General features: G+C 46.0%; 1 protein-coding gene across 2 annotated transcripts; it reads right to left on the bottom strand.

The window, feature by feature from the left end:
- Positions 1 to 24,179: 24,179 nt before the first annotated feature.
- TRMO (tRNA methyltransferase O) lies at positions 24,180 to 55,192 on the bottom strand. Of its 2 annotated transcripts, none has more exons than XM_073549720.1 (5): positions 54,911 to 55,192; positions 47,517 to 47,691; positions 40,691 to 40,848; positions 37,958 to 38,518; positions 24,180 to 24,779 (listed from the first exon to the last, which is right to left on the bottom strand). In XM_073549720.1, the coding sequence occupies exons 1-5, from the start codon at positions 54,981 to 54,983 to the stop codon at positions 24,562 to 24,564; spliced, it is 1,185 nt and encodes a 394-aa protein (XP_073405821.1). In that variant the 5' UTR covers positions 54,984 to 55,192; the 3' UTR covers positions 24,180 to 24,561. The 2 variants fall into 2 exon arrangements, with proteins under 2 accessions (XP_073405821.1, XP_073405820.1); XM_073549719.1 differs by lacking the exon at positions 54,911 to 55,192 and adding an exon at positions 54,764 to 54,785.
- Between the last annotated feature and the right edge of the window lie 16,897 nt (positions 55,193 to 72,089).

Raw genomic sequence — 72,089 nt, 5'->3', positions numbered from 1 at the left:
GGAGATTGAGATGCAGATTGGAGCTCTGCACCGTGAGATTTCCTTTCATGTCCTGTCGCCTATGTCCCACGGACTGCTTCTTGGTCTCCCTCATGAGCCAACCCTGGACTGGCGGTCGGGTGACATACTCCGCTGGGGCCATCTTGTCAGGAGAAGTGCTTGTCGTCCGTCCATCCCATGAACTTTACCTGTCCATCCTCGGCACCTTCAGGTCTGCCGTCGGCTTATTGATCTTTCACGGATGTCTTCGACAAAAAGGAGGCTGAGACTCTGCCTCCTCATCCTCCATATGACTGCTCGATTGACCTCGTTCCTGGCGCTACCCCACCCAGGGGCAGAATTTACCCGCTTTCGCCTGCGGAAACCCAAGCTATGTCAGATTATATCCAAGAGAATCTAGCCAGGGGTTTCATCCGCAAGTCCTCGTCACCTGCAGGAGCGGGATTCTTCTTTATCAAAAAGAAGGACGACTCCCTCCGTCCCTGCATAGACTATCGAGGGCTGAATGATATCACAGTCAAGGATAAGTACCCACTACCACTAATCCCGGAGCTCTTCGACTGACTAAGAGGAGCACGTATTTTTAGCAAGTTGGATCTTCGTAGGGCCTACAACTTAGTCCGCATTTGCTCCGGTGACGAGTGGAAGACTGCCTTTAACACCCGAGACGGTCTCTGTGACGTACTTGGTCATGCCCTTCGGCCTTTGCAACGCCCCAGCGGTATTCCAGGAGTTCGTGAATGACGTCTTCCGGGATATGCTGTACTCTTGCGTGGTAGTCTACTTAGACGATATTCTCATGGTTTCCGCTGATCTGTCAGCTCACAGAAAAAACGTGCGCCAAGTCCTCTTGCACTTAAGGGAGAACCGCTTTTATGCCAAGACAAAAGTGTCTGCCGTTCTCGATTGGCCACGGCCCCATGGAGTGAAGGCAATCCAACGTTTCCTCGGCTTTACGAACTACTATCAGCAGTTTTCTTCGTTGGTTCGTCCTATCTCTTCCCTAGTCCGCAAAGGGGCTAACCCAAATGCTTGGTCCTCAGAGACAGAAGAAGCTTTCCAGACCTTGAAACGAGCCTTCGCCTCGGCTCCAGCGCTTCATCGTCCTGAGGTTAATAGACCTTTCACCCTCGAGGTGAACGCATCTTCTGCCGGGGTCGGCGAAGTCCTTCTGCAGAGGTCATCTTCCGGACACCTAGTCACCTGTGGCTTCTTTTCTAAGATTTTCTCCCCGTCAGAGCGAAACTACTCCATCGGCGACAAAGAGCTGTTGGCCATCAAATTGGCTTTGGAAGAATGGAGATACTTACTGGAAGGCGCCATACATCCGTTCAAGATCTATACGGACCATAAGAACCTGGCGTACATCCAGTCTGCTCAGAGACCCAACTTTGAACTTCATTTTCGGCCCGGCGATAAAAACGTTAAAGCGGATGCGTTGTCTAGGTCTCTCCAGTCGACTGAGGCTGAGGAAGAGCCGTCCCATATCATCGACTCGTCTAAGGTGATTACCGTGGCTCCTATCAGGTTGACCACGTTACCTCCGGGAAGATCCTTTGTGGCTGAGAACAACTGGAGAAGAGTGTTGAACTGGGGACATTCGTCCAAGATTGCCGGCCACGTTGGTGTCAAAAAGACTCTTTCCTTGATTTCCCATTACTATTGGTGGCCATCCCTTTCCCAGGATGTCAAAGACTTTGTGGCCTCTTGTCCTTCCTGTGCTCAGAACAAAGTACCCAGATAGCCACCCTCTTCTTCTACTTCTGCTTCCTGTACCTTCGGTTCCATGGCAGCACATAGCCATTGATTTTATTACCAATTTGCCTCGCTCCTCTGGTTGCACGGTGGTTCTGGTGGTTGTAGACCGATTCTCGAAGATGGTTCATTTCGTTCCTCTTCCCGGCCTACCCTCAGCTCCTGAATTGGCGAAGATCTTCATTTCCCACATCTTCAGAATCCACGGTTTCCCGCTGCACATCGTATCTGACAGAGGGGTTCAAATCACGTCCTGATTTTGGAGAGCTCTTTGTGGACTCATGAAGGTGACATTGGACTTCTCTTCCGCCTATCACCCCCAAACCAATGAGCAAGTGGAATGCACAAACCAGATCCTTACATCCTATCTCCGGCACTTTACTAATGCTCATCAAAACGACTGGGTCGGTCTACTTCCTTGGGCCGAATTTACCTACAATAACCACTCCAGCGAATTGTCCACCAAGTCTCCTTTCTTCATCGTTTTCGGACAGCAGCCCAGTGTGCCTCTTTCGGTACTTCCTGTCATGTCGGACGCTGTTCACACCACAGCATCCGGCAGGCAGAGGTAGTTCCACCTCCAGCCACTATAGCCTCAGTGGCGCCGGTTTGATCTTCAGGCTCTCGGGGGTTAATCCTGCTGGAGACCAGGTTGGAAGGTTAGTCACGCCCACGGTCTTTAAATAGTCATACTGGCATATGGGCGTCGCCGATTATAGCTTGTGTTTCATACCAAGTGGTTCCGGTCTGGAGTGGAGGTGTTCAAGAGAGAGAGATTCATATCTGGTGTCGTATGATCCGTCGTTATCCTTTCTCCTTCCCATATTTGTGTTTATTTGTGCCCTGTTCACATTACTGTTTATTCCTGTGTGTGTGCGGCGCAGTGCAGTTTAAGTTCTCCCTGTCTGTCATTATTTGTGTGGGAGCTTTGGTGGTGTGACTCCTCACTGGGTGGAGGGTGGAGGGTTAAGTGCAGGGCTGAGCAGGAGATAAGGAAAGGTCGGAGGCTCAGGCATTTGCACCTTCAGCAAAAACCCTGGGTTGAGGGTCAGACAGGGTTTCCCCTAGTAAAAGGGACACCACAGGGGCCCCGGGTATTTCAGCCTTAGTTGAACTAAGCCCCCGTGACATTATAATCGGCCCACATTTTTTCAGGAGTCCATGGATCCATTAGATTCCATAACCCGCCAGTTGGCGGCGCTGTCCATACAGGTCTCTGAGTTGAAAGGGGCAGTTCAGCAGCAGGGCCTGGTAGTAGCAAAGGTGCAAACGGCATCTGCAGGTATCGGTGCAGAGCCGAAGTTTCCGCTGCCAGAACGATTTTCAGGCGATCGCAGCAAATTTGTCGTATTTCGGGAGGCCTGCAAATTATACTTCCGCATGCGGCCAATATCCTCAGGTAATGAGGCCCAGCGAGTAGGGCTGGTGTTGTCATTACTGAGTGGTGACCCCCAAGCATGGGCATTTTCCTTACCAGCTGACTCTGCTACATTTCATTCGGTCGATAATGTTTTTTCTGCCCTCGGGCTCATTTACGATGACCCTGACCGACTGGCTCTAGCGGAATCTAAAATCCGCGCCCTCCGCCAGGGGGAGCGCTTGGCAGAAGACTATTGTTCGGAATTTCGCCGCTGGGCTGTAGACACACAGTGGAATGACCCAGCACTGCGGAGCCAGTTTATTCATGGGGTATCAGGGAGGGTGAAACAAGCCCTCCTGATGTATGAGACTCCGGCATCATTGGAGTCTGCCATGAGTTTGGTGATACGTATTGATCGCCGTTTTCGTCAGGGGGCACAGGAGACGCTACCTCTGGGGGAAAACAGGTGCAGGTGTGGTTGAAGTAGATGAGTCCCCTGAACCTATGCAGATTGCTGGCGTGGCACAGGTTCAGCCTCGCGCTCCGGGATTCCGGAAGCCCGGAGCATGTTTCTACTGTGGTAAAGGAGGTCATTATGTTAACGTTTGCCCGGTACTACCTAAGAGGGTCACACCGGCGGAAAACTGTTAAGCTCAGAGGGTATGGAGGAGACCCAACTGAGCGTATGCATATCCTCCATGATGGTATCTCAATGTATGCTCCCTGCCAAGGTTATTATCGCCGGCAGAGAGCTACCTATATCAGTGTTTGTGGATAGCGGTTCCGCCACCAATCTCATAGATGAGGAGTTTGCACACACCGCCGGGTTTAAGATCGAAAAACTTCCTCACCCCATACAGGTGGTGACCATTAATGCTGTTCCCCTCCCTCAAGGGGAGATTACTGAGTTTGTGGCAGAGGTGAAACTCCACATTGGGGTCCTACATTCTGAGTCGGTTACATGTAGGGTCCTCCGTAATCTCCCAGCTCAAATGGTCCTGGGTTTTCCATGGCTGTCCAGGCACAACCCGGTAATTGATTGGAAAACTCAGGACATAGTACAATGGAGTGGTTTCTGCCAAGACAATTGCTTGGCCATATGTGTGTCCGCCGTGACGCCCAGCCTGCCGGAGGCTTTGCAGGATTTCGCGGATGTTTTCTCTGAGAAGGGTTGCTCAGAACTGCCTCCACATAGAGCCTATGACTGTGCTATTAGGTTAAAACCCGGGGCCAAATTACCTAAGGCCAGGATGTTTAATATTTCTGGTCCTGAGAGACAAGCTCTTAAAGACTACATCGCGGAGAGTCTGAGCAAAGGTCACATCCGGCCTTCGTCCTCGCCTGTAGCCGCGGGGTTTTTCTTCATTAAGAAGAAAGATGGGGGGGTTACGCCCGTGTCTGGATTTCCGAGAGTTAAACCAGATTACGATCCGTGATCCCTACCCAATGCCGTTGATCCCGGATTTGTTCAACCAGGTAGCGGGGGCGAAATGGTTTTCCAAGCTGGACCTCAGGGGGGCGTATAACCTCATAAGGGTCCGTCAGGGGGATGAGTGGAAGACGGCGTTTAACACTCCTGAGGGTCATTTTGAGAGTCTGGTTATGCCGTTTGGGTTGACCACCGCGCCTGCCGTTTTCCAACATTTTATTAATGATGTATTTGCTCATGTCCTGGGGAGATTTGTGATTGTATACCTGGATGATATCATTTATTCTAGCGATCGGGACACTCATTTGGAGCATGTTAGGCAGGTGTTACAGTTGCTCCGGGAGAACCAGCTCTATGCTAAGCTGGAAAAATGTTTATTTTTTGTCCAGGAGTTGCCCTTTTTGGGATATATTGTGTCCGCAGCCGGTTTTAAAATGGACACCGCTAAGGTGCAAGCGGTGTTGCAATGGGAGAGGCCGGAGAGTCTGAAAGCACTCCAGCGGTTCCTTGGGTTTGCGAATTATTATAGGAAATTTATAAAACACTTTTCGACTGTCGCCAAACCGCTCACGGACATGATAAAAAAGGGTGCCGATCTGGCGAACTGGCCTGAGGTGGCTATACGTGCATTTGAGCGTCTGAAGAATAGTTTTGCTTCAGCCCCCATTCTGGTGCAACCAGACGTGTCTAAACCTTTTGTGGTAGAGGTTGATGCGTCGGAGGTGGGAGTGGGGGCAGTACTGTCTCAAGGCTCGTCCTTGAGCGAGATGCATCCATGCGCCTACTTCTCCAAGAAGCTGTCGCCGGCCGAACGGAATTATGATATCGGCAACAGGGAGTTGGCCATCAAACTGGCTTTTGAGGAATGGCGACACTTCTTGGAGGGGGCGGCTCACCAGGTCACAGTTATCACCGACCATAAGAATCTGCTCTATCTGGAGTCGGCCAAGCGTCTGTCTCCTAGGCAGGCTCGCTGGGCATTGTTTTTTACTCGTTTCAATTTTCTTGTGACGTACCGTCCCGGGGCTAAAAACACCAAGGCGGATGCTTTGTCTAGGTGTTTTCCGGGGGGAGAACCGCGGGAAGAGCCGGTACCCATCCTCCAGAAAGGGGTAGTGGTCTCGGCTCTCACGACTGAGGTAGAGGCGGAGATTGCCGAGGCCCAAGAGGAGGTACCACCAGGACTTCCCGCCAACAAATCATTTGTACCCCTGCATCTTCGGCCTAAGGTGTTGAAGGAACACCACGATTCGGTACTGGCTGGTCACCCAGGGGTGAAGGGCACCTTAGAGCTGGTATCGCGTCGTTTCTGGTGGCCCAAAATCCGGCAGGATGTGGTCTCATACGTGGCAGCTTGCATCACGTGCGCTAGGGCTAAGTCACCCCGAACCCGTCCTGCTGGCACGCTACAGCCTCTGGGGGTACCCAATAGGCCATGGACAGAAATCTCCATGGATTTTATCACTGACTTGCCAGCCTCGGCAGGGAACACGGTCATCCTGGTGGTGGTTGACCGTTTTTCAAAGATGGCGCATTTTGTGGCGTTGTCCTCTTTGCCCAATGCTAAGACGTTGGCTCAGGTATTTGTGGAGGAGGTGGTCAGACTCCACGGAGTACCGTCTGACATAGTATCTGATAGGGGTACGCAATTTGTGGCGAGGTTTTGGAAAGCTTTTTGCTCAAGGTTGGGGATCAAGTTGTCACATTCATCGGCGTTTCATCCACAGTCTAATGGACAAACTGAGCGCATGAACCAAAATCTAGAACAGTATTTACGATGCTTTGTGTCCGACAACCAGGAGGAGTGGTCTACTTTCCTTCCTCTGGCCGAATTCGCATTAAATAATCACCGCCAAGAGTCATCAGGAGAGTCTCCATTCTTTTGTGTGTACGGTCAACATCCTCAGTTTTGTACCTTACGTCAGGGTGACTCCGGGGGTGTCCCGGAGGAGGATCAGCTAGGAGCCCAATTGTCATCAGTCTGGAGGCGGGTGAAACAGCGTTTGTTGAGCATGAGTGCCAGGTACAAACGGGTGGCTGACAGTAGACGCGTGCCAGGTCCGGACCTGTGTGTGGGTGAATGGGTGTGGTTAGCTACGAAGAACATAAAACTCAAAATCCCATCTTTAAAACTGGGTCCAAGGTTTATTGGGCCTTTTAGGATTTCTGCCATCATTAACCCAGTGGCTTATCGGTTGGAACTTCCTGCGGTGTACAGAATACATAACGTTTTTCACAGGGCTTTATTGAAAAAGGTGGTAGGCTTGGTGGACACGACGCCGATGCCACCTCCAGTCATGGTGGATGGCGAGTTAGAGTTCGAGGTCGCCAAGGTAGTGGACTCTCGAGTAGTACGCCGTACTCTTCAGTATTTGGTGCACTGGCGGGGGTATGGTCCAGAGGAGAGGTCTTGGGTTCCAGCCTCAGACATACATGCGGATCGGCTGGTCAGTTCTTTTCACCGTCGTCATCCGGACAAGCCGGGTCCTATGAGTCTTGAGGGCCCTGGGGTCCCTCGTAGAAGACTGGGTACTGTCATGTCGGACGCTGTTCACACCACAGCATCCGGCAGGCAGAGGTAGTTCCACCTCCAGCCACTATAGCCTCAGTGGCGCCGGTTTGATCTTCAGGCTCTCGGGGGTTAATCCTGCTGGAGACCAGGTTGGAAGGTTAGTCACGCCCACGGTCTTTAAATAGTCATACTGGCATATGGGCGTCGCCGATTATAGCTTGTGTTTCATACCAAGTGGTTCCGGTCTGGAGTGGAGGTGTTCAAGAGAGAGAGATTCATATCTGGTGTCGTATGATCCGTCGTTATCCTTTCTCCTTCCCATATTTGTGTTTAGTTGTGCCCTGTTCACATTACTGTTTATTCCTGTGTGTGTGCGGCGCAGTGCAGTTTAAGTTCTCCCTGTCTGTCATTATTTGTGTGGGAGCTTTGGTGGTGTGACTCCTCACTGGGTGGAGGGTGGAGGGTTAAGTGCAGGGCTGAGCAGGAGATAAGGAAAGGTCGGAGGCTCAGGCATTTGCACCTTCAGCAAAAACCCTGGGTTGAGGGTCAGACAGGGTTTCCCCTAGTAAAAGGGACACCACAGGGGCCCCGGGTATTTCAGCCTTAGTTGAACTAAGCCCCCGTGACATTTCCTGTCTTGGGGGTACCTGCAGCCGACTCTCTATCCGTGGAGTTCTCCAGGGTATGGCAGGAGACCAAAACCACTCTCGAGAAAGCCCGTGACAGGATGAAACAACACGCTGACAAGAGGTGCCTGGATGTTCCCCTATATCTTACTGGTGACAAGGTGTGGCTTTCCTCCAGATACATTCGCCTTAAGGTACCATCTTACAAACTGGGTCCCCGTTACATTGGTCCTTTTGAGGTCATCAGGCGCATTAATTATGTTGTGCACAAACTGAAATTACCCCCTTCACTTCGTATTCCCAATTCCTTCCATGTGTCACTCCTCAAACCTGTGGTACTGAACCAGTTCCATCCTTCTACTGGCCACACTCCCCAGCCTGTTGGCATGGGGGACGAGTTTGAGGTAAACGACATTCTGGCCATGAAAAGGGTAAGAAGGAGAACTCTTTTCTTAAATGATTTGGAAGGGTTTTGGTCCTGAAGAAAGGTCATGGGAACCCAGAGAGAATATCCATGCTCCTCTGATTTTGCTTCTTTCCAGCCTTAGAAAGAGGGGGCGTAAAGGGGGGGTACTGTCACGCCGCCTGTCACGCCGCTCCCATCTGGGGGCGGGACCTCGGGTTTGTCGTCACCACCTCCGGTGCCGCGGCCGCTCCGAGGGTCCCGTCGGGTGCAAACGCGCACCTCTCACTCCTAGCTCCGTGGTTGCGCTATGTTCCAGTGTGCTCGCGCGCTCTGCCCAGCTCTGTCTTTGGTCTTGTCCTCTCTATGATACTGGAGGACTTGACCTGGAAGTTTTTGGACTCAGGTGCTATATCAGGCTACCTCTTCCTATGGGAGGTGCCTGATTATTGTTGTACTTCCTGGCTTGGTCTGCCGTGTCCCTGCCTGGCTGTGTGCTGTATTCAGGTCCTCTGCCTTGTACTCTATTGTGCCTCTTAGCACACGCTCTGAACCTGCACTCTGCCTTGTACTCTATTGTGCCTCTTGGCACACGCTCTGAACCTGTACTCTGCCTTGTACTCTATTGTGCCTCTTGGCACATGCTCTGAACCTGCACTCTGCCTTGTACTCTGTTGTGCCTTCTGGCACACGCTCTGATCCTGCACTCCTCCTTGTACTCTGTTGTGCCTCCTGGCACACGCTCTGATCCTGCACTCTGCCTGGTACTCTGTTGTGCCTCCTGGCACTCGCTCTATCCTGTACTCTGTTCCAGTACTCTGTTGTGCCTCCTGGCACACCTGCTGTCTAGCTCTGTATTCTGGCATGCTCCTTTGCACGCATCCCGCTTTGCACGTTCCTGCAGACACACTCACTCGTGTCTCCTGTGAACCGGCCGCCTGGTGCCAGCAGTTGCGGTACCTAACCCCCTGGGGCTTGGCCCTGACACTCCCTGTATAGGGTGTGGTCCTCAATAGGTCAGCTTGCCCTGGGCGGGTTGGTGCCACGACCCAGAGGGTCCACTCCAGGAATCGTCACAATCTGCTGTTGTTTAGATGTGATCCGCATCTTCAAAATCTATATTGAACAGTTGCTCACACATCATAAAGACCTTGCAAATAGTATATAGGTGATACGACATCATGAAATTGGTTACCCAATAGTAAATAGTGACTATAAAATAGAAAAATGAAAAATATATATTAAAAACCGAAAAACAGACACACAAAATTTAAAACCAAATCTAGAGTGACAAATAAGAGTCTAGGTAAACGAAGCAAAGCTGAGTTGTTCACTCAATCCATGAGGTACCAATGTCCCCAGAATGGTGATCCATCTGGACTCACATTGAAACAGTAGGCGTTTCAAATTACACCCCTTATTCCAGTATGGACTCTGTCAATACCAAAAGTTCTTTAGGATTACAATGGTGTCTTTCTTTAAAATACAGGTATAACGTATGGATGGTTAGCACTCGACTAAAAGGGGTTGTAATACGGTGCTATTGAAAGGAACCAATAGTCCCGTAAACACGAGTTCAAAAAAATCACTGCACACGTACAATAGAAGAATTATGCTTCACGTGAATATTTATTGATGCTGATAGGTGAATCGACAATTAGAGACATTTCGGCCAATTGACGGCCTTTATTATATAGTCGCTGAAAAAAATAGAAATATACAAATGTAAGAAAATTTACAATCAGAAAAAATTATATACATAATATTTGCATAACATAAATACAATAAACATATCCAAAATTTAGGTTGAATTAAAAAGTGGCACTGATGCGACAGGGTAATATTCCTAAGTAAAGGCATCTTGAACAAGGAGAAAGGTTTAAGGCGGCAGATATGATAAAGGTACAGAGGTGTTTCTTTAAAATACCTCGGTATTGTTTTTAAAGCCTTGATGTCATTCTCCTCTTGGGCGGCTAGGATATCCCTCACGTGTTCGCGTGTCCTAATGTGTAGTTAACGTGAGGTAAGTCCTATATAAATAAGATTGCAAGTACATTTCGTGTAATATATCACATAGGAGATATTACATGTGATGTATTCTCTGATTAAAATTAAATTCCTGTAAGCCATCCGATGAGGAGAATGACAAGGCTCTGGCATGAGTTTTACATGCGAGGCAGTCAGAGCAGGGAAAGAAACCAATATTAGGTTTACCCCCTCCAATTATAGGAGGTTTTGCCTACATAATGGCTCTTAACAAGAATATCTTGTAATTTGTGTCAACGCCTAGCTGTCATCAAAGTTTGTTCTGATAGGTGTTAAGAACTGGATCAGTTCTGAGAATTGGTCAAAGTTTAGTAAGGATGGATCGTATTTCATCCCATTTCTGGTTGAATGTAGAAATGAACCTGGTTACGGTCTGTTGTGAATTGGCCTTATCGTTTTTATTTTTGGATAATTGATGAAGCTGATCCCGAGATAGCAGAGAATTCCTAGTTACATGTTTAGCTCGCTTATATCCTTTCTTTTAAACACCTCCCACTGTAGCCACACTCCTGAAATCTCTCCCCAAGGTCCAAAGACTGCCTCTCGAATGTCTCATCAGTAGTACAAATCCTCATCATCCGAAGAAATTGGCCCACAGTCACAGCCCTGACGGTCGATCCCAAATTCGTGGAAGAGACATGTAGTAATGCATTAACTGAAGTATCTTTTCTGTATACATCAGTGTGGATCGATCCATTAGACTGCACCTGTAGTTTAATATCCAAAAAAGATATCTCATACGGATACCAGGAGTAAGCAAGTCTCATGTTGGGAGTCATTGCAGTTTAAATTGGGCATGAATAAATCCAAATCTTCAACCGATCCCTGCCATATAAAAAGAATATCATCAATGAAGCTGTACCAGCTTAGGATCTGTGGAGCAGCATTGTCCAGGAAGATGGTTCTCTCCCAATAGCCCTAAAAGAGATTTGCATAGGACGGCACACACGCTGCTCCCATTGTGGTCCCATGCTTCTGCAGGAAAAAGGGGTCTTTAAAAGTAAAAATATTATGTACCAAGATGAACTGCAACAAGTCCAACACCAGATCCCTGACGTCTGGATCTAAATAGCTAGATTCAATAAAGAAACGTGTTGCCCTAATGCCATCCTCATGATCGATGCAGGTATATAGTGTTTCCACATCTGCCATCACAAGGAGCATATCAGGCTCAAGATGCAATCCGTCCAGATGTCTAAGGACATCCGTAGTGTCCCTGACATAGGAGGGCAACGTTTCGACCTGAAGTATTAATCTATATATTTACATATTGGTTGGCATAGCCCTCCTATGTCACCTATGCTAGAGACAATCTGACGTCCTGGTGGATTGAGAGCATCCTTATGGACCATGGGGAGAAGATAGAAGGTGGACACACGTGGGTAATCTACAATGAGGCCATCATGGATCTTTTTAGTAATAACACCTCTTTCAAATGCCATCTCCAAGATATGATTGATCTTGGTTTGGAAGGTAAAAGTAGGATTCTCAGAAAGCACACTATAGGTCTCTTTTTTTAACTGTCTAATTGCCTCTTTCATATTTCTCCACCGGCCAGACCACCACGTTCCCCCCCTTGTCAGCTGGTTTAATGACAATGTCAGCCACTAGTTGAAGCTGTCTAAGAGCCTGTCGTTGATTGTAGGTAGGATTGTCATTTTTTAGTAACTTAAAGTTTTTAGATCTTCTGTTACAAATCGTGTAAATATATCGACTTGAAGAACCAGTGACAAGGGAGGAAACATGGTCGATCTGGGGGCGACAGGCACTTGCGGGTCACGGTTGCTAGGGAGATGGATCCCTGATCCCTTGCGTTACTTGGGAAGCCTGGCAGTGATGCAATATCCGGTGCTCGCTTCACGTGCGCATGCGCCACTTTACTTGTCCTGTAAGTGGCAACAGCCGATACAGGAATATAAGAATCTGTAGCGACACACTCTTTATACAGCCCTCCAAAGAAGCCTATGCGAAACGCGCACAAGGGCTGGCAGTCCGCTGACACACTGCGACCTAAATGGATGAGGATCAATCTCTGGTTAGCCACATTACTAAAAAGCTCTTTTAGGCATATACCCATTATATTTTATGGTTTATTCTCCCAAAGAACTTCATCCCTCTGGTCATTTTATTTATTTTCTCAGTGTTATATTCTGGACTTCTTTACCTGTGTCCTTCACCTTTTAGATACCCAGCCATACTGTTGTGAGTTCATTTTTCCCTTCATCATTGAGGTCTGATGAACTCCCTCCTCTAGTGAAGGAAGGTAGTGAGATGATTACCAAACACCTGCTGGATTCTTGGAGACCAGTCTGATTCCTGCATCTCAAAGCTAAGTTTTTCTGCTCTGCTTTGTACTCTTCAGTTTTGTTTTTGTTTTGCCTTGTTTTTTGGGAGTTCTGCCATCCCCGGCCGGGGGTGAGCTGAATTCCATTTTTGTCTCTGATCTGTTGATATTTTACTCTGTCTTCAGAATATACCTGAGTGCTGATATAGTCTTTTGAAGCCTAACGACTTCAGGGCCTGTTTTTCCTATCAGTTGGTTGGCTCATTTTGATAGGGTTTTTGCGGATGGCAGACAGCAGCTTTCCTATCCTGTCCTATGTAGTTAGCTTGGGCCCCATCATTTGCTCAACCTATCTTTCTATCTGTGTTAGTGTTTTCATCTTGCTTCACCGTCATTATATGTTGGGGGTTGCCTATTGCTTTCGGGTCTGCTCTGGGGCAGTTTAGTTTTTCCCCTTTCTGTCTTTAGGCTATATAGTTCTCCGGCTGTGATCGAGGGGGCTAGGGCACCGTAGGAACCCCCCACGGCTACTGCTAGTTGTTGTGGATAGGTTCAGGGGTCTGCAATCTGATAGCTGCCAACCTCTCTGGTTTTTCTGGACTTAGCTGGTATTTTGTTTTTTCCTCCTTCGGTGACTCATCATAACAGAATCACCAGCCATACCACAGATCCTAGGGTACTCAATAGCAGGAGAGAATTGTAAAAAAAAAAAAAAAAAGTGTCAGAATTTTTTTTTTTTTTTTTAGTGTGCATATTTTTTCCTCTATATCTCTGAGGCCGTAGGGGGAATTTTTCTCTCAATGGAGATAAAGCAATTGTCTGATCGTGTGGAGCAGCTCGCTGCTGAAGTGCGGGGAATTTCCGCCTATCTTGCTCATTCACATGCTGCTGAACCAAAGATTCCTTCTCCTGATATATATTTGGGGGATCGGTCTAAATTCTTGAATTTCAAGAATAATTGTAAATTATTTTTTGCCTTGAAGCCTAACTCGTCGGGGAACTCCGCGCAGCAGGTTAAAATTGTCATCTCTTTGCTGCGCGGCAATCCCCAGGATTGGGCGTTTTCTTTGAAACCTGATGATCCTATTCTGAATAATGTGAACGCATTTTTTCAAGCCTTGGGGTTGTTGTATGATGAACCTAATGCTATTGATCAGGCTGAAAAGACCCTGTTGGCATTAAGCCAGGGTCGGGATTCGGCAGAGTTGTACTGTCAAAAATTCCGAAAGTGGGCGGTCCATACTACCTGGAATGATGGTGCCTTGGCAGCCCTCTTTCGGAAGGGTTTGTCAGAAACTGTAAAAGATACTATGGTGGGATTTCCTGTTCCCTCTGGTCTTGATGATTCTATGTCATTAGCCATTCAGGTGGATCGGCGTTTACGTGAACGCAAAACTACACGAGAGATGTTACCACCTGTTGAACAAATGTCTGAACCTTTGCAATGTGATAGAGTTTTGTCTAGGGCGCAACGTCAGGAGTTCATAAGGCGTAATAAGCTGTGTTTTTTTTGTGGAGATGCCTCGCATATTATTTCTGTCTGCCCTAAACGAGAGAAACGTTGTGCACACACGTTTTCTGTGGGTGGTGTTCAACCTAAGTTTCTTCTGGCAATTACTCTGATCTGCTCCCTGTCCACATTTTCCGCCAAGGCTTTTGTGGATTCAGGAGCAGCTCTGAACCTGATGGACTTGGATTTTGCTAAATGTTGTGGATTTCCTATGACACCTCTGCGGACGCCTATCCCTTTGAGGGGTATTGATGCTACTCCTTTGGCGAAGAATAAACCTCAGTTTTGGACCCAGGTGGTAATGCGGGTCGCCCCAGACCATCAAGAAAATTGCAGATTTTTGGTGTTGCATAATTTGCATGATACCATTGTTCTGGGGTTTCCCTGGTTGCAAATCCATAATCCAGTTCTGGATTGGAAATCTTGGTCTGTGGTGAGTTGGGGTTGTCGGTGTGCCCTTAGTGATGCTCCTGTTTTCTCCACCTCTCCCCAGTCACATGATGTTCCTGACTATTTGGCTGACTTTTATGATGTATTTAGTGAGAATGAGTCTGCGTCTTTGCCTCCTCATAGGAGTTATGACTGTGCTATTGAGCTGAACCCGGGGTATAAATTCCCCAAGGGTCGGCTTTTCAATTTATCTGTACCCGAGCACGAGGCTATGCGATCCTATATTAAGGAGGCATTGGAGAAGGGTCATATTAGACCATCCTCTTCACCCTTAGGTGCTGGGTTTTTTTTCGTGGCTAAAAAGGATGGTTCATTAAGGCCTTGTATTGACTATCGTGCCCTCAACAAAATTACTGTTAAATATCAGTATCCGTTACCCCTGATTTCTGATCTATTCTCCAGAATTAAAGGTGCTTGCTGGTTTACCAAGCTTGACCTCAGGGGGGCGTATAATCTTATTCGCATTAAGCATGGGGATGAATGGAAGACGGCGTTTAATACTCCGGAGGGACATTTTGAGTACCTGGTGATGCCTTTTGGGCTCACTAATGCCCCTTCTGTCTTCCAGTGCTTCATGAACGATATATTCCGAGACTTTGTGGATAAATTTTTGATTATCTATCTGGATGATATTTTGATCTTCTCCAAGAATTGGGACTCTCATGTGGAACATGTTCAGACTGTGTTCCGGATTTTGAGGGAGAATTCCCTGTATGTCAAGGGATCGAAATGCCTTTTTGGGGTACAGAAGATTTCATTTTTGGGATTTATTTTGTCTCCGTCAACTATTGAAATGGACCCGGCCAAGGTACAGGCCATTTATGATTGGGTTCAGCCCACTTCTTTGAAGGCCCTCCAGAAGTTTTTGGGTTTTGCTAATTTTTATCGGAAATTTATAGCTATTTTTTCTGGTATTGCCAAGCCATTGACGGATTTGACTAGGAAGGGTGCTGATGTGCAGAATTGGTCTCCGGAGGCTGTTTCTTCCTTTCAGGAGCTGAAGCGAAGATTCACTTCTGCTCCGGTTTTGCGGCAACCTGATGTCTCACTCCCGTTTCAGGTGGAGGTGGACGCTTCTGAGATTGGTGCAGGAGCGGTGTTGTCCCAAAAAGATCCTGTGACATCTAAAATGAATCCTTGTGCTTTCTTTTCCCGAAAGTTCTCCCCATCTGAACGTAACTATGATGTGGGGAATCGGGAACTGTTGGCCATGAAATTGGCATTTGAGGAGTGGAGACATTGGTTGGAGGGAGCCAAACACCAAGTCGTGGTCCTTACTGAACACAAGAATTTGATTTACCTGGAGTCGGCCAAGCGCTTGAATCCTAGACAGGCTAGGTGGGCCTTGTTTTTCACACGTTTTGATCTTGTGGTCTCTTTTCTTCCGGGCACTAAGAATGTCAAGGCAGACGCCCTCTCTAGGAGTTTCCTTGCTGATTCTCCTGTTGTGACTAAGCCTGCTACCATCTTAGGTGAGGGGGTAGTTCTTTCTGCCATCTCGCCCGATTTGAGACGTGCTCTGGAAGAGTTTCAGGAGGACAAACCTGAGCGTTGTCCCAGTGGAAAGTTGTATGTTCCTGACCAGTGGAGGAAGAGAGTGATGTCTGAAGTTCATTGCTCTGCAATGGCTGGTCATCCAGGTATTTTTGGTACTAGAGATCTGGTGAGTCGATCTTTTTGGTAGCCCGCCTTGTCTCGTGATGTCAGGAATTTTGTGCAGTCCTGTGGGACTTGCTCCTGGTCTAAACCCTGTTATCGCTCTAGTGGCTTGTTGATGCCTTTGCCGGTGCCCAGGAGGCCATGGACCCATATTTCAATGGATTTTATCTCTGATATGCCTGTCTCTCAGAGAATGACTGTTATTTGGGTGATTTGTGATAGATTCTCTAAGATGGTCCATCTTGTACCACTCCCTAAGTTGCCATCTTCCTCTGAGTTGGTGCCCTTGTTTTTGCAACAGGTGGTTCGCTTGCATGGGATTCCTGAGAACATTGTATCTGACAGAGGAGTTCAGTTTGTGTCTAGATTTTGGAGGACTTTCTGTTCCAAGCTGGGAATTCAGTTGTCCTTCTCCTCTGCGTTTCACCCTCAGACCAATGGGCAGACGGAGAGAACAAACCAGACTTTGGAGTCGTATTTGAGATGTTTTATTTCTGCCGATCAGGATGATTGGGTTTCATTTTTGCCCTTGGCCGAATTTGCTTTAAATAATAGAGCTAGTTCTGCCACTTTGATGTCACCTTTTTTTTGTAACTTTGGTTTTCACCCTCGATTTTCTTCAGGGCAGGTGGAGCCTTCTGCCTGCCCAGGTGTTGACACTGTGGTGGAGAGAATGCACCAGATCTGGGACCAAGTAGTGGATAAGTTGTCTCTCTCCCAGGAAAAGGCCCAGCGGTTTTCCAACCGGCGTAGGACCATTGGTCCCCAGTTTAAGGTGGGTGATATGGTTTGGTTGTCATCAAAGAATATCGCTATGAAGGTGGCTTCTCCTAAGTTTAAGCCTAGATTTATTGGACCTTACAAGATTTTGGAGATTATTAATCCGGTCTCTTTTCGGTTGGCTCTTCCTGTCACATTTAAAATTCATAATGTGTTTCCTAAGTCCTTGTTGAAGAGGTTTGTTGAACCAGTAGTTCCTGTGGTGGCACCTCCTGACCCTATATTGGTTGAAGGTAACATGGAATATGAGGTAGAGAAGATACAGGATTCCCGTCTGGCTAGACGGAGACTCCAGTGTTTGGTTAAGTGGAAGGGTTATGGTCAGGATAATTCCTGGGTCTCTGCCTCTGATATTCATGCCGAAAGATTGGTGCGTGCCTTTCATCGGGCTCACCCGGATCGCCCTGGTGGCATGGATGAGGGTTCGGTGTCCCCTCCTAAAGTGGGAGGTACTGTTGTGAGTTCATTTTTCCCTTCATCATTGAGGTCTGATGAAATCCCTCCTCTAGTGAAGGAAGGTAGTGAGACTGATTACCAAACACCTGGGCAGCTAGATGATGACTGGGTGGCTGGAATTGAGGACTGGATATAAGGCTGCCGACGCCCTTCTTCCTGGCTGGTGATTTTCCTGCTGGATTCTTGGAGACCAGTCTGATTCCTGCATCTCAAAGCTAAGTTTTTCTGCTCTGCTTTGTACTCTTCAGTTTTGTTTTTGTTTTGCCTTGTTTTTTGGGAGTTCTGCCATCCCCGGCCGGGGGTGAGCTGAATTCCATTTTTGTCTCTGATCTGTTGATATTTTGCTCTGTCTTCAGAATATACCTGAGTGCTGATATAGTCTTTTGAAGCCTAGCGACTTCAGGGCCTGTTTTTCCAATCAGTCGGTTGGCTCATTTTGATAGGGTTTTGGCGGATGGCAGACAGCAGCTTTCCTATCCTGTCCTATGTAGTTAGCTTGGGCCCCATCATTTGCTCAACCTATCTTTCTATCTGTGTTAGTGTTTTCATCTTGCTTCACCGTCATTATATGTTGGGGGCTGCCTATTGCTTTGGGGTCTGCTCTGGGGCAGTTTAGTTTTTCCCCTTTCTGTCTTTAGGCTATATAGTTCTCCGGCTGTGATCGAGGGGTCTAGGGCACCGTAGGAACCCCCCACGGCTACTGCTAGTTATTGTGGATAGGTTCAGGGGTCTGCAATCCGATAGCTGCCAACCTCTCTGGTCTTTCTGGACTTAGCTGGTATTTTGTTTTTTCCTCCTTTGGTGACTCATCATAGCACATACTTTTTGTTATCTAATTAAACTGTTGTAATATCAAATTGTTTTTATTATGATATTCAATATATTAGATTTTGCATTTACTTGGTAAACAGTCTCTATGGCTCTTATGTTTCTAATTTTGCTTTATTCTTTGGGTCGATGCGATTACAGCAATATCAGATTTATATCTTTTTGTCACGGTCACGTGTGTCTGGACGCAGCGAGTACCGCAAGGCGAACCCATATGACACACGTGACCCTGGATACACCGCCTCCAGTAGGGCGAATTTAAATAATAAGGGAAACCTGGGAAACATTAACAATGGTGGGCCCTGCGATAGGGAATAGGGAAGAGGAGACCTCCTGAGCTCCCCTGAGCCAGTGTCCCCGCACTCCTAACGTTCTCCATGCCGGTTCCGCACCGGGCGCGCAACAGGAACCTAAAAACCCTACCTCGTCCTGACCTAAACCCTCACTAGGGAATTGGTCGGTGCGGAAACTAATCCCACCACTGCACTAAAACACACATGAGGAAAGATGACAAAACGGGGGAAACACCACTTAGCTTTGCTCTGTTGCGTATGCTCCCAGCAACCTGTGTGCATCTTCTCCTCCACCCGGATCCATCACCATAACTGGATCCTTCACCATAGTGCAGCCTTGTAGCAGAGTCCACCACCAATTGCAGAACTCCAGTAACAGAGTCCCAAAGATGAGTTCAGCTCCTGCCCAAAAAGTCAAGCATGCTTGAGTCCAGCTCTCAGCAACCAAGTCCCGCATGCTGAGTGCAACTCTCTCCATAGTCGTCACTCCACCAAGCCATGCAAGCACTTCCTGCCGACACCATAAACTGTGACTCCACCACGCCATGCCAGCCCTTCTTGCAGACCACATAGCTGCCACTCGTCCCCTCTGGCTGGGCTGCGCAGGACTCTTGTTCAGCTCCTTCCTTCACCCAGGCTTCCTTCCCAAATGACGAACTCACAATATCACCAATAGAGTTGAGCGATACCGTCCGATACTTCAAAGTATCGTATCGGATGGTATCGGCCGATCTTTAAAAAAAGTATCGGTATCGCCGATTCCGATACCGGAAGTCCCATTCAAGTCTATGGGACTTCCGGTATCGGAATAAGAAAAACCCTTTCCTGCCCTTGTACAGCCTCTCTGGGGTCTTCTGTACGGGCCTTTCGGGGGGCTGTGCCGGCCTGCCAGGGGGTCTGTGCAGGCTCCGGTGGTCTGTGCCGGCCTGCCGGTGGTCTGTGCAGGCTCCGGGGGGCTGTGCCGGCCTGCCGGGGGGCTGTGCCGGCCTGCCGGGGGGCTGTGCCGGCCTGCCGGGGGGCTGTGCCGGCCTGCCGGGGGGCTGTGCAGGCTCCGGGGGTCTGTGCAGGCATCGTCCGATGGGACTACAAGTCCCATCGGGCGATGCCTGCTACCATGACAGTGATTGACACATTAGCCAATGATGGGACAGTAGTAGTCCCATCATCCGGCTAATGTGTTAAATGTAAAAAAAAAAAAAAAAAAAAAAAAATTACATGCTACATACATACAACATGCATACTACATACATGCTACATTCATACTACATACTACATACATGCTACATACATACTACATATATACTACATGCATGCTACATACATACTGCATGCTACATACATACCACATACATACTACATATATACTACATGCATGCTACATACATACTACATGCTACATACATACCACATACATACTACATATATACTACATGCATGCTACATACATACTACATGCTACATACATACCACATATATACTACATACATACTACATATATACTGCATGCTACATACATACTACATATATACTACATGCATGCTACATACATACTACATGCTACATACATACCACATACATACTACATACATACTACATACATACTACATGCTACATACATACTACATGCTACATACATACTACATGCTACATACATACTACATATATACTACATGCATGCTACATACATACTACATATATACTACATGCATGCTACATACATACTACATGCTACATGCATGCTACATACATACTACATACATACTACATGCTACATACATACCACATATATACTACATACATACAATACATTCATACAATACATACATAGACATACAGTACATATAACATAGAGTAACATACTTACCAATACTTGTCACATTGTTCCCCGAAGCCATTGTCGTCTACGGAATAAATATTAACATAACAAACCACAAAAATACTCACCCACGATCCGAAGCAGTCCACGAGTGTGTCCCACGACGATCTTGGGTAGAGAACTGCAGCATCAGATGATGCTGCCGTTCTCTACGGGCTGCAGGAATCCAATGACGGAAGGTAGGTATCCTTCCGCACTGTATTCCTCCGCCACTTAAAAAAAAAAAGTCCCTAGTCTCACTTTATGCCATTGCTGCGTGGGAATTTCCCACACAGCAATGGCATAAAGTGAGACTAGGGACTTTTTTTTTTTAAGTGGCGGAGGAATACAGTGCGGAAGGATACCTACCTTCCGTCATTGGATTCCTGCAGCCCGTAGAGAACGGCAGCATCATCTGATGCTGCAGTTCTCTACCCAAGATCGTCGTGGGACACACTCGTGGACTGCTTCGGATCGTGGGTGAGTATTTTTGTGGTTTGTTATGTTAATATTTATTCCGTAGACGACAATGGCTTCGGGGAACAATGTGACAAGTATTGGTAAGTATGTTACTCTATGTTATATGTACTGTATGTCTATGTATGTATTGTATGAATGTATTGTATGTATGTAGTATATATGTGGTATGTATGTAGCATGTAGTATGTATGTAGTATGTATGTAGCATGCATGTAGCATGTAGTATGTATGTAGCATGCATGTAGTATATATGTAGTATGTATGTAGCATGCATGTAGTATGTATGTAGCATGCATGTAGTATATATGTAGTATGTATGTAGCATGTAGTATGCATGTAGCATGTAGTATGTATGTAGTATGTATGTAGTATATATGTGTTATGTATGTAGCATGTAGTATGTATGTAGCATGCATGTAGTATATATGTAGTATGTATGTAGCATGCAGTATATATGTAGTATGTATGTAGTATGTATGTGGTATGTATGTAGCATGTAGTATGTATGTAGCATGCATGTAGTATATATGTAGTATGTATGTGGTATGTATGTAGCATGTAGTATGTATGTAGCATGCATGTAGTATATATGTAGTATGTATGTAGTATGTATGTAGTATGTATGTAGCATGCAGTATGTATGTAGTATGTATGTAGTATATATGTAGTATGTATGTAGCATGCATGTATGTATGTAGCATGCATGTATGTATGTAGCATGCATGTATGTATGTAGCATGCATGTATGTATGTAGCATGCATGTAGTATGTATGTAGCATGTATGTAGTATGTATGTAGTATATATGTAGTATGTATGTAGCATGTAGTATGTATGTAGCATGCATGTAGTATGTATGTAGTATTTTTTTTTTTTTTTTTTTTAACATTTAACACATTAGCCGGATGATGGGACTACTACTGTCCCATCATTGGCTAATGTGTCAATCACTGTCATGGTAGCAGGCATCGCCCGATGGGACTTGTAGTCCCATCGGACGATGCTTGCACAGACCCCCGGACATCAGCACAGCCCCCCGGCAGGCCGGCACAGCCCCCCGGCAGGCCGGTACAGACCCCCACAGGGTGCACAGACCACCGGCAGGCCGGCACAGCCCCCCGGCAGGCCGGTACAGACCCCGGGCAGTCCACACAGCCCCCCGGCAGGCCGGCACAGCCCCCCGGCAGGCCGGCAGAGACCCCCGGAAGGCCCGAAATGACGGCGCATCATGATGCGCACACACCGCGCATCATGATGACGTCAGGCCGTCAATCAACTGAACTTCCGATTCCGATGCCGAATTCCGATATTGAAAAAATATCGGAAGTCGGTATCGGAATTCCGATACAGCAAGTATCGGCCGATACCCGATACTTGCGGTATCGGAATGCTCAACACTAATCACCAACCATGATTGAACACACCTGGCTCTCTTTTATAGAGCCTCACACCTGATTTGTAATTAAGTGCACATTAAACTAAAGTGCACTACCGCTCACCACCACCAGGGCAAATTAGAATGAACGACACCATGTGTAATAATTCTAATGGCCACCGGGGGCAATCAACCCACTTTGGCACCTAGCCAAAGGAAAAAAAGTTCACTTATCCATAAACTGTCAGATCCACGCTGGATCATGACACTTTTGTTATGTTTGGCTGCTGTCACACACTAAAAGATGCCTTTTTTTTCCCAAAAACTAGTTTCAGCATCCCCATATTTTGAGAACTATCATTTTTCCATATTTCGGTCGACAGAGTCATGTGAGGGCTTGCTTTTTGAGGGGCAATTTACTGTTTTCATTGGTACCACTTTCAGACACATTACATTTTTTGATCGCTTTCTATTATGATTTTTGGGATGTAGAATAAACAAAGACAGAAATTAGGTAACTGTTTTTTGTTTTTTTTGGGGGGGGGTTATGCCGTTCCGCATGTGGTAAAATTGATAAAGCAGCTTTATTTTTTGGGTCAGTACGATTACAGCGATACCACATTTATATTTTTTTTTAGGTTTCAGCTCTTTTACACAATAAAAACTAGTTTATAGAAAAAATAATTATTTTTGTATCACTTTATTCTGAGAGCTATAACTTTATTTTTCTGCTGATGGAGCTCTACGGTGGCTTGTTTTTTGAGGGAGATTATGTTTTCTGCAGGAAATCATTCTTGCAAGTGACCTAAGTTTAGCAAGTCTAGGAAATCTTTGTCCTGTTTAGGAAACAGCTGTATAAAAGTTAGGCTCTAAAGAAATACCCTACATACTGTAGGCTTCATTCCATAATACAGTCTGATGTGTGCACGGTCTTTGGTTTTCTTCTTCCAGTCATCTTAATAGAACTCCTATTAGCAGATTCAATGCTCCTTCTGCCCTATAAGTAAAACTTGTCATGTGCTGTACCCACTTCCTCAGCTAGTAGTCAAAGTATCCACGTCTTTCCTAGCCTATAACAGTCAGATCGAGGAGGAGCATACACTGTGTCTTTATAGGGTGGTAGGTGCTCACTCTATCTCGCAGAAGCAATTGATAATCTGGCATCGAGACAATGTCTGATGATCTAACAGCAAATCAGTTGCCAGGGTAGATTTTCTACCTGGCATGATGAACTGCATTTGTACAGCTATTGTCACGGGTTTACCGCGGCAGAGGAGCCAGAAGACTGCAGCATCTGATTTCTCCTACTCCTGCACTAATTAGAAGCAATTCACCTTCATATTAAACGATGCAGGTTTCTTTTGGCAGTGCAGAGGTTAACCTGCTCAGTTGAGAGCTCCTGAAAGCTTTCCTGCATTAAGGCTCAGCTGTTCACTGTTACCCTCTCCCATCTCCTATATAATCTGGGCCCTAGCACACATTCATTGTCAGAGATGGCTTTTGCTGCATGGCTGGAGGGTGTTGGTTTGTGGTTGTTAGTTGAGAAGATGTTTGGTGGATTTATCTGTGACTGTTGCTAGGTTTTGGGTGTGAGTTAATTCCCCTTCTTCTCCTACTTTTGTTTTACGCCATCCTTCACTCCCTGGTGTTTACCTCTGTTTTATGTGTGTGTATACTTGTATGATTGATATTTTTCGTTACCCGTTTGTATTACCTTGTTAGTCTCGATGTATTATGGTACACTACTACTCACCTCTTCCCTGGGTTGGGGAAGGGTACTGACTGAGGGCGGATTCAGGAGCTAAGGCAAGGTATGTGGCCCTGTCTTCACCATCAGAAGTAATCTGGGGAACAGGACGAGCTAGGGCACCCCTAGTGTTAGTGACAGGGGACCAGTCACTGTTCCCAGGACACCCGACACCAGAATCATGACATCTCTGATGTATAGGACATTCCAAAATTTTTCAAACTTCCCATTGTACATCTGTATACATTCTTTTTTTTGTATTATTTTAATAATATCCAAAAAATGTCAACAATATTTTTGTAACTATTTGAACATAGGAACAAGTAAACAAATTACAATCATAAAAAATGTTTTATTTCAAACATAACAAACATAGTATAAATATGCATAAAAACTTCTTACTTAAAATATAGTTAGAGTCACTTGGGCCAAAGACTGTACATACTCACACTAGACTTGTGTATTTTGCTGCCAAGCTGCCATAGCAAGCACAAAATAGCCATTTGCCTATTAGAAAAAATAAACAGTACTTTTCAAACTCCTGGGTTTCAACAAGTCCAGGAGACAGGACACATTTCTATATACAGTGTACATAACACTACTGAGTTGGTACCCTTGCACCACCTAAGAAAATAGAGCTTTCAGAAGAACCTGTCTGAAAGTCAAGAACACCAATGGAACAAAATAGAAAAATTAAGTTCTATGGCCACTAGATCAAGGCTTTGGCTGCTCTGCAACAGGTTGTATCTGAAGCACCTCTGCAAATCCATCTCCAAACCAGACAGTGATGTGAATGGTATCAAGATTGAAGTAAAAGAGACGATCCAGACAATGGTTTCTTCTGTAGACTGATCTAGGGTCAGCAGACAGGACTTTAGCTATTGCATATTTTGCCTCCTCAAAAGACTGAAAAAAGCGAAATGATGGTTCTCCTAAGAAAAAAGAAAAACAGAGCCAGTCAATGTGATGACACAGATGTGTCTGTATTCGCTCATGTCAGAATGATGGAAGCGCTTTAATCATTATGAGAAATTCAACATTTTCTATTCCTGTAATTAATATTACTGTTTTAGAGTGGGTTGTGTACTTTGGATGGCAGTTTACAGGTGTACATGTCAGTGGGGACACGAGTTTAAAGCGGTTGTCAGGAATGAAATATTGATGACCTATCCCGAAGAAAGATCATCAAGATCAGATCAATCAGGTCCAACAACTGACACCCTCACGGTTCAGCTGAAAACTGCACCCATCGATTTCATATCGATGACCTATCACATGGATATGTCCTGGTTAATCTCTAAGATATCGATTACCTATACTTAGTATGTGTCATCAACATCAGAGATATGGATTACATATATTGTGTAATGGACCGTCAACATCCTATCGATGGGGGCCTGACCCCTTTCAAGCCTAGCAGGACAGCACAGCTCTGCACAAAGTGTAGCAGAAACTCTCAGGTACTAGCATTCAGGTTCCATTGATCTGAGCTGCAGTACCCAAAAGGGACCAAAGTCCTGTCGCATACACCGTCACTGTCAGACCCCCCAACAATCTGATATTTATGACCTATACTAAGCATAAGTCAACAAAATCTGTGTCCTAGACAATCCCTTTAAATAAAGGAGTATTACTGTAGGTTTAAAGTAGCACTCCAAGTTTATTTGCTGTTTAATTCATCCTGCTACTTGTCCCCCACTATATCGGTTTCAGATAGTATCACATAATATGGTTGTTCCTTTCTATCTTTAAATTCATGATAAACTGCAGTTAAGTAATGTGATCTCCTGGTGAACCCTGGAAATTACAGGACTTTCAGTTTTGCATGGGGTGAGCTGTCATTATTTTTGTTTACCTTTCTTTTGCTTGTTTTTAAAGGAAAAATGTGCAGCAATTTTGTCACCTATAGCTTTTGTGTTTTACTGCATAATATAACATTTCAATACTTTTAGGCTATGTGCACACGTTGCAGAATTGCCGTGGAAATTTCCACGGGAATTCCGGAATTCCATTCGGCAGGAAATATGCGAGGAAACCGCATTTTATTTCCCACCTATTTCCCGAGGAAAAACTAGCGATTTGCAAGTGTAATTAGCTTGCAGAATGCTAGCGTTTTCCAAGCGATCTGTAGCATCGCTTGGAAAACTGATTGACAGGTTGGTCACACTCGCCAAACAGTGTTTGACTAGTGTGACCAACTTTTTACTATTGAGGCTGCCTATGCAGCATCAGTAGTAAAAAAATATAAAGTTAAAAATAATTAAAAAAAAAAAAATGGTGTTTTTCTCACCTTCTGGTGTCCCGCGCAGCGTTCCCGATCATCGCGATGCTCCCGGCAGGTCCCGTTCCCAGTGATGCATTGTGACAATGACCTTTGATGACTACGGTATCGCGAGACCGCGATGTCATCAAAGGTCATTGTCGCAATGCATCACTGGGAACGGGACCTGCCGGGAGCATCGCTGAGGCCTGGTGACGCTGCGAGGGACATCGAAAGTTGAGAATATGACGATTTTTTTATTTTAATTCTATTTTTTACAGGGATATGGTACCCAAAGCCTGGAAGGACAGTCTCCTCTCCTCCAGACCGTGGGTACCATCCACAAATGTTCTGCTTACTTTTCGCATGGTGGGCACAGCCCACAGTTCCATACCCACCATTGTAAATGGTTTAGTAGAAAAAAAATAAGAAATTTTTGCTCTCCCCAAATATAATGCGAGCCACCCCAGTGCCTTCTACAAGCACAAAAGTCGGTGATTCTATAAGTATAATCCCAATTGAAAAAAAAGACAGGTTGCTGTGTAAACAGGTTAGAAGCAGATCATTGGACATTTTGCCATGTCATTTGAAAAAGTGAACTTGTGAAGAAATTGATCGCAGCAACACATCTCAAACAAGTTGAAACAGAGTTAACAAAAGGCTAGAAAAGTAAGGGGTATTGATGAAAAATAGCTGGAAGGTCAATTTTTTACTGTCACATGACTGTATAAAAAGAACGTTAGAGAAGCAGAGTCTCAGAAGTAAAGTTGAACAGAGGTTCACCAACCTGTGAACAACTATGTTTTGATATTGTGGAACAATATCAGAAAAATGTTCCTCAATGTAAAATAGTAAAGACTTGGAATATCTCACAATCTACATTGCATAATATCATCTAAAGCTTCAGAGATTCTGGAAAAATCCATGTGTCACGACTCTGGTGTCAGGTGTCCTGGGACCAGGGGCTTATTCCCTGTCCCTAACGCTAGGGGTGCCCTTGCTCGCCCTGTTCCCCGGATTACTTCTGATGGTGAAGATGCCGGGGCCACGTACCTTGCCTTAGCTCCTGAATCCGTTCTCAGTCTGTACCCTTCCTCCACCCAGGGAAGAGGGGAGTAGTAGTGTACCATAATACACCAACCAGAATTACAAGGTAATACGAACAGGGGTAACGGAAAATACCAAACATACAAATATACACACATAAACAACAGAGGTATGTACTCGGGAGTGGAGGATGGGGTGAAACTAAAGTAGGAGAAGAAAGAGAATTATCACACATTGAAAACCTAGCAACAGTCACAGATAAATCCACCAAACGCCTTTTTCCAATCACCAGCAGCATCCTCCAGCCATGCAGCAAAAGTGTTACACCAGGTCACGGTTCTGGCCCTGCACCCGTTTCTGGCGCTGCCCCCCAGTTCTGGTCCCTCACCTGCTCCTGCTCCCGACGCTGCCCCTGTACCTCGGCGAGGTCCCTGTCAGGATCCTCGCTCTCTGTCTGTCCCTCGGTGCTGTGCTGCTGTTTCTCTCTCCCCCACTTCCTGGCACGCAGCCAGCAGGCCTCCAGGGAGAATGCTTAGGCGCGCACGTGATTCCCTCTGGTCTCTTAAAGGGACAGTGTGCATTTTTTGAAAATACCAATTAACCAATGGAAGTGCACTGATTACTATTTCTGGCTACTCCGCCATAGAGGGAGTGATGGAGCAACGTGTATCTACTCTTGCTAAATCCGGTTCTGTCTCTGCTCTGTCTGCGCTGTTATAGCATTCCATGTGGCACTCTGCTTATACTCTTGTTTCCACAGAATATCAGTGACCTGTTGTTCGGCTATCCTAGACGACACCTGTACCTATTCACTCAAGTGCCATCCCATTCCGTCACTCGCGATCCGAACCCAAGGACAACGCTAAAGTTGCTGGAGCCAGCTTCCTTCCGTCTACCCGGAACCTGACTATCCTCGCCAGAGCCAGCTTCATCCCATATACCCGGTGTCTGCCGGTCAGCTCCACCATACCTGTAACATTTGTTTACCCGTTTGTCCCACTCGGACAGCTGCCACGTGTCCGGGGTCTAACTGGAGGTACCACCTGTGTCCCCAAGGTATTCCACTCTGGTCCTGTTCGAGGGATCTTACTACGAATACCTGAGGCTCACTAGTTACACCCCCTTCAGAGCCCCCCGGGCCGTGGCCTCGAGGTTCCATTCAAAAAATAAAAAACAAATGTGAACTTCATCACCTGTGCCTCCGCTTTCATTTGTTACAAAAAGCTACTCTGACAATGTGTGCTTAGAAGGACTCCATTTAAATAGGAGTTGGGAGTGGCTAAAACTGCACAGCTGAGAGCCTTAGCGCCAGGAGCTCTCAACAGATCAGATTAACCCCTGCACTGCCCAAAGAAATTTACACCGTTTAATAAGAAGGTGAAATGCTTCTAATCTGTGCAGGAGTAGGAGAAATCAGATGCTGCGGTCTTCTAGTATTTCTACAGTTCTTTGCAGCCGCACACTCTTTCTATGCGCTTTCTATGCAGTCGCACACTCCGCTCTCGAGTGCCGGTGGCAGTGCCGGGTATTAAGATGCGAGACTTGTCGGAGTTTCTCGCATGTGTTATCCCAGCCTAAACATTTTAATCAATAGATCTTGGAATAATAATAATTTCAACAGTTGGATGTGTTAAAAAATTGTTCCTGTGCTGAGATAATCTTATAAGTGTGCTCCTGTTACAGTGGGTACGTAAAGTATTCCGACCCCTTTACATTTTTCACTCTGTTTCATTGCAGCCATTTGGAAAATTCAAAAAACTTCATTTTTTTCTCATTAATGTACACTCTGCACCCCATCCTGACTGAAAAAAAAAACAGAAATGTAGAAATATTTGCATATGCATTAAAAAAGAAAAACTGAAATATCACATGGTCATAAGTATTCAGACACTTTGCTCAATATTGAGTAGAAGCACCCTTTTGAGCTAGTACAGCCATGAGTCTTGGTAGGAATGATGCAACAAGTTTTTCACACCTGGATTTGGGGATTCTCTGTCCATCCAGTTCCATCAGGTTGGATGGTGAACATTGGTGGACAGCCATTGTCAGGTCTCTCCAGAGATGCTCAATTTGGTTTAGGTTGGGCAATAGAGTGGCCCGGCAATATGGCGGCCACCGCCGGGGGCGGCGCATGTGCTGATGGTGATCTCAGGACAGATCTCACTGAAATCTCATCTCTCGAGATCTCAGTCCCAAGATCACCATCAGCGCATGCGCCGCCCCCGGCGGCAGCCGCCATATTGCCGGAGCCCAAAACAGAGGGAACCGAGAGGGAGCCCCGGGGCTCTGGCCTGTCGCAAAATGTCGCCAGAGCCCCGAGATTGGAACCGGAGACACCGCTGGGCACGTGGAGACACGGCTGGGCTCCCGGAGACACCCACAGCGCCGACGGACACCCGGTAAATGTGGGCAGAGCCCCGGGCTGCAGCACAGACCCCCCTGGCAGCAGTACAGCCCCCCTGGCAGCAGCGCAAGCCCCCCTGGTAGCAGCATGAGCCCCCCTGGCAGCAGCGCAAGCCCCCCCTGGTAGCAGCATGAGCCCCCCTGGCAGCAGTACTGCCCCCCTGGCAGCAGCATGAGCCCCCCTGGTAGCAGCATGAGCCCCCCCTGGCAGCAGCACAGACCCCCCCTGGCAGCAGTACAGCCCCTCAGGCAGCAGCGCAAGCCCCCCTGGCAGCAGTACAGCCCCCCCTGGCAGCAGTGCGAGCCTCCCTGGTAGCAGCACGAGCCCCCCTGGCAGCGCGCTGCACATCGGAGCACCCTCTCATCCCTTCCTGCGGCCTGCAGTATCACCCCACTCCTGCCTCCTCCAGCAGCGACCCTGGGACCCCACTTCACCGCAGCCACCACCCCTGGTAAGCAATAAGACACCTGGATTATAAGAGGCACCACCATTTTATTAAAAAAACGTTTTTTTCCTATTTTTCTCCTCAAAATTTGTGGTGCGTCTTATAATCCGGTGCGTCTTATAAAGCGAAAAATACGGATAGAAGCTTTATAGCAACATATGTTCCCATTCAGACAATGTCTATTTCAGAGAATTTTGTTAATGATTGATCAATACTGGCAGAGAAAGAAGCAGATTTCTCTGATTCATATATACTGTTTATTTAAGAAATACAAATTAAAACAACGGTTACTTGTTAACCCCTTTACCCCCCATGGTGGTTTGCACGTTAATGATCAGGCCAGTTTTTACAATTCTGACCAGTGTCACTTTATGAGGTAATAACTCTGGAATGCGTCAACATATCCCACTGATTCTGACAATGTTTTCTCGTGACACATTGTGCTTCATGATAGTGATAAAATTTCTTCGATATAACTTGCGTTTATTTGTGAAAAAAAACAGAAATTTAACGAAAATTTAGCAATTTTCAAATTTGAATTCTTATGCCCTTAAATCAGAGAGATGTGTCACACAAAATAGTTAATAAATAACATTTCCCACATGTGTACTTTACATCAGCACAATTTTTGCAACATAATTTTGTTTGGAAGTTATAAGGGTTAAAAGTTGACCAGCGATTTCTCCTTTTTACAATAAAATTTACAAAACCTTTTTTTTAGGGACCACCTCACATTTGAAGTGACTTTGGTCTGTATGATAGAAAATATACAAAAGTGACACCATTCTAAAAACTATACCCTTAAATTCCTCAAAACCACATTCAGGCTGTGTGCCCACGTTGCGTTTTTTAAGCATTTTCGCAGCGCTTTTAGACAAGCGTTTCTGCTGCGGAAACGCTTAAGAAAAGCATCTAATGTAATAGAATGGAAAACGCACATGTTGTGCTAATGGTGCGTTTTTTTCCGTTGCGGAAACACTTAGCGGAAAAAAACGCAGCATGTTCATTAATTGTGCAGAATCGCATTCCGCATACATACACTGTAATTGCAAAAACGCATAGGAAAACGCATGTCAAAACGCTTGACAATCGCGTCAAAAACGCGTGTCAAAAAGCGCAAGCGTTTTCCCTGGCAAGGGCATGCGTTTCTGCTCAGGAAAAAAACGCTTGAAAAAATGCTACGTGGGCACATAGCCTCAAGAAGTTTATTAACCCTTCAGGTGCTTCACAGGAATTAATTTTTTGGAATGTGGAAAAAAATGAACATTAACTTTTTTTCACAAAAATTTTACTTAAGACCCAATTTTTTTTTTATTTTCACAAGAGAAACAGGAAAAAATGGACTCCAAAATTTGTTGCGCAATTTCTCCTGAGCATGCCGATACCCCATATGATGAAGAAAACTACTGTTTGGGCGCATGGCAGGGCTCGGAAGGGAGCTATGGACTATGTTCACACTTAGCGTTCTTGAAGCGTTTTTCCACTTTACCATTGCTTTCAACCAAGACAAATGCATTCACTGGAAAATGTCATTTGAAGATTTTACAACCTTATCTGGCCATGTGGTGTGTGACACGTCATAAGACACATCCTATTTCATTTATGAAGGAGGGACTCTGAAAGTCACAAAGTCTATTTTTATAGGGCCAGCAGTCAGCCTTTACTATTCTTAGTGAGCCATCAGCCCACTATGCTTTGATGCTCCCATACATTGGATCCCTTATACTTTTATTGCATATGCAGCTAGTGGAAGCTCTGCCAAAAATTTGGACGCACCCCAACAACCAATTAAACAGACGTCATGGATGGCGACATGCAACCAAAGTTCCAAGTATTCATTTGGTACTCCCATACTGTTTGCTTATGCATTGAATGCAAGGCCTGCCCTGCACCAAAGTTACACACACCCCAATAAGCTATAGCGGCTGTTGCATCACAGTCCACGATTACCCTGGTGATCTAGTGGTGGTCTCAGAAGAGACACGGAGGTTGGCCTACTAAAAATGATTTCCCAGTTTAAAGGAGTGGGTCTTCTATACTTGTAATGCCCATACACCGAGTGTATAGGCTGAAAAAATTTTTTCCCCTGGGATGGGGGGGGGGCACCTCAACATAGAGTGTAAACATTTTTGGAACGGGCATTATAAACACCCTTGCAAAAATTTCTAGTGGCTGTTACATCACGGACCACGGTCACCATGGTGATCTAGTGGTGGTGGATGATGAGGAGAAAAAGGAGGATAACAGCAAACTGCCAAAATCAGGAAGTGTATACCCATGTGTGGGTGTGAAAAGGTACATGGGACTATACCTCCCAAAAAAGACACTGGATTTGAGGTTAGATTTCACTGTTATCATGCGGTGGTGTAGAGAAATCTGGGCCAATACAGCCCTTGTTCATTTGCATAAAAGTAAGCCTGTCAGCATTTTCAGTTGACAGGCGGATGCGCTTATCAGTTATAATTCCACCAGTGGCACTAAAGACGCACTGTGACAAAACGCTAGCGGCAGGACAGGTCAGGAACTCCAAGGCGTAGAGAGCCAGTTCATGCCACGTATCCAGCTTTGAGACCAAATAATTAAAAGACACTGAGGAATCTTTGAGGACGTTGGTACAGTCAGCAAGGTACTCCCTCACCATCTTTCAAAACCTTGCACTCCTTGTGAGAGTACCCCGCGCCTCAGGGCCACTGTGATGGGGAGGGTCTGAGAAAACTCTCCCAGAACTTTTCCAGTGTCCCCCCCCCTCTGCTGGATTGGAGTTGTGTCTCTCTCGTCTGTATTCCTTGGTTGTCCAACGAACTGTGACCTCTGCCGCCAGCGTTTTCAGATGGGAATTTTTTTAATAATTCCGCAACAAGGGCCTTCAGGTACTTCAACATTTTAGTACACCTATCTGCCTCTGGAAGAAGAGATTGAAAGCTCTCCTTGTAGCATAGGTCTAGAAGTGTCACCAACGAGAAATGACTCAGCCAAAATTAAGACAATACGAGGGTCACGGGAAAGGCAGCGCAACACAACATAAAGTCAGCCATGCATAGAAGACTGTTAAGAGGCAAGACTTCTGTGTCCTCACCAAGAGGACGACTGACGATGCTCTCCTCCTCCTCCCTGTCCTCAGGCCAACGATGCTGAACAGTACCGTCTATAGCACATGAAAGTAGTTCCTGTTCTTCCTCCTCCTTCTCTTCCTCACTGCCAACCAATCCACGTTGGAATGACATGAGGCTGGGCTGTGTGTAATCACCCTGTATGCTTCCTTGCTCCATATCATCATGCTCAGCCTGCAATGCCACCTCTTTGATTGTGAGCAGAGAGCGTTTCAGAAGACAGAGAAGCGGGATGGTGACGTAGTTATGGCTTCATCACCACTCACCATCTTGGTGGACTCCTCAAAGTTTTGTAGGATGGTACATATGTCTGACATCCATGTCCACTCCTGAGGTCTTATGTGTGGAGTCTGAACTGAATACCGACAACCTTGCTGATGATGGTAGTCAACACCTGCCCTTTTCTGCTCACAAATTCTTTCCAACATGTACAGTGTTGAGTTCCAACGCGTGGGGACATCACACACATCAGTGAGCCGGAATCTGCAAACGCTGCTAAAGCACGGCAAGGGCGGCGGAAGCTGGAGCTGACTTTCTAAAATGGGCACACAGGCGGCGTACTTTGACAAGCAGATCCAGCAGCTCTGGGTAGGTTTTGAGAAACCGTTGAACAACGAGGTTAAGCACATGGGCCAGGCATGGTACTTGTGTGAGCTTGCCTCATAGCCGTCACCAGGTTCCGGCCATTGTCACACACGACCATGCCTGTCTGTAGGTTTAGTGGTGGCAATCACACATCTGCCTGCTCTTTTAGAGCGGTCCATAACTCTTCAGCATTGTGCGGTTTGTCAACTAAGCATATCAGCTTCAGTACAGCCTGTTGACGCTTGGCTGCGGCAGTGCTGCAGTGCTTCCAACTTGTGACTGATGTGGTCATTTCAGAGATGGAGACTGGAGAGGAGGAGGAGGGGCAGGAGCGGTAGACTGTGGGGGCAACAATGACCGACGTATGGCCCGCAATCCTCGGCGTTGGGAGGACGTGTTCCATCCCAAGGTCCCTCTGGGTCCCGGTTTCCACTATGTTAACCCAGTGTGCCGTCAGCGAGATGTAGCGTCCCCTCCCACAAGCACTTGTCCATGTGTCTGAGGTTAGGTGGACTTTCCCAGTAACATCATTGCTCAGGACACGGATAATGTTGTGGGACACGTGTAATGTCGTGACGACACACCGGGAGAAATAGTGGCGGCTGGGGACCGAGTATCTTGGTACGGCCGCTGGCATCAGGTTGCAGAAAGCATCTGCATGCACGAGCCTAAAAGGCAACATTTTGAGCGCAAGCAAATGAGAAATGTGTGAATTTATAACTGTGGCTGTGGGGTGTTGGCTGCGTATTTACACTTGCGTTCCAATGACTGGGGTATGGATAACTGAAGGCTGCACTGGGACAAGGAAGTGGACATGCTTGATGATGGTGGTAGTTCAGTGTGGGCAACGAGAGGTGCAGGGCAGGAGGCATCTTCGGATGCAACGAGGACAGGGGATTGGCTTGCATACACAACAGTGGAAGAAGCAGAACTAGGGTATCAGACAGCAAATACAGTGGAATGGATGCCTGAAATGCAACAATTTGTAGCCCACAGATAGAAAAAGCGTCTGACGGAGAAACCATACTGTTCAAAATGTGTCCTGTAATTTTTTACCCCAAAATAGTCTCCAGAACTAGGGTAAGCCCCGGCAAAAAAATAGTAAATCTAGGCCTGAAATGCCACAATTTGTAGCCCACAAATAGATCAGGTGTCTGACAGAGATAGCCATTATGATTAGGTAACCGAGGAGGATGACAGGGGAATAGGCGAGGCAACCAGATAACCAGAGAGGTAGGTAACTTAGCGGATTGCAGACCCCTAAACTGACAACACAACTAGAATTAGCCGTGGGACGTACCTACGATGCCCTAGACACCTTGGCACAGCCAAAGAATTAACTAAGCCTAAAGAGAGAAAGGGGAAAGCTAAACTGCCCCGGAGTAGAACCCCAAAGGAATAGATAAACCCCGAACATATATTGCCGGTGAGACAAGATGAGGCACAAACACAGGCAAAAAATAGAGTAAGCAAATGATGGGGCCCAAACCATCTAGACAGAATAGGACAGGAAATGATACTGTCTGCAATCACGCAAAAAACCCTAAGAAAAACTACAACACGTCTGATATGCAAAAATACTGAGGCCACACGACCTCTTCAACCACTAAATCAGAACTCTGGTGTGACTGGATGCAAACAAAAGATACTGATATAACAGGGGATTAGAAATACTGCAAAGACTGACATAAGCTGAGGCAAATGAAACAGAGTCCAGCACAGGTCCCAGCCTGGAACCAGGCTGGACTCACACCAGCAAGGCAGAAATCAGAGAAAAGCAAAAATGGATCAAATGCAGAAAGATTCAAGCAGACAAATAACTTATCTGAAAGATGCAGGACGAAGCAGGAGGCAAACAGACTTTCAAAAAGCTCAGGAAGAAAACCAAATCATCGGCAAGAGCTGAGGGAAGGTTGCTCACTTAAGTCACTCCAGCCTGTAACACCTGACCTCCAATCATCCTGCTCAGGTGATTGACTTCTGTCAGCCAGACCAGCTCCATTACCAGCAGCAACCACCAGAGGGAGCCCAAACTCAGAACCCAGGTCAAAAGTGTTCACAACAGATAGCCCAGTTTCAAATATCTGCCCTGTATTTTTTTTTTGGCCAGCAAAACTGTGTCAGTAAGTAAGTCCATGTGGCGGACAAAACCCAGTGTTAAATATCTGCTCTGTTTCTAAATATTTTTTTGCCAACAAAATGGTGTCAAAAAATTGTATAAGACACTAAGTTGTACAGTACCACAAAAAATGGCAGATTTTTCTGCGCACTCAGATGTGATGCCTGGGATGGACAAAGTCATTTAAAATTGCTGGATTTTCACGCTGTACTATGAAAAGCATCTGAATGTAGTCTGCAGTGTCAAGAAGCAAATGGAGAAAAAAAAAAAAAAAGGGGGTTCTGGATTCTTTGGAATAAAATAATCAGGATTAAGATGAAAAAAAAATTATTCCTACCACTGATACCTGGAGCTAGGTATATACGGTCAATATATGTAATAGGCAGCAGCAGCAGACTGTTAAGGAATGGACCCTCTTGATGTATGCAATGATATCTATATACCCACATACAGTGTCTGCATGCCTTGCACTGATATGTAACAGCCACGCACACTCCCCTGCCTACCTAGCACTGCAATCTATATACTCCGTAATTAGTCGTTAGAAGGACTGTTGGTTTAGCTGGATTTGAAGATGCTATGATGTTATACTCACACTAACTTATAAACCCCCAACTCTGACCCTATCTCAGCAGCAGCTCTCCCTACACTGATTCCAGAGCTGACTGTGCTGAGCAGGGCAGCGGCAGGTCTCTAATAGACCTGATGTCGCTGTACGGCCAGCCAATCACTGTAATACCATAACAAGGATGGATGCGGCATTAACGTGTGAGGCAGACAATCCCTGCATGTTGATTGGCGTTCTAAGGAGCGCCAAACTTGCAGAGCAGAGACCCCAGCTCTCGCCGAATAATCACGGAAATGCTAGGCGCACGCCCAGTACCGCGAGTACAGCGATACTCGGGCGAGTAACGAGCATTACCGAGCCTGCTCGCTCGTCACTAATCGCACATTGCATTATACAGCATAGATGTTGGGCAAGGCAGTGCAAGGCATGCAGACACAGTTGATGCAGTATTTCAACAGGAAAGAGGCTGTATATGAAGAAAGAAAATCCCTAGATGAGCCCTACACACCAATTTTACACACTAAGGCTGAGTTCACACGTGGCGTTTTTTTCGCGTTTCCGCGGCGGTTTTAACCGCGCGATTTTGCCGCGAAAACTCAAAAAATAAGCATCCCATGCATTCCTATGGGATTCCGCAATGCTGTGCTAATGCTGCGGTTTTTACCGCGGCGGAATCGCTTCGCGGTAAAAACCGCAGCATGCTCATTAATTTGCGGAATCGCGGCGATCCCGCACCCATAGGAATGCATTGTTCCGCTTACTTCCCGCATGTGGCTGTGCACACCATGAGAAAAGTAAGCAGAACAATGGCGGATGGTACCCACGGTCCGGAGGAGAGGAGACTGTCCTCCGGGCTTTGGGTACCATATCCCTGTAAAAAATAGAATTTAAAAATAAAAAATATTGTTATTCTCACCCTCCGGCGTCCCGCGCAGCCTTCCCGCTTCTCTCCACGCTCCCGGTCCCAGTAGTCCTTTGCGAAAATGCCCGCGATGGCGTCCGTTCTCGCGAGATCGCGAAGTCTCGCGGTCATTCGCGCGACGTCATCGCGAATTACCGCGATCCCGCGAGAACGGACGTCATCGCGGGCATTTTCGCAAAGGATTACTGGGAACGGCTGCGCGGGACGTCGGAGGGTGAGAATAACACCATGTTTTATTTTTTTTTACATTTTATCTTTTACTACTGATGCTGCATAGGCGGCCTCAGTAGTAAAAAGTTGGTAACACTCGTCAAACACTATGACAAGTGTGACCAACCTGTCAATCAGTTCTTCCAGCGATGCTACAGATCGCTTGGAAAACGCTAGCATTCTGCAAGCTAAATACGCTTGCAAAATGCTAGTTTTTCCGCGGGAAAATCGCGGGAATTTAAAATGCGATTTTCCCGCGGAATGGAATTCCGGAATTCTCGCGGTAATTTCCGCGAGAGTTCCGGTACGTGTGCACTTAGCCTAACTGTTCTCAAATGCACAGGGGTTTCTTCAACGGTCATGTGAACAATTACGAGTACATTAAAACTTAAAAGTATAGTGACAGAAAAACAGAGATAACTAAAGTATTTGCATCTTACCCAATTCATATGGTGATTTGAACCGTCGCAACTCTCTTTCTGAGTGAGGTGTAAATCTAACTGTTAAGTTGGGCACAGGTGAGTCTGTTACCCATTTTGGGACAAAACTGTCACAAGTGCTGGGTTTGTATTTGGTGCTACTTAAGCTTGCACTTCCGTCATAAGGTAGGTCTTCACTCGGTTTCAATGTCTTGATGTCCTCTACAAGCTGTTTGGGTGAAATCGGCTGCTGAGAGCTAGCAGCAAAAAGTGGTTCATCAGCAGTCTCTATGGCTATTTCTTTGACTATTTCATGTTTTGCCCCAGATATAGTATATTTATCTACAGATGTATCATCCATGCGCAATAAAGATCTGTTTTCAGCCTGAGCACTTGTTTTTTGCTGTTGCTCAGAACCATTTGTCTGTAACACTGCACTGGAATCATCTCCATCATCTTCTTGTAGATACTCTGTTGGAGAAACTGTAGATCGTGGTGAATCATACTCCGCAATGTAAGGCTTTATGTCTATAACTGGTGTCCCTTGTATCATATCAATTCCAGATAAATAGATGGTATCATCTGTGAAAAAGGTCATTGAAATAATTATCAAAAAATACAAACTTGAAAACCCGACAACTGAAGAAATTGGATGTAGACATTCTGCATAAATATACTATTCATGTTATAACATCTAAAATCCTGCCACTTGCCACTATTTTCCCTTAAAAGGGACCTGTCACTACATTAAAGTGACCAGTTTTTACTGTTATTTTATTCCCTCTACTACCACGAGTATTTATTTTTGTTTCTTTTTAACCCCTTAATGACCAGGGGTATTTTTGGTTTTACATTTTCATTTTTCCCTCCCCTTCTTTCCAGAGCCATAACTTTTTTATTTTTCCGTTTATATGGCCATGTGAGGGCTTATTTTTTGCGGGACGAGTTGTACTTTTAAATGACATCATTGGTTTTACCATATCGTGTACTCGAAAACGGGAAAAAAATTCCAAGTGCGGTGAAATTGCAAAAAAAGTGCAATCCCACACTTGTTTTTTGCTTGGCTTTTTTGTTAGGTTTACTAGATGCTAAATCTCACCTGCCATTATGATTCTCCAGGTCAATACGAGTTCATAGACACCAAACATGTCTATGTCCTCTTTTATCTAAGTGGTGAAAAAAAATTCCAAAGTTTGCTAAAAAAAAAAAAAATTGCGCAATTTTCCGAGACCCGTAGCGTCTCCATTTTTCATGATCTGGGGTCGGGTGAGGGCTTATTTTTTCCGTGCCGGACTGACATTTTTAATGATACCACATTTGTGCAGATACGTTCTTTTGATCGCCCGTTATTGCATTTTAATGCAATGTCTTGGTGACCAAAAAAACGTAATTCTGGCGTTTTTGATTTTTTTCTCGCTATGCCGTTTAGCGATCGGGTTAATGCTTTTTTTTATTGATAGATCGGGCGATTCTGAACGCGGCGATACCTAATATGTGTATGTGGGATTTTTTTTTTACTGTTTTATTTTGATTGGGGCGAAAGGGGGGTGATTTGAACTTTTAGGTTTTTTTAATTTTTTTTTATTTTTAAACATTTTTTTTTACTTTTGGCATGCTTCAATAGCCTCCATGGGAGGCTAGAAGCATGCGCAACCCGATCGGCTCTGCTACATATGGGCGATGAGCAGATCGCCCATATGTAGCAGATTTACTGCTGTGCTTTCAGCGCCGACCACCGGGTGGCGCTGAAAGCCATATGCCTGGAACAACCATAGAGGTCTCATAGAGACCTCTGGTTGTCCAGGCAACATGACGCCGACCCCCGATCACGTGACGGGGGTCGGCGGTGACGTCATTTCCGGCCCGGCGGCCGGAAATGCTATTTAAATGCACGCTGTCAGCTTTGACAGCGGCATTTAACTAGTTAATAGGCGCGGGCGGACGGCGATTCCGCTCGCGCCTATTGCGGGCACATGTCAGCTGTTCATAACAGCTGACATGTCCCGGCTTTGATGCGGGCTCACCGCCGACTGTGTCCGTCATTGGACATTAAGGGGTTTAAGGGAATATGTCAGCAGTTTTTCATGCAATCTGAGAGCAGCATAGTGTAGCAGCAGAGAGCCCGATTCCAGTGATGTCATATTTGCTCAGCATCTTGCTGTAGTTTCAATACAATCATTGTTTAATGACCAGGATATTATCACTGCTGGACTAGGTGTCTTGTGCCAGGCAGTCCAGCTAATCTGTGTAATCCCGCCTTCACAACTGACTTGCAGCTTGCTGACAATATTCAACGTACACAAAGGTTGCTAATGAGTGGTGTGTGGGGTCATATACATTACAGGAATCAGGACCTCTGCCACTAAATCAAGCAGCTCTGATTCCATAGCAAACACCTGCTGACAGATTCCCTTTAAATCCACCATACAATTCCAGAGATTTGGCAAATTTTACTTAGTGCTCATTTTTATGGTCCTTAACAAGGAAGCATGGCTCACGCAGTATTAAGACATGCCCACTAAGAATCTGTAAGACATGCTTCATTGGCAAAGACCAAAAAAATCTGAAAAAAATAAAAAAGGCCCACATCTCTGGAATTGTATAGCAAATTTGTAGTTATTTATTTTTTTAAAGGAGGGGATATTTAGGGGTACAGCAGGAACAAATTAAGAGCAAAAACTGGCCACTTTTGACACAGTGAAATGTCAACTGTGAATAAAAATTGAAAGAATAAAAATAGTAAATTAGTATTACCTTCTACCTTATCCAGTTTAGCCAGTGTAAGGCCAATGGCATTGGGCCGATGAGGACTTCTTGTAGAGAATACACCAGTCTTTGCTCCATTAAGTCTCGGGGGCTGGACTTTTGCCTTATAACTTAAATGCCCATTCTTATTAAAAATGAACAAAATCCTAAGAGATTTAAAAAATATAATACGTGATTGTAAGGAAGCAAAAAGCATACAACAGTTTTTTATAGTTGTAGAAATCAGTAGTGAAAACGCTGCTCTAACAAGAAAACAAGACTTTTTTTTCCAATAACTGGGAATCTACTACTAATCTAGCAAAACAAAATGTTTAACCGCTTCCCGACTGTCAACGGTAGATAAACGTCGGCGCTTGCTGGGCTTTGTGCAGCGCCGACGTTTATCTACTGTCGGCGGTTTTGTGCCCCCCGGGACCCCCACATAACTTATAATGCAGGGATCCCGGCTCACAATGCTTGCTGCGGCCCTCGACCTCATCGAGACCTGATTGGTTCAGGTCCTGATGACGTCCGCGTCACAGCAGCCAGTGAGAGAGCTCGCTGGGAAAGCTGCTTCTTTCCCGGCGATCTGACTCATTGTAAAGCGACTTCTCCTCTGATCTCGCACTGACAGGAGATCAGAGGAGAAGCAGCGTTACTGTGTGACTAGATTGCTGCCTGGCACAGCTGATCGCTGCCTGGCACAGCTGTGCCAGGAAGCGCTCGTCACACAGTAACGCTGCTTCTCCTCTGATCTCTTGTCAGTGCGAGATCGGAGGAGAGGTGGCGTTACTATGTGCCAGGCAGCGATCTTGTCACACAGCAACGCTGCTTCTCCTCTGATCAGAGGAGAAGTGGCGTTACTATGAGTCAGATCGCAGGGCAGCAATCTTGTCACAAAAAAAAAAGTAACAAAAAAAAAAGCAGGTACGCAGGTTAGGGCTAGGGTTAGGGTTGAGGATAGGGCTAGGGTTGGGATTAGGGGTGTGTTGAGGTTAGGGTTGGGATTAGGGTTATGGGTGTGTTGGTGTTAGGTTTGTGGTTAGGATTGGGATTAGGGGTGTGTTGGGGTTAGGGTTGGAATTAGAATTGGGGGTTTCCACTGTTTAGGCACATTAGGGGCTCTAACAACTGACGAAAAGCAGTGAAAAAATTCTAATATCGCATGGTAAAGTGCAAAATAGATTTTATTGAAGGGTGAAAAAAGCAAACATGGCTAAAAAGTGACATTGGCAGGAAAAGAAAGGCCGAGTGACAATGGCTGCTCCAAATGAACAATCATGGAAATTACATCAGCATTGTGAAGTGCCTCAAAATCTAGACATAGGTAGTATTCGCCCATGGACGTGACCATGAAGTACAGGGAAAAAAACCCTAAATAAATTAATAACAGGCAAAAGCGTACAAATAGTAATCAGGGGAACACTTACACAATGAAGGAGCAGCAAATGGGACCACAGCCGTACCCCAACGCGCGTTTCGGCAATTGTGCCTTCCTCAGGGGGCATGTGTTAATGCTGAAAAGGGCCCATTATATAGGGGAAGTGAAAATGAAAGTACCAATCACGCCCAGGGTATAGCCCCCCCCCCCCCCATCTCAGCGTAACAGTCACCGCTGGCGCTGACAAATCACAGGAGGGAAGTGAAGATGAGAGCACCAATCACGTCCGACCACTAGACACACCCACCCATCCCAACACGTAAACACCGCCGACGCTGACAAACCACGGGGCCCCGTGTAGTCAAAACGTCAGACGGTGGGCGGGAGGGAGGAGGGGAGATGTCATGTGGTCCATGACGCAATTGGCGCATGCGCAGAGCAAGCGGAAGTAACCGCGGCCATTTTTGAAAGGGGAACACTGTAAGGGCAAAGATAAAATCGGCGCCTGCATACAAAATAAAAAAGTGTGCAAGCAGCCATTACAAAATTGGGAAGAGGAAGAGCAGAGACAAGGTAAATACCATATTAGGTACAGACAAACAGAAACAAAAACAAAAAACAAAATAAACAGTAAATAATTGATATATATATATCTCAGTTATGTAATCCATATAGGTGAACAGCTGATATATATAAAAGTGATAACAATAACAGTGCAAAGCGGTGACTGTTACACTGAGATGGGTGGGTGTGTCTATACCCTGGGCGTGATTGGTACTTTCATTTTCACTTCTCCTATATAATGGGCCCTTTTCAGCATTAACACATGCCCCCTGAGGAAGGCACAATTGCCGAAACGCGCGTTGGGGTACGGCTGTGGTTCCATTTGCTGCTCCTTCATTGTGTAAGTGTTCCCCTGATTACTATTTGTACGCTTTTGCCAGTTATTAATTTATTTAGGGTTTTTTTCCCTGTACTTCATGGTCACGTCCATGGGCGAATACTACCTATGTCTAGATTTTGAGGCACTTCACAATGCTGATGTAATTTCCATGATTGTTCATTTGGAGCAGCCATTGTCACCCGGCCTTTCTTTTCCTGCCAATGTCACTTTTTAGCCATGTTTGCTTTTTTCACCCTTCAATAAAATCTATTTTGCACTTTACCATGCGATATTAGAATTTTTTCACTGCTTTTCGTCAGTTGTTATATTTAATATGCAGTGTGTTCTGCACTGTCCATTCATGTGCTGGAATCTTGGTTGTGATTACCAACACATCTAGATCATTATGTTTTTGATAATCCACTCCAGCACATTTTGCTGTCTTTTGCTTTTACATTAGGGGCTCTGCAAATGCAACATGACGCCCGCAGACCATTTAATCAAAGTCTGCATTCCAGAACGTCACTACTTCCCTTCCGAGCCCCACCGTGTGCCCAAACAGTAGTTTTCTCCCACATATGGGGTACCAGCATAATCAGGACAAATTGGAAAACAACTCTTAGGGTCCAATTTCTCCTGTTACCCTTGTGAACATAAAAAATTGGGGGCTAAAAGATCATTTTTGTGGGAAAAAAATGATTTTTTATTTTCATGGCTCTATGTTATAAACTTCTGTGAAGCACTTGAGGGTTCAAAGTGCTCACCACACATCTAGTTAAGTTCCTTAAGGGGTCTACTTTCCAAAATGGGGTCACTTGTGGGGGGTTTCCACTGTTTAGGTACATCAGGGGCTCTCCAAATGCGACATGGCGTCCAATCTCAATTCCAGCCAATTCTGCATTGAAAAAGTCAAACGGCACTCCTTGCTTTCTGAGCTCTGCCGTGTGCCCAAATAGTGGTTCAGCCCCACATACGGGGTATCGGCGTATTCGGGAGAAATTGCACAAAAAATTTTGTGGTTCATTTTCTCTTTTTACCTTGTGAAAATAAAAAAAAATGGTTCTGAAGTAAAATGTTTGTGAAAAAAAGCTAAATGTTTATTTTTTCCTTCCACATTCCATTCATTCATGTGAAGCACCTGAAGGGTTAATAAACTTCTTGAATGTGGTTTTGAGTATATTGAGGGGCGCAGTTTTTATAATAGTGTCACTTTTGGGTATTTTCTGTCATATTGACCCCCCCAAACTCACTTCAAATGTGAGATGGTCCCTAAAAAAATGATTTTGTAAATTTTGCTGTAAAAATGAGAAATCGCTGGTCAAATTTTAACCCTTATAAGTTCCTAACAAAAAAAAAAAATATGTTTCCAAAATTGTGCAGTTGTAAAGTAGACATGTGGGAAATGTTATTTATTAACTATTTTGTGTGATATGACTCTCTTATTTAAGGGCATAAAAATTAAAAGTTTGAAAATTGCAAAATTTTCCAAATTTTTCGCCAAATTTCGATTTTTTTAACAAATAAGCGCAAGTCATATCTAAGAAATTTTACCACTATGATGAAGTACAATATGTCACGAGAAAACAATGTCAGAATCAGCAGGATCCGTTGAAGCGTTCTAGAGTTATCACCTCAAAGTGACACTGGTCAGAATTGAAAAAACTGGCCCGGTCACAAAGGCAAAAACAGGCTCTGGCGTGAAAGGGTTAAATGCAAAAAATATTCAATAGATATTTTATTGTGTATTTACCCCTTCATGACCTTGAATGTTTAGGTACGTCCAAGGTTGTGTCCCTGCCTTTGATGCGGGATTCAACGCTGAGCCCGCATCTTTCCCCATACATGACAGCTGATCTAATCAGCTGTCATGTGCCTCTAAGGCTGGAGTCACACACAATGTATAAAAAAAAAAAATCTGTCCCATTTTAACGGTACGAAATCGCACAAAGAATTCTTGTTCAGGGATCCGTCTGTCATCCCATTTTCCGGCGATGAACCGATTTTATTCGCATCTAAGTATCAAATTGACATCCAATGCCAATGCCTGATGCTCTTTCCTGTTGACCTGGAGAAGTCTTGCGATTTAATCGCAAGTCACACGTGTGGTGCATTTTCAATGCGATTTTTAATCGCATCCATAGACTTGCATTGTCGAATCCGATCCGAAAATCGGTGACAATCGCAGCATGCTGCGATTGTCTCGGTCCGAGGAACGGATCCGATAAAAAAACGCATGATGGAAGCAGCACCATAGAATAACATTGGGACGAATGCAATGCGATTTTTTATCGCATTGCATTCGTCCGATTTAATTGCTAGTGTGACTCCGGCCTAACAGTCATGGATGGATCCGAGATTCACCCCCAGCTGTTAACCTGTTAAATTCTGCTGTCAATCACAAACAACGGCATTTCACACATGCTGGCCAAAAGCGCGTCACAAGTCCAGCCCATCGGCGCCCCTGTCACGTGATTGCTCGTGGGTGGCATTCATAGGAGAATCATGATTTTTTTTCTATGTTTCAAATCACAAAAACACCAAAGGGTCGGTGAAAAAAAATAAATATATGACAGTCTTTGATTCCCTCCACACAGGACTAAATCTGTCACGAGGATTTATGACTTAAGGGGGTTTTACACATAGCGATATCGCTAGCAATATCGCTAAAACGTCATGTGTGATACTTACCTCCGACCGGCTCCCCCGCTGTCCATCGCTGATCGGGCGGCTCCATTTCTCGTGGTCTGCTTCCTGCTGTGTGAGACGAGCGACGCGTGGAGGCGGGCGGGAGGACATCAGGATCGCTGTGTGTGAAAGGTGAGTATCGTTCGCTGCGTCGCTGCTGCATCGCTGTGAGATCTTTCTGTGTGAAAGCTCACTAGCGATCATTTAGCGATGCACCAGCGATCCTGACAGGGTCGTATCGCTGGTCGGATCGCTGGTGCATCGCTAAATGTAAAAGGGCCTTTACTACCAAATCTGGGAAATCTGCTCCAGAGACAGTGAGGGCACCAGGCCTCTGATCTGACATGGATATTGGGACAATAAAGGGGGTTTTACACTAAGCGATATCGCTAGCAATATCGCTAAAACGTCACCGGTTTTGTGCCGTTATAGCGATATTGCTAGCGATATCGCTATGTGTGATACTTACCAACGACCGGCTCCCCCGCTGTCCATCGCTGAACGAGCGAGAATGTCCGGCTCCATTTCTCGTCGTCAGCTTCCTGCTGGGGCTTCCTGCTGTGACGACGAGCGACGTGTGGAGGCAGGCGGGAGGACGTCAGGATCGCTGTGTGTGAAAGGTGAGTATCGTGCGCTGCGTCGTGAGATCTTTCTGTGTGAAAGCTCACTAGCGATCATTTAGCGATGCACCAGCGATCCTGACCAGGTCGGATAGCTCGTCGGATCGCTGGTGCATCGCTAAATGTAAAAGGACCTTAAAACTTTCACACCACTTATCTAAGCTAATGAAGGAGTCACTCTCTGAGCTCAGTGTGTATGTTTTTAAATGTCCATTCATTATGCCATGTCTCTGCTCTTTTCTTATGTAGATTTGTGTTTCTTCAGATACTTGGTTATACCATATTTGATGAAAAGACCTAAGAAGTCTCGAAAGCTTGCTTTATAACATCACTTATTTTATTTTTGTTAGCCATTAAAAGGTATCATAACTACAAGATTGTTATTTTGTTTCTTCTACGGAGATTTTTTTTTTTTATTAACAAAGATAAATACATAATAAGGCCGGTTTCACATTAGCGCTTTTTCAGCGCACGCACGGCCGGGGGTAGCTCCGCCCCCGAGCCGGCTCTCTGCCCGGCGTGCCCGCCCCTTGCTTGTAGCGCCGCCTACTAGCGGACAGCGGCGCCTGCGATCGGCGCACCCTATCTTTAGCATAGGGTGCGCAGATCGTGCGCAGGCCGTGCACTAGTTGCGCTTTGACCTGCGCTGCGCACTTTTGACGGTGCGCCGTGCGCGCCAAAATCCGAAAAGTTTGATTTTGGCGCGCACGGCGCACCGTCAAAAGTGCGCAGCGCAGGTCAAAGCGCAACTAGCGCACGGCCTGCGCACGATCTGCGCACCCTATGCTAAAGATAGGGTGCGCCGATCGCAGGCGCCGCTGTCCGCTAGTAGGCGGCGCTACAAGCAAGGGGCGGGCACGCCGGGCAGAGAGCCGGCTCGGGGGCGGAGCTACCCCCGGCCGTGCGTGCGCTGAAAAAGCGCTAATGTGAAACCGGCCTAAGTAAAAGTCTAACCACTAGGGGTCACATTATCCATTATAATAGGAGTCCTGAGAACTATTTGCATGCATATGAATGGAGCAGTGATCATGTACAAACCCTACAGATCAATTCAATGACTATGAGAATGACAGAGATAAACAAGTACAGAATTCTGCTAATTCCATTAGTTACAGGGACACTGAATGGTGCGATACTGCACTTGTGTTACCACCAATATTTTCACACATCTCTGGAATAAGGGCCTTACTGTCTATAGAGTTCTGCCAGGTGACTGGATCGGATAAATGTCAAGAAAAGAGCTTCTGCATTCCAGTAATAACTCACCATACATGGGAAAACTGTTGCAGACCCATAAGTGAATGCTCAGGGTTATTGAAAACCTTTTTGCTAATTCTTAAGGAGCCACGAGATAAACTGCAAATAGATGGCTGCCTTGGAGTACCATTTTTCCCAGTAAAGCAGGATTCAATGTATCCAATCGGTTGAGTTAACACATTTCCTGTTAAAATGAAACAAAAGGATGAGTATAGTTTTCTTCACACTAGAAATCAAGTTGTTGATGGTCATGGTAGAAATTCAGAGAAGTCAAAGAAGAAACAAACATTACAGAATGATTACAGGTCAGACTATTTATTTAAAGGGGTAGTATTCCCATCTTAAACAGATATAGCTAATCTGTGGGAATGACCATAAATGTACTGTGTAGTAGGTGCGAATCCCACTAATGAGAAATGGAACACGCATCTAACTCAAGTATTTTGTCTGAAATTTAACTTTGAATCTAGAACTATATTTCACGCTAGAAGGTAAATCTATGTCTGATTTGCGTATTACAAACCCGACATATATTTTAATGCAAAATCTGAGGCCAAAATCACTGAGATTTTAGCCTGTAGATGTGCAGTGTGAAATGACATGGATCCACATGGGCATTAGCCCCATTAAAGGGAACCTGTCACCATTTTTTTCCAATATAACCTATGGCCAACACCTTTCATTCCCATGTAACATCATTCTATAATGCTGTCCATATGACTCCAATTCATGTTTTATTTTACAATCTACCTATGTACGGCTAGTTTCACATTAGCGCTTTTGAGCGCAGCGACGGCCTGCGCATGGCCGCCGCTAAGCCCCGCCCCCTGCCGCGCCTCCGCCGGTAGCTCTGCCTACCGGCGCATGACGCTGCATGCGTCCCCTATCTTTATCACTGGGGGCGCAGGCCGTGCACAGTATGCGTTTGGCGACGCATGCGTCCTTTTGATGGTGCGCCGACCTGCGCCAAGCGCAACCTGCTGCAGTTTGGTTGCGCTCGGCGCACCGTCAAAAAGGCGCATTCGCCGCCAAACGCATACTGCACACGGCCTGCGCCCCCAGTGATAAAGATAGGAGACGCAGGACGCATGCAGCGTCATGCGCCGGTAGGCAGAGCTACCGGCGGAGGCGCGACAGGGGGCGGGGCTTAGCGGCGGCCGTCGCTGCGCTCAAAAGTGCTAATGTGAAACTAGCTTAATTGGGATGTCTTGTAGACTCCTCTCCATTACTAACCGGTGGGCTTGATATCAATGGCCATAAAACAGCTGACATCAACCCCACAAATATTTACCCACTTGCCCTTGCACCAGGGCAAGTGGGAAGAGGCAAGCAAAGCGTCATTTGATCTGATCTATCTGTCTTTTCTGGGGTGCCTGCGGGTTGCTATTTTTAGTTTGGGGGGCCAACATCCATGGCCCCTTACCAATCTGAGAATACCAGCCCCCAGATGTCTGCTTTAGCTTGGCTGGTTGTCAAAAATGAGGGGGGGGCGCCGTTTTTAAATTATTTATTTAACTAATTTAAAAAAAAAAATTAAGCATGGGACCCATCTATTCTTGATAACCAGTCATAATAAAACTGACAGCTGAGGGTTGCAGCCCGCAGTTGTCGGTTTTGCCTGCACCGATTATCAAAAATAGGAGAGGTCTCACGCCATTTTTTATTATTATTTATAGCAGTGGCATCGGCTGATGAATACTCCAATCAGTTGCACCTGCTCACGCTATTATCAGCGACAGCAGGCATACGCTGATGAGAGTAGTACTCTCTCATCAGCTGATGCCTGTGACCAGCAGTAGCCTTTTTACCACTGGTCACAGCTGATGGCTCAGATGACAGTGTGGGAACCGTAGCTTTCTGACCAGAGGTAAAGCTTTTGGTACAATTTTGACGTTGTGTATTTTTGCTGCGTCAAAAATGCAGCGTATTACAGTTCCATCAAAGTGGATGGGATTTACAGAATTCTCATGACCACGGTGCTGTTATTTCACTCTGAGTAAACTGACCTGTGGTGCGTTTCCAGTCTGCAGCACATCAATCTCGCTTTGCGGATACAGAGTTTTCTAAGTGGAATTTCTCTATAGACTTGTGGGTCTCATAAATGTGGAAAATCCACAGGTAAAAAATGCATATGCATTTTCAGTTCGTTTCCGAAGCAAAACACATGTGATCTGCACCTGGGTTATGCTTTGCTGCCACCGCCTTACCCTATACCTGGGTTATGCTTTGCTGCCAATGCTTTACCCCATACCTTGGTTATGCTTTGCTGCCAATGCCTTACCCTTACCATGAGGATTGTACAGGAGAGCCTCTGATCGGCATGGTTGTGACGTGTCACTTTCCACAACATCCCTTATACTTTGAATGGTATAAGTTGAACAGAGCATGTCAGATATGACCTTGGTCAGATGTGACATCATTTGAAGTGACATCTTTAAAGTGATACATGAGAAATATACCACAAATAGTCCAGAAATCGGTCAGACGGTAAGACTAACCACAGCTTTACTTTACTTGTTTTTTTACCCTGCTCTTTAACCATGCTCACATTTGCCATCACCGTTTTTGCTCCACTAATCTTCACTCTCCTTCGCTATCCCCAAACCCCTGCACCCTCAAACCAAATAATAATCTCCCCCTCTCTCTTACCCCCCCACCTCGCTTTATCTGCAGACATACTCCTTAACCTCAGACCTCTCCTACTAAAATACAAGACGATCTTTCTCCTTCACCGACCTGCTTTCCCTTTCTCTGCTTCTTCTCACTGCTGGTGACATATCCCCCAATCCTGACCCCCCTGCCTCATACATCCCACTAATCCTCACCTCTATCTTTCTCACACTAAGATCAACTACCGCAATCCCTCACACTTAAAACCTGTGCCACTGACCCACTCCCTCCCGCACCCTCTTTCTGGAGCACTTTGGAATGCTCGCTCCATCTGCAACAAGCTCCACGTGATCCACAACCTCTTTACCTCCCGCAACCTTTCCTTCCTGGCCCTCACTGAGACCTGGCTGACACCCCCTGACACAGCCTCCCCGGCCGCACTGAGCTATGGCGGCCTCCACTTTACCCACACTCCTCACCCTGGCAAGACAAGGTGGAGTGGGTTTCCTCCTTTCAAAAAACTGCTCCTTCAACCCTATCCAACTCCCACCCTCCCTTATCCTCCCTTCTCTCGAGGTTCACTCTGTCCGTATTTACTCTCCCTCTAATCTCCAAATGGCTGTTATATACCGACCACCGGGCTCAGCCACTGCCTTTATCGACCAATTCTCCACCTGGCTCCTCCACTTTCTCTGCTGACATCCCCACCATCATCATGGGGGACTTCAACATCCCCATTGACACCCACCAGCCTCCAAACTCCTGTCACTTACCTCATCCTTTGGACTTACTCAGTGGTCCTCCACAGCCACCCACACAGATGGACATTCATTAGACCTCATCTTCACCCGCCTCTGTTCCCTATCTAATCTCTCACCCTCTCCCTTCCCCCTGTCTGACCACCATCTACTCAACCTTCTCATCCTTGTCCTTCTCACCTGCCCCCCAAGTCCAGCCACTAGCACAACCTCGCAGAAACCTCGCACACCTACACATCCACAGACTCTCAGACTCTCTTCTACCTGTCCTCCATATCTTCACTCCACAACATGGACAGTGCCACCGCTTTCTACAACGCCACTCACATCAGCCATAGACTCAGTCGCTCCTCTCATGCATGGTAAAGTGTGACAAACCAATAGGCAACCCTGGCACAACAACCTCACCAAAAAACTTCGACAAGAATCCAGGGTCGTGGAGCGGCGTTGGAAGAAAACACGCCTGCCAGACAACTTCACTGCTTTCAAACAAGCTACACTTGCCTTTAAATCAGCCCTCACCTCTGCTAAACAGACCTATTTCACAAACCTTGTATCTTCAGTATCCCACAACCCAAAACAACTGTTCAGCACATTCAACTCTCTCCTCTGCCCACCACCTCCAACTTCCCTCATCTCTGCTGAGGACTTTGCCACCTACTTCAAAAACAAGATTGACCAAACAAGGCAAACCTTTACAGTTCCACCACCCCAACTGCTCTACATACCAGACCTCTGCCCTTCCCTAATAACCTCTCTTTCCAACATCACTGAAGGAGAGCTTACTCATCTCCTTTCCAAATCACGCCTCACCACCTGTGCACTTGACCCCATCCCTTCCCACCTGCTCCCCAACCTCACTATCATAATCATTAAAGCCCTAACCCATCTCTTCAACCTATCCCTAACTTCTTGTACCTTCCCCTCTGCCTTCAAACATGCCACCATAACACCCATCCTCAAAAAATCAAACCTTGACCCAACTGCTTTGCCCAGCTATCGCCCCATATCACTGCTCCCGTTTGCTTCAAACTCCTTGAACAGCATGTCCATACGCAACTTTCCTCCCACCTCTCATCTAACTCCCTCCTTGACATCCTGCAGTCTGGCTTCCGCCCCCACCACTCCATTGAAACTGCCCTGACCAAAATTACTAATGACTTACTCACAGCCAAAGCTAACTGACAGTTCTCCATCCTCCTCCTTCTTGACCTGTCCAATGCCTTTGACACAGTTGACCACTGCCTACTGCTACAGATTCTTTCTTCCCTTGGCATCAAAGACCTTGCCCTGTCCTGGATTTCCTCATACCTTTCTGACCGCACATTCAGCGTTTCCCACTCCCACACTACCTCCTCATCCCGCCCCCTCTCTGTTGGAGTCCCCCAAGGTTCTGTCCTGGGGCCCCTACTTTTTTCCATCTATACTCTTGGCCTAGGACAACTCATGAAGTCCCATGGCTCTCAGTACCACCTGTATGCAGATGACACTCAGATCTACCTCTCTGGCCCACGTGTCACCTCTCTGCTGTCCAGAATCCCAGAGTGTCTATCAGCCATATCCTCCCTTTTCACCTCTCGCTTCCTAAAACTCAACGTAGACAAAACTGAACTCATTATCTTTCCTCCATCTCATGTATTTTCCATACCTGATCTATTATGGTAAACGGCATCACGCTCTCTCCCGCACCTGAAATCCGCTGCTTCGGAGTAACTCTCGACTCTGCCCTGTCCTTCAAACCACACGTCCAATCTCTGGCCACCTCCTGTCGCCTCCAACTCAAAAATATTTCCAGAATCCATCCCTTCCTCAGTCCTCAATCTACTAAAACGCTTACACATGCCCTCATCATCTCCCGCCTTGACTACTGCAACACTCTCCTCTGTGGCCTCCCTGCTAACTCTCTTGCACCACTCCAGTCTGTCCTCAATTCTGCTGCCCGACTAATCCACCTCTCTCCTCGCTACTCCCCTGTCTCCCCCTCTGCAAATCCCTCCATTGGCTCCCAATTCCCCAACGAATCCAGTTCAAACTACTAACACTGACCTACAAAGCCATCCACAACCTTTCCCCTCCCTATATCTCTGAACTAATCTCCCAATATCTTCCCTCACGTAATCTTCGATCCTCCCAAGACCTCCTACTCTCCTCCACACTTATTCGTTCCTCACACAACTGCCTCCAAGATTTCTCCCGAATATCCCCTATCCTCTGGAATGCCATGCCTCAACACGTCCGATTATCCACCACTCTTGGATCCTTCAAACGGAACCTGAAAACCAATCTTTTCTGGAAAGTTTACAGCCTGCAATAACCATTCTGCCGCCTCACCACCGCCTGAGCTGCCGCCTCATCACCACCAGAGCTGCTGCACCCCCGACCTTCTGCCTCTTCCCCACTATCCCGTAGAATGTAAAAGGCCTGTCACACTAAGCGATATCGCTATCAATATCGCTATAACGTCACTGTTTTTTGTGACGTTATAGCGATATTGCTAGCGACATCGCTACTTACCTCCGACCGCTCCCCCGCTGGTTATCGCTGATCGTGCGAGAACGTCCTGGACCGTTTCTCATCATCAGCTTCCTGCTGGGGCTTCCTGCTGTGGAGACGAGCGACGTGTGGACTCGGGCGGGAGGACGTCAGGATCGCCTCGTCTGACAGGTAAGTAGTGACCCCCGTCCCCTGTAATGTCGCTGGTGAGATTTGCCAAATGTGGCAGCGCACTAGCGACCACTTAGCGATGCACCAGCAATCCTGACCGCGTCATATCGCTGGTCGGGATCGCTGGTGCATCGCAAAGTGTGACAGTACCTTAAGTCCGCAAGGACAGGGTCCCCTCCCCTGTGTACCAGTCAGTCATTGTAAATTTGTTTACTGTTAACGATATCTATAACTTTGTTTGTAACCCCCTACTCATGTACAGCACCATGGAATTAATGGCGCCATATAAATAAATAATAAGAAAAAAATAATAATAATAAGTAACGCGGAGCTCCTCTCCCCTTTGCTTCATATAATATTGTCATTTCTATCTCCTTCTCCTTTCTTCTTACCTCCTGATATGAAGGAATGAAAAAAATATATAAAATTCAGATATAAAATTCAAATAACCCCTTTTTTCCCCCTTTAAAAACAAGGACATAAACCGCTATAAAACCGCTATAAATAAGCTTCCCAGTCATTTCTATGCATTTTGCACTTTTTGTGCACATTGATGTTTCTTACTGCGAAAAAAAACGCATCGCGGTAAAAAAACGCAGCATGCACATTAATTTTGCGGATTTTTCCGCGGTTTTGGCTTCTTCCATGCGGTTTGAAACCGCTGCGGAAAAAAAAACACATCAAAAACTTATCAAAACGCAAAAACCGCCGCGGAAAAATAGGTGCGGTTTCTGGGAAGGGATTCAGGTTTTTGAGCAGAAATTTTCTGCAACGTGCGCACTTAGCCTTACACAAACTCTGAAATGGTATCTGTGAGAACGTCAGCTCGCCACACCATCGTGTTCACGGCTCACAATGAACGCCGTAAAAACAAAAACCCCAAAAAGAATGGTGGAATTACATATTTTTCACCATTTTATAGTAATTGGGATTTTTTTCCCGCTTTTTTTTCATGGTAAAATGGAAAGTATATCTTTCAAAAACTAAACAAGCCCTCACACGGCTACGTGGACGGAAAAATAGAAAGTTACGTCTCTTGGAAGGAGGGCAGGAAAAACTAAAGTGCAAAAAAAAATTAAATTGCCCAGTCCTAAAGGGGTTAGTAAGGTTGTTGTCGCCTTCTGTTCAGACACGAAGCAGCGGACAGCCACTCTCCCGCCTATTTCAATGGCGGCACATGTATACAAGTAATGGAGATGTAGAAGTCAGCACAACAAAACGCACTTGTGTGTGGAAACAAGAACAGTTCCTAGGTGGGAAAATGAGGTCATTGCTGGCATATAGCGCATCTACATGACAGCCGCCCACACTAAACATGGCTGCGGCTGGGCGTCAATCACGTGTTATGGAAGTCACCCTCCGATTGGTTACCTGTCTCGAGTGAAGAAATCCCGGACTCTGTACCATTCCTGTGCACAGTTTTCGCGCATTTTGTAGTATCCATATTTCCGGCGCTGCCGTTACGGTGCCTCAGGATGGAGGTGCTTCGGTATGGCGTCTGTGCAGGGTTACGTCGTGCCCGGAGCCCAGCGTGTGCTACAAGCAGAGCCACGTGACGCGTCAGTCGTCCCGCCCTGCAGCGAGTCACCGAGTGCTGACGTTCATTTCTCTGCAGCTGTGGCCATGGCAGCCTGCGCGGGGAACGCACACGTCCGCATGGCCCTGTCACAGATGACAAAGGTGTCCCCAGAACATTTCCTGTCACAACTCCCCATACTTCTAATGCAGCAGTTACTGGTGTTCTCAAGCCAGTGTCCTTGAAAAGCCAGGGGGTTCCTGGCTTACCAAAAAGTTCTTAGGCATGGGTTGTCATAAAATAACTGACATTCACTTCCTGTCTTCCCTGTGGACCCCCAAAGACCCCCCCAGGAAGCCATGACATGTCCTCAGACTGCTGAATCCTGTGATTGGCAGTTAGGCAACTGGAACCGCGCATCATTTCTCATGACGTGCTGTTCCACTCACCTGACCGCCGCAGCCAGTCACTGGCTTAACGACCAGGGGTATTTTTGGTTTTGCATTTTCGTTTTTCCCGCCCCTTCTCCCCACAGCCATAACTTTGTTTTTCCGTCAATATGGCCATGTGAGGGCTTGTTTTTTGCTGAACAAGTTGTACTTTAGAATGACACCATTGGTTTTACCATGTCGTGAACTCGAAAACGGGAAAAAATTCCAAGTGCGGTGAAATTGCAAAAACAAAGTGCAGTCCCACACTTGTTTTTGTTTTGCTTTTTTTAACTAGGTTCGCTAGATGCTAAAACTGACCTGTCATTATGATTTTCCAGGTTATTACAAGTTCATAGACACCAAACGTGTAGGCTCTTTTGTGGTAAAAAAATTCAAACTTTGTTAAAAAATAAATTGCGCCATTTTCCGATACCCGTAGTGTCTCCATTTTTCGTGATCTGGGGTTGGGTGAGGGCTTATTTTTTGCGTGTCGAGCTGACGTTTTTAATGATAGCACTTTTGTGCAGATACATTCTTTTGATTGCCCGTTATTGCATTTGAATGCAATGTCACAGCCACCGAAAAACCGTAATTCAGGCGTTTTGACTTTTCTCGCTACGCCGTTTAACGATCAGTTTAATCCTTTTTTTTATTGATTGATCGGGCGATTATGAACGCGGAGTTACCAAATATGTGTATGTTTGATTTTTTTTTTTATTGCGAAAGAGGGGTGAATTGAACTTTTATATTTTTAAAAACATTATTCTTTATCGCTTCATTGGGGGACACAGGTAACCATGAGTGTATGTTGTTGCTAGGAGACTGACACTAGGCAAAAAAGGATACTAGCTCCTCCTCAGCAGTATATACCCACTGAGAGGCACAAAGTACCTCAGTTAGAGTTAAAGCAGTAGGAGAAGCAACCAAAACTCAACATATGTACCAACCCAACAACAAGGGCACACAGGCCTAAAAGCAGTACAAACAACTAGAGGGGTGCTGTGTCCCCCCAATGAAGGCTCCAAGAAAGAGATTTTATGGTGAGTACCAAAAATCCTTTCTTTATCGCTCCACTGGGGTACACAGGTAACCATGGGACGTCCCAAAGCAGTCCAAAGGGTGGGAACATAAAGAAAGTAAAGAAAATGGACTTAGGTCAGCCAGTGCGTAACCGCCACCTGCAGCACCTTCCTACCCAGGCCTGCATACTACTGGGGAGGAGCTATTTTCCTTTTTTGCTTAGTGTCAGCCTCCTAGCGACAACAGCATACACCCATGGTTACCTGTGTCCCCCAATGAAACAATAAAGAAAAATGTTTTTAAAATATAAAAAAAATCAAATTACCCCTCTTTCGCCCCAATCAAAATAAAACAAATAAAGAAAAAAAATCAAACATACACATATTTGGTATCTCCGTGTTCAGAATCGCCCGATCTATCAATAAAAAAAGGATTAACCTGATCGTTAAACGGCGTAGCGAGAAAAAAAGTCAAAATGCCAGAAGTTTTTTTAGTCGCTGCGACATTAACCCCTTCACCCCCAAGGGTGGTTTGCACGTTCATGACCGGGCCAATTTTTACAATTCTGACCACTGTACCTTTATGAGGTCATAACTCTGGAACGCTTCCATGGATCCCGGTGATTCTGACATTGTTTTCTCGTGACATATTGTACTTCATGTTAGTGGTAAAATTTCATTCAAATAACTTGCGTTTATTTGTGAAAAAAACGGAAATTTGGCAAAAATTTTGAAAATTTTGCAATTTTCCAACTTTTAATTTTTATGCCCTTAAATCACAGAGATACGGCACACAAAAAACTTGATAACTAACATTTCCCACATGTTTACTTTACATCAGCACAATTTTGGAACCAAAATTTTTTTTTGTTAGGAAGTTATAAGGGTTAAAATTTGACCAGCGATTTCTCATTTTTACAACACCATTTTATTTTTAGGACCACATCACATTTGAAGCCACTTTGAGGGGTCTATATGATAGAAAATACCCAAAAGTGACACCATTCTAAAAACTGCACCCCTTAAGGTGCTCAAAACCACATTCAAGAAGTTTATTAACCCTTTAGGTGTGTCACAGGAATTTTTTTGAATATTTAAAAAAAAATGAACATCTAACACTTTTTCACAAAAAAAATACTTCAGGTTCAATTTTTTTTATTTTACCAAGGGTAACAGGAGAAATTGGACTGCCAAAGTTATTGTGCAATTTGTCCTGAGTACGCTGATACCTGATTTGTGGGGGGGAACGACTGTTTCGGCGCATGGCAGAGCTCAGAATGGAAGGAGCGCCGTTTGACTTTTTCAATGCAAAATTGTCTGGAATTCAGATCGGACGCCATGTCACGTTTGGAGAGTCCCTGATGTACCTAAACAGTGGAAACCCCCTACAAGTGACCCCATTTTGGAAACTAGACCCCCCCAAGGAACTTATCTAGATATGTGGTGAGAACTTTGAACCCACAAGGGCTTTACAGAAGTTTATAACGTACACAAAAATGATCTTTTCATCCCAATTTTTATTTTCCCAAGGGTAATAGGACCCTAAAAGTTATTGTGCAATTTGTCCTGAGTATGCTGATACCCCACATGTGGGGGTAAACCACTATTTGGGCGCATGGCAGAGCTCGGAAGGGAAGCAGCGCCATTTGACGTTTTTGGCTGGAATTGAGATCGGACACCATGTCGCGATTGGAAAACCCCTGATGTACCTAAACTGTGGAAACCCCCCACAAATGAGACCATTTTGGAAACTAGACCCCCTAAGGAACTTATCTAGATGTGTGGTGAGAACTTTGAACCCCCAAGGGCTTCACAGAAGTTTATAACATAAAGCCGTACAATTAAAAAATCATATTTTTTCCACAAAAATGATCTTTTCACCCTCAATTCTTATTTTTCCAAGGGTAACAGCACCCTAAAAGTTATTGTGCAATTTGTCCTGAGTACGCTGATACCCCACATGTGGGGGTAAACCACTATTTGGGCGCATGGCAGAGCTCGGAAGGGAAGCAGCGCCATTTGACGTTTTTGGCTGGAATTGAGATCGGACACCATGTCGCGATTGGAAAACCCCTGATGTACCTAAACAGTGGAAAACCCCCACAAATGACACCATTTTGGAAACTAGACCCCCTAAGGAACTTATCTAGATGTGTGGTGAGAACTTTGAACCCCCAAGGGCTTCACAGAAGTTTATAACATAAAGCCGTACAATTAAAAAATATTTTTTCCACAAAAATGATCTTTTCACCCTCAATTCTTATTTTTCCAAGGGTAACAGCACCCTAAAAGTTATTGTGCAATTTGTCCTGAGTACGCTGATACCCCACATGTGGGGGTAAACCACTATTTGGGCGCATGGCAGAGCTCGGAAGGGAAGCAGCGCCATTTGACGTTTTTGGCTGGAATTGAGATCGGACACCATGTCGCGATTGGAAAACCCCTGATGTACCTAAACAGTGGAAACCCCCCACAAATGACACCATTTTGGAAACTAGACCCCCTAAGGAACTTATCTAGATGTGTGGTGAGAACTTTGAACCCCCAAGGGCTTCACAGAAGTTTATAACATAAAGCCGTACAATTAAAAAATCATATTTTTTCCACAAAAATGATCTTTTCACCCTCAATTCTTATTTTTCCAAGGGTAACAGCACCCTAAAAGTTATTGTGCAATTTGTCCTGAGTACGCTGATACCGCACATGTGGGGGTAAACCACTATTTGGGCGCATGGCAGAGCTCGGAAGGGAAGCAGCGCCATTTGACGTTTTTGGCTGGAATTGAGATCGAACACCATGTCGCGATTGGAAAACCCCTGATGTACCTAAACAGTGGAAACCCCCCACAAATGACACCATTTTGTAAACTAGACCCCCCAAGGAACTTATCTAGATGTGTGGTGAGCACTTTGAACCCCCCAGTGCTTCACAGAAGTTTATAACGCCCGAGCGTGAAAATAAAAAATTCGTATTTTTTCCACAAACATGATCTTTTAGTCACCACTTTTTTTATTTTCCCAAGGGTAACAGGAGAAATTGGACCCCAAAAGTTGTTGTCCAATTTGTCCTGAGTAGGCTGATACCCCATATGTGGGAGAAAACTACTGTATGGGCACACGTCGGGGATCGGAAGGGAAGTAGTGACGTTTTGGAATGCAGACATTGATGGAATGGTCTGCGGGTGTCATGTTGCATTTGGAGAGCCCCTAATGTACCTAAACAGTGGAAACCCCCCACAAATGACCCCATTTTGAAAACTAGACCCCCTAAGGAACTTATCTAGATGTGAGGTGAGCACTTTGAACCCCCAAGGGCTTCACAGAAGTTTATAATGCCAGGGCATGAAAATAAAAAAATCGTATTTTTTCAACAAACATGATCAATTATTCCCCAATTTTTTTATTTTCCCAAGGGTAACAGGAGAAATTGAACCCCAAAAGTTGTTGTCCAATTTGTCCTGAGTACGCTGACACCCCATATGTGGGAGAAAACTACAGTATGGACACACGTCAGGGCTCGGAAGGGAAGTAGTGACGTTTTGGAATGCAGACTTTGATGGAATGGTCTGCGGGTGTCATGTTGCCTTTGGAGAGCCCCTAATGTACCTAAACAGTGGAAACACCCACAAATGACCCCATTTTGGAAACGAGAACCCCTAAGGAACTTATCTAGATGTGTGGTGAGCACTTTGAACCCCCAAGGGCTTCACAGAAGTTTATAATGCCCGAGCATGAAAATAAAAAAATCGTATTTTTTCCACAAACATGATCAATTAGTCCCTAATTTTTTCATTTTCCCAAGGGTAACAGGAGAAATTGGACCACAAAAGTTGTTGTCCAATTTGTCATGAGTACGCTGACACCCCATATGTGGGAGAAAACTACTGTATGGACACACGGGGCTCGGAAGGGAAGCAGTGCCATTTTGGAATGCAGACTTTGATGGAATGGTCTGCAGGTGTCATGTGCGTTTGGAGAGCCCCTGATGTACCTAAACTATTGAAACTCCCAACAAGTGACCCCATTTTGGACACTAGACCCCCCTACGGAACTTATCTAGATGTGTGGTGAGCACTTTGAACCCCCAAGTTCTTCACAGAAGTTTATAACGCTCGGACGTGAAAATAAAAAAATCATTTTTTTCCACAAAAATGATATTTTTGCCCCCAATTGTTTATTTTCCTAAGGGTAACAGGAGAAATTGGACCCCAAAAATTGTTTTGCAATTTGTCCTGAGTAGGCTGATACCCTACATGTGGGGGTAAAACACTGTTTGGGCGCATGGCAGAGCTTGGAAGGGAAGGAGCACCATATGACTTTTTCAACTCAGAATTGGCTGGAATTGAGATCAGACGCAATGTTGCATTTGGAGAGCCCCTGATGTGCCCAAACAGTGGAAACCCCCAATTCTAACTCCAACCCGAACCCCAACACACCCCTAACCCTAATCTCAGCCCTAACCCTAGCCCTAACCCAAGCCCTACCCCTAGCCCTAACCCTAATGGAAAAATGGAAATAAATACATTTTTTTAATTTTATTATTTTTCCCTAACTAAGGGGGTGATAACGGGGGGTTTGATTTACTATTTATGGCGGTTTTTATTTTTGGCAGCTGTCGCACGCTAAAAGACGCTTTTTATTGTAAAAATAGTTTTTGCATCACCACATATTGAGAGCTATAATTTTTCCGTATTTTGACCCACCGAGTCATGTGAGGTCTTATTTTTTGCGGGACGAGTTGACGTTTTTATTGGCACCATTTTTGGGCACGTGACATTTTTTGATCGCATTTTATTCTGATTTTTGGGACGCAGAATGAACAAAAAACAGCGTTTCATGAATTTCTTTTGGGGGAGTGCGTTTACACCGTTCCGCGTGCGGTAAAATTGATAAAGCGGTTTTATTCTTCGGGTCAGTACGGTTACAGCGATACCTTATATAGGTCGTTTTTTTATGTTTTGTCGGTTTTATGCAATGAAAACTATTTTATATAAAAAATAATTATTTTGCATCGCTTTATTCTGCGAGCTATAACTTTTATATTTTTTCACTGATGATGCTGTGTGGTGGCTCGTTTTTTGCGGGACAAGATGACGTTTTCAGCGGTACCATGGATATTTATATGCGTCTTTTTGATCGCGAGTTATTACACTTTTTGTTTGGCGGTATGATAATAAATCATTATTTTTTGCTTCATTTTTTATTTTTATTTTTTAAGGGGTTCGCTAAAGGGGTTAACTAATGGGACAGTTTTATAGGGCGGGTCGTTACGGACGCGGCGATACCTAATATGTGTACTTTTATTGTTTTGGGGTTTTTTTATTTTCAAAAAATGAATTTATTGGGGAATATTTTTTTTTTTTTTTACTAATTTATTTGGCGATTTTTTTAAAATTATTTTTACACTTTTTTTTAATTTTTTTTTTACTTTATGACATAGTCCCAGGTGGGACATCACTGTCCTGTGACAGATCGCTGATCTGTCACATCACAGATCACTGTGACAGATCAGCAATCTGTCACAGGCATTGAAGAAGACTTCCTCTTGCCTGCGCTTTGCCGGCACTGAGGAAGCCAGCTTCCTCCAGGCCCCCGTCGCCATCTTGGATTCGGGGGCCTGGAGGAAAGGAGCCCCCCGCAGCAGCGCTGCACATTGCGCTGCCGTGGGGGGCTCAGGGAAGCACGGAGGGAGCCCCCTCCCTGCCGATGCTTCCCTTTAACTCCCGGTACACCGCGATCATGTTTGATCGCGGTGTGCAAGGGGTTAACATGTCGGGGGCGGTCCGTGACCGCCCCTGACACATAGTGCCGGGTGTCAGCTGTGATAATCAGCTGACACCCGGCCGCGATCAGTGGCGCTCACCACGTGGGCGCCGCTGATCGCGGTAGACGTACTATCCCGTCCATGGGCATAGGGGCCCGGGTCCCATGGACGGGATAGTACGTCGGATGTCAGGAAGGGGTTAAATTAAGATGCAATAACGGGTGATGAAAAGATTGTATCTGCACCAAAATGGTATCATTAAAAACATCAGCTTGGTGAGTACCAAAAATCCTTCTATTTCACTTTTGTAATGCTTCAATAGTCTCCATGGGATACTAGAAGCTGCCATAACCTGAACGGCTCTGCTACGTACAGGAGATAATCAGATCACCTGTATGTAGCAGATTTGCTAACTTGCTATGAGCACCAACCACCAGGCGGCACTCATAGCAATCCAGCACTGACAACCATAGAGGTCTCTAGAAGACCTCTGGTTGTCATGCCAACCCATCGGTGACCGATGGGTTGATTTCTGGCACGATTGCCAGAAGCGCATGTTAAATGCGGTTGTTATCGTTCCACAGTGGCATTTAACGGGTTAATAGCCGCGAGTGGATCGTGTTTCCACCCGTGGCTGTACTGGGCACATGTGAGCTTTTCAAAACAGCTGATGTGCCGGGAAAGATTCGGGCTCACGACCGAAGCCCACATCAAAGGGAGGGAGTCTGACATCGCCGTAAATTTACGGCCGATGTTGGAAAGGAGTTAAAGTGGTTTTCTGACAACTCTGTGAGTGCAGTGTGAGGATTCTCTGGTGCTGGGAGCGAGTGGTCTTGTGACCGCAACTGGTCACAATCTGACTAGATGTGTCAATGCAATACACCTGCATTGAGCAAAACCAGGTGTTAGGCGTTGGGTTACTGCCACTGCACAGCAGGAATCCAGAGCCTTGCACCCAGCGGTCACCCATTCTTCGGCCACAGTGGAGCCTGCCCAGACCAGCAGTGTAGAATCGGTTGCTGCTGCCACCTCTGGTTCAGGTTTGACAACGCATGCTGGCCAGCAGCGAGCCACTCCAGGGACGAAGTCCTCCTTTCGCTCCACTGAGCATGCCCGTGGGACGATCTCTCTTTGGAGATCGGAGGTCACATGCTCAGGTCCTTCTCCAGCTTGAATTGGACCATCTGAAAGGTCAGGAAGGTCCCGGAAGGACGCAGCTATAAAAGAGCAGCATGGCCATGCGCTACGATAGACTCAAATAGTTTGGAGTGTATGATGATGGATGCATGTATCTGGTGACTGACTCATTATGAAACCCCTTCCCTTTTGATACGTATGTTGGTAGGGTTTAGAGTCTGAGTCAGCGCCTGCCAGTGGATAGTCTATAGGCCACAGTGCATACCAGCCGTCTGCACACTAGTGTCCGATGGTGTCTCCCACTACAGGGCACTTTCGAACTGTGGCAAGTGACAGCCACGCCGATGCAACGCCTTGCGCAACCTGTGCGCTTACCTGGCCCAACCCAGGGCGAATAGTGGCGTCCACCTGAGCGGCACTGTGCACACTTGCACACTTAATTTATTTAACCCTTGCTGGCATCGCAGTCTCGGTAACATAGTTTTGAAGGCTGAAGGAAGACCTTATGTCCATCTAGTTCAGCCTATTTTTAGTGCAGCTGTTCTGCGGTGCCGAGAGCTAGCGGTCTAGAGGGACTTCAGTCCTGCGGTCTAAGGGCTGAGTTCTGTGACTATACGCTAGTGATCACACTGCCGAGTAGTGATGGGAAATTCGGCTCTTTTTGGTGATCCGGCTCATTCGGCTCCGCTCACCATAAAGAGCCGGCTCTTTTGGCTCTTTAAGCGGCTCTTTTTTTAAATAGAAATCTGTTTTCCACAGTCCTCGTTCTAGGTCTTTGATTGTAAAGTGAGGGCCTCATTCTACACCTGTATAAGGATCTAGTGACGAAGTGTAGACTGTTATTCAGCATTGCTGTTTCCTCAGATTGTCAGCTCTTTTGATCAGGCCCCGGCTCCTCGCTCCGGTCTCTCCTGTACAGTGAGGCCTCATTATACCCCTGTATAAGGATCTAGTGACGCAGTGTAGACTGTTATTCAGCATTGCTGTTTCCTCAGATTGTCAGCTCTTATGATCAGGCCCCGGCTCCTCGCTCCGGTCTCTCCTGTACAGTGAAGCCTCATTATACACCTGTGTAAGGATCTAGTGACGCAGTGTAGACTGTTATTCAGCATTGCTGTTTCCTCAGATTGTCAGCTCTTGTGATCAGGCCTCTGCTCCTCGCTCCGTGCTCTCCTGTACAGTGAGGCCTCATTATACCCCTGTATAAGGATCTAGTGACGCAGTGTAGACTGTTATTCAGCATTGCTGTTTCCTCAGATTGTCAGCTCTTGTGATCAGGCCCCTGCTCCTCGCTCCGGTCTCTCCTGTACAGTGTGGCCTCATTATACCCCTGTATAAGGATCTAGTGACGCAGTGTAGACTGTTATTCAGCATTGCTGTTTCCTCAGATTGTCAGCTCTTGTGATCAGGCCCCTGCTCCTCGCTCCGTGCTCTCCTGTACAGTGAGGCCTCATTATACCCCTGTATAAGGATCTAGTGATTCACTGTAGACTGTTTTTCAGCATTGCTGCTTCCTCAGATTGTCAGCTCTTGTGATCAGGACCCGGCTCCTCGCTCCGGTCTCTCCTGTACAGTGAGGCCTCATTATACCCCTATATAAGGATCCAGTGACGCAGTGTAGACTGTTATTCAGCATTGCTGTTTCCTCAGATTGTCAGCTCTTGTGATCAGGCCCCGGCTCCTCCTCGGTTGTAGTCTTAACATGTATTGTGGCATTTTTTGTTCATGTCCTTTGTGAATTAGTAAGTGCTGTGATATGTGTTGGTGCACTTGATGCATCCTGACCCTGATGCAAACGCAGGTCCGTGCGTCCCTATGTTAAGTATAGGGATGTAATCTGGATCAGGATGCATCAGGATTGCTACGCATCACAACGCTCCGCACCACAATGCTATTGTGAACGCAGCCCCACTCGTACAGCCCCTAACCAGGTGACCCATGTTATATACATGCCCTCAATACATTTTATTATCATTACCACACTGTAACACAGGTTACAAGCCCTTCTAGTGAGGCGGGAAAGATCACTGTATGACAGAGCAGCATGCGGACATAGTCTATATTATGTTTGCATACTGTTCCCATACAGTTTCATCACTTTCCCATACAGCACATCCCTCGCTTCCGAGCATGCTCAGTACCACAAAACGGATCCCTGCACACGGAAGCACATGTATCCGTGTTGTCCTGGATCCGCGCTCCATAGAGCTCCATTTTAATTCCAGACGTGTAGCTGCGGATCTGTGCTTCTCCCTGTGCCTGCGTGTTTTTCAGATGACACAAAACTGCAACAAGTTGCGTTTTTGTGCATCTGATAAAATATGCAGACACAGCGATCCGTGGGAAAATGGTGACATCTGGATGCACAGTCCAATCCTTCACCACTGAAAGTCAATGGAAACAAAAACGGATCCGTGAGCAACCATTTTCACACGGATTGCAAAATATGCAAGTGTGAAACCAGTTTAACACTATATAATGATTGGGGCTGGACCTGATCTCTCCACAGGTTTTGCCTAAAATCACTGTAGATTTCTTACCCTACCCTTAGGGCTCATACTCACTTGTGAGAGACGCACGTGATTCTCGCGCGAGTCTCTCGCATGGAAACCTGGCACTGCCGCTGGCACTGGGAATGAAGCGTGCGGCTGCATAGAAATACATGTAGCCGCACGCTCCGGTCCGAGTGCTGGTGGCAACGGCTACATGTATTTCTATGCAGCCACATGCTCCTGTCCCAATGCCGGCGGCGACGAGAATCACGTGCGTCTCTCACAAGTGAGTATAAGCCGTTAGCAGCAACAACATATGTCGTCTATCCTCCTCCCTGTAGTGTTGTCCTGAATCCTCCTGGCCCTGCGTTCAACGGGATCTGTTACACTAACGCTGTAACGGATGCATTAACGCACCCATTGGCCGCAATGCTACTAACGCATCCAAACACATGCCAAAATCAGCATGATGCGTTACTTCATGACGCACCCTTGAACGCGGTCTGCAGCATTTGTGGGTGCGTCATGAAGTAACGCATCAGGCCTATTTTGGCATGTGTTTGGATGCGTTAGTATCATTGCGGCCATAGGGTGCGTTAACGCATCCGTTACAGCGTTAGTGCCGCTATGTAACGATCCCGTTGAACGCAGGGCCATGATGATATACCAAACAATGTGCGGAGTCTCTCCTTCTACACATACCATATACTGTATGTATATGCCATGGATGAGGGGCCAGTGAAGTGTATCTTTATTTGGGACTAAGGCCGGGGTCACACTGGCGAGGAATACGGGAGAGTGAGAGGCGCTAAAAGCACGCATTACACATGGACAAATGATTCTCTATGGGGTCCCTCGCACCAGCCGTATATTTTTCATCCGTATTCTACGCACCGTGCCAATCGCAGCATGCTGCGATTGTCAGCGTACTACGCCCGTAATACGCCAATGCAAGTCTATGGGTGCGCAAAAAATACGGATTACACACGGACCACACATGTGACTTGCGAGAAATACGCACCAGGTGTCTTTTAGCAAAGCCGGCAATTCAGTGCGCTATACAGTAAACTCACACTGACAGTTTTATTAAAGAAATGAAAGAATAGATATACACACATAGAATACATATATATATGCATTCTATGTGTGTATATCTATTCTTTCATTTCTTTATTAAAACTGTCATAGGGCTCCATTATATGTCCATTTTGCAAGCCTGCGAGAAAATCTCACCATACGGATGCCATACGGATTACATACGGATGCTGACATGCGCAAAATACGCGACCACACCTTGATTACGGATGACATACGGAGCACTGTTTAGGGGTCTGTCATCCGTATTACGCATGTAAAATACTGACCGCATTTTGCGCAGGTTAGTGTGACCCCGGCCTAAAGGTAATACACAGGTCAATGCAGATGATGATGATGACAATGTGCTGCGTCCCTCCTCTTACACATAGTCACACACCATATATGCCATGGAGGAACTGGCAGGATATATTTAGGACTGAAGGGTTAACTCAAGTGCATTAATTCACATCTCCTCCTCTCCTGACTGCTCCTCCCCCCCTGACTGCTCCTCCCCCCCAGATGAGTCACAGTCAGGCTTCACTAAGCTGCCAGGCGCCAGAAAAAAAAAAAAAAACTCAGCTCGTTCACCCCGCAGAGCCGGCTCATTTCGTTCACAGCAGGGAGCCGGCTCTTTGTATCAGATCGTTCACGAACGACACATCACTACTGCCGAGCTCTGTGAGCAATAACAGGCTACGACATTTATTATTTTGCGGTTGTGGGGCTCTGTGACATAGCAGAGTCCGCCTCTGTACACATTGGGTGAGGTTAACCCCGTGTGTTCTATTATACCGCCATTTGGCGTCCGCCATTACTGAGCAGCAGTTAAAACCTCTGCACGGTGGACCCCGGGCTGCGAACGCACCTAAACTACATCTTTATTATTTGGTGCGTTCTGCCAGCCCGTAACACCAGGCACATCTAGACAGCATGTATGCAAATCACATACTTGCGGTCACACTCCCGGTTCTGGAGAATTCTCACAGCCCGAAGTGCACACTTAGAGTGACTGCAGACTTGTACCCTATGGCCAGACAACCACTTTAAGCTATTGATTAGCTGCGGTGGTCTTGTTAGGCCTCTTTCACACATCAGGTTTTCGCCGTCAGGCGCGATCCGGCACTTTTGACAAAAACCGGATCCGGCGAAATGCAATGCCGGATCCGGTTTCCCCCCATTGACTTGCATTTGCGCCGGATCGGGCCGGATGGCCTTGCGTTTCATCCGGTTTTCGCCGGATCCGGCAATGTGTCGCAATCCGGCGTCTGGAAAAAACGGCTACTGTAAAGTTTTTTGTCTCCGGCGAAAAAGCCGGATACGCCGGATCCGGCGTGTCCGGCTTTTTCACACAATGAAAGCCTATGAGCGCTGCAATGCGCCGGATCCGTTTTTTTGGGTCTGAGCATGCTCAGTAGCTCTGCTCACAAGACACATATATAAAAGCATGACAGTGGGACCCTCAGCCACACCCATCATGCCACCCAAGACAGCAACCAGGCGCAGGAGAAGGCAGGAGACCACTGCAGCACCATCAGCACCACCACCACCCCAAATGGAGCAGCATGCTGAACAACGGGAGGGGAGTCCAGCAGCAGATGAGAGATGGTAATTATCAAATCCCCCATTCCTCAAAACTAGGGCCATGGAATATCAAGATATTCATTGGCCCTTTGTTTCTCTTTATTCAACAGCCGCCCAAGAGATGCAGCAGCAGCAGTGGCAGCACTGGCAGCAGCAACAGCACCACCCACAGCCATGGAGTCTGGTCAGCAAGAGGACAGCACATCTTCTTCTGGGAACCCTCCCTCGCATCGTCAGCGTTTGACGGTAAGTTTTTATTTCCAAAATCCATCATCTCTGTAATATATGTCTATTCATTGCCTTTTATTTCAAAACAGGAATCACAAGCTGAAGAGGAGCTCTCAGAAGAAGAAGGAAGGGGTGGACAGACACCTGGAGTGGGCTCACAATTGGTAAGTTTTTTGCATCAAACGCAGAAACACAACATCACACTACACACAACACATAGAAAACAATGTACCGCAGACCACCCACAGCAAACAAATGCCAACATCCAAACACATAAATTTTTTTCTTTTCTTCTCTAGTCTTCCCAATCTGGTGCTCGGCCAAGAGGTCCTCGCAGTGCCTCCCAGGGTCGTCGGCGACAGCAACGCGGCGGTCACCAGCGTGTAAGTATAATATTTAAGTTAAATTTTGGTGCACTTTTTATTTCATGTCTTAAGTGTGGTGACTAATTTTGCTATTTTTCTATTTTACTTTAATAGCCTTGACAGCGTGCTCCCGACTCAGACGGTGAGGATGGAGGAATTGATGTTGACCACCTCATCGATCTCGTCAGAGAAAGGGAGCCGCTATGGAATATGGCTGACCGCCGCCATGCTGACCTGATCGTTACCCGACGACTCTGGGAGGAAATCTGTTCGCTCCTTGTGGACCGCTGGGAGGACCTCGATGCTCGGGCCCAGATTAAAAAGCATAAGTATATACAGTACCGGTTGCTTGATGTAAACCAGTGTTTCCTGAACTCCAGTCGTCGTGGTCCCCACGGATCATGTGTTCAGGATTTCTATTTACTATGGAAATCCTGAAAACATGACCCCTGGGGACCATGAGGACTGGAGTTTGGGAAACACTGATGTTGTATACTAACCACTTTGTCCTTTCTCGTTTCAGGGGACAGAGTTGTGAAGCGGTGGCGGTCTGTGAGGGATCATTTCAAGAAGGAGTTCAATAAAAAGATGCGGGCCCCGAGTGGATCTGGAGGACGCAGGAGCAAGTACAAGTACGCACGAGCCCTGTCGTTCCTCCGGGATACAATGGTCACCAGAAGGTAAATATTACACACCACATGTGAAAAAAAAATGTTTAGATGTAACAATTTTTTTTCAGCCAGGGCCATGCCATGTCACTATTTTAATAGTTTTTTTTCTCTTTATTCCACAGCACGGTGAGCAGCACTCGGGAGCCTGCACGATTGGACCCTTCTGAGGCGATCCCTGAGGAGACCGGCACCGAGGGACACTTCGACCGCCCCGGTACATCTGCACCTTCCCAGCCTTCCCACACATTCGACCCATCTGTCCCATCCACCAGCACAGGAGCATCGTGGCCGCCTACATTACATGAAGCTGCTGGTGAGGAGATCGCTTTCCCTTTACCCCACCCTTCTGCCCCTGCCACCTCTAGTACACCTGCGGGTACTGGGCGGCAGCGGCAGAGGGGTCAGGAAAAGACTTATGCTCCAGAGTTCTTGCATCTGAATGCATCTTTCCAGAACTGTCTAAAAGTCTTGTCAGAGCAAATCTCCGCAGGCTTTCAGCAGATCAACTCCAGCATTCTGGAGGTGAAGACACTTCTGCAAACCATGCATTCATAAGCAAGAGCTTCGCCAAACCACACCTTTTTCAGGTCTGTTGTGGAGCGCATGGAAACGCTGTCTCCTACCCAGCAGATGCATGTAATGCATTCATGCCACGGTGCTGTCCAGCACGTTACCTCCCAGTCCTCTCTCCACACTCCCAGTGTCGAAGTGTCCCGCAGCCCCTCCAGCAGTATTTCCACCCCACACTACACAGATTTATAATGTGTGTTTTTTAATAAAAAATGGTCATTTGGTTTAAAACATTTATTAAAAAAGTTTTTTTCACTTTAAAAACATTTTACAAAAAAAAAAATATTTTAAATAAAAGTTAAATTATCGTTTTACAATGGTTGTCTATCATTTCTTTCTGCGGCGAACTATGTTTAAAAAAAAAGGTTAAATACAGGGTATTTCAAAGGTAAAAAGGTATTCAAAACCAGGTATATAACTGTGGGTAAATTTTAGCTTTTTGCCACAGTTGTGTTCCTGGTTGTGTTTGAAGCAAAGTATTTCACCTAAAAAGTTGTGTTTATTGTTGGTGATTTCCTAACAATGTACACAACTTTTGTTAAAAGGCGAAATACTTTGCATAAAACACAACCAGGTACACACCTGTGGCCTAAAGGTAAAAAATATTAAGACCATGACAAGATAGCCAACTTTGGTTGGCAAAGGTATATACTGTTGGTACAGAAGGTACACAAGTTTGGTTAAGGGCACAAATTTTTCACACTCTGTCATCCTGCCAGTGTACTCTGCCTTGAGGTGACAAAGTATAGTGCAAAATTGTCCCTCATTACTGAAACCGTCACAGAACTTCTAGTGGAAATGTCATGGTAATCTTGCAAGGTGGTTTCTTCAGAGGTGTCCTCAATGGAAATGGGTTCCTTGCAGATAACAAAATTGTGGAGTACCACGCAAGCTTTGATCACCTCGTCCACAGTTTCTGTCTTGAGGTTGATCGCAGTCAATAGGACCCGCCATTTGGCTGTCAGAATACCAAAGGTACATTCAACCATTCTTCTTGCTCTTGTGAGGCGGTAATTAAAAATGCGTTTTGTTCTTGACAATCCTCTGCTACCGTACGATTTCAAAAGGTGTTCTGACAGCTGGAAGGCTTCATCCCCTACACAAACAAATGGCATAGGTGGACCAGATGTTTGCGGCAGCGGTCTAGGCGATGGGAACTGGAAGGTGTTTCCATACAGTTTACGCCCCATGGAAGACAGCTTGAAAACTTGAGAGTCATTGGAGCGGCCATAGGCCTCAATATCAACAGCAATAAATTTGTATTCCGCGTCAGCGATGGCCATGAGGACAATTGAAAAATATTTCTTGTAATTGAAATATTCCGATCCTGATCCGGCTGGCTTTACAATGCAGATATGTTTCCCGTCCACAGCGCCCAAGCAGTTGGGAAACTGACATATCTGTTGAAACTTTTCTGAAATTTCAATCCACCTCTCTGTTGTGGGCTCTGGAAAAAACTCTTCAGCTAAGGAGTCCCACAGTGCACGGCATGTGTACTTCACTATTCCAGATATGGTGGAAATCCCGAGTCTGTACTGGAAATGCAGTGACGAAAGGGATTCTCCAGTTGCAAGAAATCTGTGGGGAATTAAAAAACAATCAATTAGTTTAAAATCACAGCATTACATACCAAAAGTCAGCTATAACACTTGGAGATGCAAACTACCACCAACAAGATTGCAGTGAAAGTGTGCTCTGAT

The sequence above is a fragment of the Dendrobates tinctorius genome, unplaced genomic scaffold (assembly GCF_039654945.1).
Source record: "Dendrobates tinctorius isolate UK_male_01 unplaced genomic scaffold, ASM3965494v1 ptg000160l, whole genome shotgun sequence".
NCBI lineage: Eukaryota > Metazoa > Chordata > Amphibia > Anura > Dendrobatidae > Dendrobates > Dendrobates tinctorius.
Note: the sequence above shows the minus strand (reverse complement) of the source record. Positions and strands in the feature narration are given on the sequence as shown.

Excerpts from the sequence above, each read along its gene's own strand:
- TRMO (XM_073549720.1), bottom strand. The coding sequence starts at position 54,983 with ATGGATACTACAAAATGCGCGAAAACTGTGCACAGGAATGGTACAGAG. Across the intron at positions 47,692-54,910 it reads GATTTCTTCACTCGAGACAG|GAAATGTGTTAACTCAACCG; the intron begins GTAACCAATCGG and ends TCATTTTAACAG. Across the intron at positions 40,849-47,516 it reads CAACAGTTTTCCCATGTATG|GATTTTGTTCATTTTTAATA; the intron begins GTGAGTTATTAC and ends TAAATCTCTTAG.